Raw genomic sequence first — 72,089 nt, forward strand, 5'->3', positions numbered from 1 at the left:
TTGTGGCTGTCGGTGTCAAAACCGGCGTAACTCGGGTAGGGGGTCCCGAACTGTGCGTCTAGGCCGGATGGTAACAGGAGACAAGGGACACGAAGTTTTACCCAGGTTCGGGCCCTCTTGATGGAGGTAAAACCCTACGTCCTGCTTGATTGATATTGATGATATGGGTGTTACAAGAGTAGATCTACCACGAGATCAGAGAGGCTAAACCCTAGAAGCTAGCCTATGGTATGATTGTATGTTGTGATTGTTGTCCTACGGATTAAAACCCTTCGGTTTATATAGACACCGGAGAGGGTTAGGGTTACACAAGGTCGGTTACAAAGGAGGAGATATCCATATACGTATTTCCTTGCTTGCCTTCCACGCCAAGTAGAGTCCCATCCGGACACGAGACGAAGTCTTCAATCTTGTATCTTCATAGTCTAATAGTCCGGCCAATGGAGATAGTCCGGCTGTCTGGAGACCCCCTAATCCAGGACTCCCACAGTAGCCCCTGAACCAGGCTTCAATGACGATGAGTAGCGCGCAGTTGTCTTCGGCATTGCAAGGCGGTTCCTTTTCCGAATACATCATAGAAGAATTTGAATACGAGGATAGTGTCCGACCCTGCAAAATAAGTTCCACATTTCACCGTAGAGAGAATAATGTTTTCGCAGATCTAATCCGCTAGCTTGTTTTGGCAATATGACGTTACGTCATGGCCCGGTGATCATTCGAACCATTTCTTTTAACCAGCCCCGCACATAACGCGAGGCGGTTTCTTGACAAGTCTTGCCGAAGTGGAGATCATGTTCCCCTAATTACGGGATTCTCATTAATGTGGTTCGTGGGTAACCCAACCGTGTCTAAGACTCCTAGATTATAGGTAAGTCCTAAACGGTTGGTATTCACCCTCTTTATAAGGGGACAAGGTTTTCGCCTTTTCCCTCCCATGCTCAACCAAACCCTTCCTCCGCCTCGAGTTCTAACACCCAAAGCTCAGGTTAGGTGCTCCGGACCTTCAACCATGTCCGGATCCAGCCTTCAAGGCCGATGGACGCCCTCTTCCGTTACGGAAGAGGACATTAAGAAGTTGAGGGAGGCCAGATATCTGACCACCGAGGTTTCGCATCGGCTGCCTGCTAGAGGGAAGGTTGTCCCTACTCCCGAACCCAACGAGAATGTTGTGTTCGTCTCCCACTTCCTCCGAGGTCTAGGCCTCACTCTGGATCCTTTCGTCAGGGGCTTGATGTTGTATTACGGGTTAGATTTCCACGATCTAGCCCCGGACTCCTTTCTCCACATCACGAGATTTATTGTCGTGTGTGAGGCCTTTCTCCGCGTTACCCCTCACTTTGGCCTGTGGCTCAAGACTTTTGAAGTAAGGCCGAAGATGATCGAGGGGCAACAAGCAGCGTGCGGAGGTGCATCAATAGGCAAGATGGCAGGAGCTCCATGGCAGAGAGGTTCCTTTCCAGAGGTGCCCGAATTATGGCAACGGGAGTGGTTTTACGTCACGGCTCCCAGAAGTACCAAGTGGGCGGCTGCCCCCGCTTTCCGCTCGGGCCACCCACCACAACTGATGTCATGGATTAGCAGGGGTCTGAGCTGGGGTCCAGCCAAGGACGTGCCTATACTGCAAAGCCGCATCCGAGATCTCTTCAAGGGAGATTTCAATTTGGTTGCGGTAATACAAGTTATGCTGGTTCGCCAAGTTCAGCCTTGCAAATGCCGGCCCCTGCGTTTGTGGGAGTTCAACCCAGAGGGGCCACGTGCCATTCAAAGTTTCCTCGGCCTGACGCACGAGGAGATGTACAAGTCATTCTTCGGACCCCAAGTGGAATGTCCGGATATTACCGAGGACGCGGGCCTGAGCAGTAACCGCGCTGCCGAACAAGTAAGAAATCCCCTCGCCGAACACGCTATCTTTTATTCGAAGTTATTTCTGAGAGTCCGATTTTTGACCAGGACTGGCTAACAAAGGCAAAGATGATCCGGTGCTTGGCTCCCCTCCCTGAGGGTTTGGAAAATCCGGTATTGGAGAAGATGCTCGAGGTCGCACCTTGTCTGGAGCCCTTGAAGGAAGATACCGAGGGAGATAATACGGGCGGACGCGGGCCCCCATTGCTATCCCCTCCAACCGAGGGAGCGAGCGTCTCCACGAAGGAGGATGGTCGGGGGAGGAAAAGGACTGCTTCCGAGGATCCGGAAGCCGAAGCCTCCAAATGGGAGAAGAGGTCTCCCACTGAGGGTCCTGCCTTGGGGGGTGCTTTTGCTGCGCAGAGTCCGCGGGGGGATCAGCCCTCCAACGAGTCGTAAGTGATCCAAAATATTTTAGTAGTAAGGGTATGTTATCTTTTTCCTCTGAGAAAATAACCACCGCATCTATCTTGCAGTTCGGGCCTCAGCCCCTCTCAAATGAGCTCGTCTTTGGGGGATCTTCTTCCAGAGATGATGGAGAGCGAAACGCCTCCCCCGGACTCCTCCGCTCCAGAAGCGGGCGACCCCAAAGTGTCGTCGCGGAGGGCCTCTCTGGATCCGGTGAGGCCAGAAGATAATCCCGTAGACCCCCAAGGTCCCCAGTGTCCGACTCCCAAAGAGAGCATACGAAAGAGTCCGGCACCGTCTGGTGTGTGGTCGGACGTTCTGAGGGAGTTGATGGGGCGAGCGGCCATCTTAGAAGAGCACCGTACGCTGATGGGTACGGTGATGGAGAGAATCTCGTCCGCTGAAAGCGGATTACATGAAGCCTTTATAAGTCTATTGATAGGCTTTGAGGTATGTGAGATAATATGTGATAGTACTGCACATGTTATAGTAGCCCCTGAGACTCTGGTTGTCGTCGAGAACGGCGGCGAACAGAGGATCAAATTCCCAGGCAATAACCAATCTGCCTTTATGTGCAAGTGGTGGGAGCTCCGGTGGCTAGCCGGACTAGGGAGTTTGCCCAATTAAAACGGCAACTGGATGCGGCAGACGCCGACATCGAGCTTGTTAACAAGAGGCTTGACGAGGCACAGGGTAAGTGTTATTATCCGGTGAACGCCACATAGTAAGAGCAGCATAATGCCAGTATCTTTAATATGTTGTGACTGCAGATGGAGCTACCACCGTGGAAGCCTTGCGGGCGGAACTTGCCCGAGCCAAGGAACAAGCGAGGAGTAGTAATGCGGTTGCTTTGAAGGCGGCCGAAGAGTTGAAAGCCGAGAAGGCCGCACATTGCGAGAGCCAAGAGAAGATGGTTGTCGGTGTCAAAACCGGCAGATCTCGGGTAGGGGGTCCCGAACTGTGCGTCTAGGTCAGATGGTAACAGGAGGCAAGGGACACGAAGTTTTACCCAGGTTCGGGCCCTCTCGATGGAGGTAAAACCCTATGTCCTGCTTGATTAATATTGATGATATGGGCAGTACAAGAGTAGATCTACCACAAGATCGGAGAGGCTAAACCCTAGAAGCTAGCCTATGGTATGATTGTTGTTGTGTATGTTGTCCTACGGACTAAAACCCTCCGGTTTATATAGACACCGAAGAGGGTTAGGGTTACACAAAGTCGGTTACAATGGTAGGAGATCTGCATATCCGTATCGCCAAGCTTACCTTCCACGCCAAGGAAAGTCCCTTCCGGACACGGGACGAAGTCTTCAATGTTGTATCTCCATAATCCAGGAGTCCGGCTGAAGTTATAGTCCAACTATCCGAACACCCCCTAATCCAGGACTCCCTCAGTAGCCCCTGAACCAGGCTTCAATGACGACGAGTCCGGCGCGCAGATTGTCTTCGGCATTGCAAGGCGGGTTCCTCCTCCAAGTACTTCATAGAAGATTTTGAACACAAAGATAGTGTCCGGCTCCGCAAAATAAGTTTCCACATATTGCCATAGAGAGAATAATATTTACACAAATCTAATCTGCTGACGTATTTCGTAGTGTGACACACCACGACCAAGCCTTTATCCGAGTCGTTTCATTATCCCACCTCAGCGCGTCATGCGAGGCGGTTTACTTGGCATGTCTTGTTAAAGCAGAGATCGTGTCCCCTTATTCTGGGATTCTCATCAATACGGGCGTGGGTAACCCAACTGTGCCATTGATTACGGCGCTTGGAGATAAGCGAGTTTTACCAGGCTGGTGGGGACACGTAGTTGCGTCCACCCATATAAGGGGATAAGGATCCACCTTTTCACCTACGCCTTCTTCCTCCCTTGCTTATCCATTCTCGCGCACTCGAGCTCCAGCGCCCAAGTCCGCACTCCCCACCTCAACCTTCTCCAGCCATTTCCAGAGCGGGAGGCAAGTGGATGGCCTCCTCCGTCATGGAGGGACACATCAAAAAACTGAGGAAGGCCGGATACTTGTCTAACGACATCGCGTACCAGCTTCCCGAAAAGGGGCAGCTCATCCCCACCCCTAGGCCCCATGAGAGGGTGGTGTTCCTCCCCCATTTCCTCCGCGGACTGGGCTTCCCTCTTCACCCATTTGTCCGGGGGCTCATATTCTACTATGGCCTGGATTTCCACGATCTGGCCCCGAACTTTGTCCTCAACATCTCGGCGTTTATCATCGTGTGCGAGGCTTAACTCCGCATCCGCCCCATTTCGGCCTATGGCTCAAGACTTTCAATGTCAAGCCGAAGGTGGTGCGTGGCAACCAGGCGGAGTGCGGAGGCGCCATGGTGGGCAAGATGCCCAACGTCTTATGGCTCGAGGGCTCCTTTGTGGAGACCCTAAAGGGGTGGCAATCGGGGTGGTTTTACATCACCGAGCCGCGCGACCCCGAATGGGTCGCAGCCCCCGAGTTTCGATCCGGACCCCCTACACAGCTCACCTCCTGGAAGGAGACGGGCCTGTCGTGGGGTAAAAAAGGAGAGCTGACCGGACTCCAAACATGCGTCCAAACCCTGGTGGACAAGAAGCTCAAGCTTATCAACGTAGTCCAGGTTATGCTCATCCGCCTGATCCTCCCGTGTCAACAACGGGCTTTCAACCTGTGTGAGTTCGACCCGGCGCGGCACAGAACTCTGAGCAGGCTCTTCGACACGACGTACGAAGATGCCTGGAAGGTGCTTTTCAAGGGCGCCGAGGCCCCCGCATCCGCTACCGAGGATCACGGATTCAGTACGCAGCGTCACGCTCATGTGGTAAGCTGTTTTTTCCTTTTACAGGGTATCAGTTTTTCATAGTTTGACTCCATGCGAGATCTAAGCTCCCTTACCTTTGACAGGATTGGCAGGAGACGTCCAGACAGATCAACTGTCCGGCTCCTTTGCCCGAAGGCCCAGTGGACGCTCGTTTGGCAAAGCTGCTGGTTCCGGCACCCCATGTGGTGCCGGAGAAGAAGGCCAAGAAGAAGGCCACGGGGACTCGAAAGAGTGCCCGGCGCCTGGAGGTGTCGGATCCCTCATCCGACGACTCCAAGACGCACTCCTCCCATGAAGACGAGGAGGAGGAGGAAGAGACCCCTCCCCCTCCAGCGGGGGAAGGGAAGAAAAGGAAGGCCGCCCCAACTGGGGAGGCCGGAGGGTCCAAGAGGGGGAAAACCCTTCCTCCGGACTACCCCACCGACGCCGACGACGGCGGAGAGGAGTGGCCGCTCAGGGCCAAGCCCCTGGCAAAATCGTAAGTATCCAGATACCAGAGTAATTCATAGTATTCGTTTATTGCACAGCTTTCCATTATGTCGAATATGTTGATGCAGCCCACCCAAAGACCGGCTCGACGTGTCGTCGAGCGGCTCACTGGACTCGTCGGATGTGAACTCGCTTCCGATGGCTTCCTCCCCCCGCCCTACGGACGACACCGAAGTGTTGTCCCAACAGGTTCCAAGCCGGGAGGAGGTGGTCCTGGAGGCATCGCAAGGCGACCTCCCGGACTCCGGGAGTAAAGGGGATGAAACCCCCCGGGGCTCCAAGTCCGGCTCTAGGCCGGACACCGCTCCGAAACCTTCAAAGGTTCCAGAGTCCGGTGGGGGACCTCCTTCCAAGAGGAGCAAGCCCACCGTGCCGGTGACCCCCGTCCAACCGGAGGCGCCGGACAATCTGTTGGAGGCGCTCCAAGGCGCCTCCATCGACGAGGAGCACCGCACCATTATGAGTGCGGTGGTCCAGAAGGTTCAGTCCGCCAAGAGCGGACTGACTGAAGCTTGTACTAGCCTTTTAACAGGCTTTGAGGTAAGTAAAGAATGTGTAAATAATATTACCGCATAGACAGTAGCCCCTGATGCTCTGTTTGGCGTTCGGGAAGAAAAGCCGAATAGAGGATCAAATAAAATTCGTAGGAGTCTAATAAAAAGGTGTCAATATGTGTATGCAGGCTTCTCTGCTTGCGTCCGCCGCACTGACTGCGGAAGTGGACACGCTAAAGCAGAACCTCGAGCGGTCCGAGCAAGAGCTCGGGCGTGCCAAGAAGCAGCTCGAGGACAATGAAGTTAAGAAATACCTTGTTTAAATGTATATAAAAAGGTGCAATTGCAAAAAATGACAGCATTATCGTGGCTATTGTAGGGGCCACGTCTGAGGTGGCGACCCTTAAGCAAGCGCTGGTCGAGGCCGAGAAGAGGGTGGCCACGGAGCGCACCAAGCAGGAGAAGTACGAGGGCCAGATTGGCAAGGTGCAGCAAGAGCTCCAGGTTCTCATGAAAAAACATGAGAGTTTGGAGCTTGACTCAAAGACGCGAGCGTCCGAGCTCGCGGCGGCTATTGAAAATGCCAAGTCTGCCAAGGCCGAATCCCAGAAGACCCTCCAGGAGTTGGATGAGGTGAAGAAGATAGCGGCGGGTAAGGCATTCTTTATGCAAAGCAAACACATAAACGTGAGTTACTTGTTACTTACCCGAATCCGGAGCTCTCCAGGAGCGTTCGCAGATCTTCCCCGGAGTGTGTCCGATGCCGTCGCATTCTATCGAGCCGAGGAGGGCAGCTCGATAGAGAAGGTGTTCTGGTCTCAGTATGCTGAGGCCGGACACCCCGTGCCCCTGAGCGACCAGCTGAAGCAACTGGTCGAGCTCCACAAGGCGGCCGAACAGGCCATGAAGGGCCTCATAGTTCGGCTGTGGCCTGGAGAGGCTCTGCCTAGGAGCTATTTCGGGCTGGTGCGGCGGCTGGTGGAGGCCTGTCCAAGGCTCGAAGTCATCAAGCGCTCCGTCTGCATTGAAGGTGCCCGTAGGGCCCTTGACCGTGCTAAGGTGCACTGGGGCAAGCTGGATGCTGAGAAGCTTGTGAAGGACGGGCCACCGCCGGGGAAAGAGCATCGCAAGCCCGAGAATTATTATAAGGATGTTCTGAAGGGTGCCTGCCTTGTGGCGGATGAATGTTCTAGGGATGTAATTTTTGAGTGAAACTTGCTCGTTTTGTCCTATGCGCTGAAAACTTGTTCATATGCGCTAAGCAATGCTGTTGGAATTTAAAATATTACCTTCTGTGCGGCTATTTATCAATTCTGAGAGATGGCGAGTCGTCGGCTTCTGCCCCCGTGCCGCTAGTGCTGGGGTGTTCGAGGATAAACCTGAGTGCTCTTTTTCCCATGTTTGGGTCCTTCCAGGGAGGCGCTCAGCCCAACGAACAAGGCAATCAGACTATAATGCGTGAACACTCTCACTTAGCCATAGAATTCTATAATTTTAAATTTCGGCTAAGCCCCTGGTATTCGGAAGACCGAGTTCGGGGCGCTATCCACGCCTTGGCCGGACAGAGCCGACTCCTCGCTCTAAGCGGCATAAGTCTTTAGGGACTCGAAAAACCTCTCGAACAGCAACCAACTCTTGCTTCATCATGACAGTCAGTTTTAGCTTTCTCCACTGAGGTGCTCGACCCAGCTCAACTGGGGCACAATCGCAGTGGTTCTCCTAGTGCTACCTTAGACGATATAGCGGAACGTAAGGCACCAAAACATAGGAGCCGGGCAAACCCAACTATTGACCCAAGACATGATTTGGAGTCGATGCATATAATGCTATAAGTTCGGGGTGCCGCACTTGTTAAAGTGTTCGGACTTCTCACACCATGTTGAGGGGTACTGAAGCCCCTGGCGTATTTTGGCCATACCAAAGTGTACGGGTGCAACATGTCGTTAAGGAACATATATTAAAAAAGAGTAATGCAAAAATAGACAAAAGCTATGCATTGTTTATTAAAGAGGGCTGCGATCAAAGCAGAACGATACAAATAATGCGATAAGCAAAAGGTTGGACTATTTAACATGTCCGTTCCAGGGGCAAGCTGTGGAATAGTATGCGAAACAGGTATACTGCTCGTGATAGAGACCACCTGGGAGTTCTGTAATGCGGCGTGGCTTGTGTGCTTCCCTGGTTCTTGCATCGTTTGTGCGACAATTGAACTGCCGAACAGGCCTTCCGAAGAGTGGAGCCCTGAAAGTAAGAGAAAATTAAAAAATCGGAAGCCCCTGGTGCGGTTTAAGCCGTGTTTCGGGCATGCCGTGATGCTGCCCCTCCCCCTGTACCCATGGTATTTCTAGAGCGTAGTTATGTACGCGAAGTACTGGTGTCGCATTTTTGCGAGGGCTGGGGTTGGGGCCGCATTGCTACGCCTGCTCGGATCGTGCCAGGTGGTCTTGTTGTAGGTTACTCCGGGCGCGCTTGATGGTGTCCGGTCGTTTAATGGCCGGATTGGAGAACTGCCTGGAGAGGCTGCTTTGAACTTCCGCTGCAAGGGCTGCCGTGTGCTCCTCCGTTCGGAGGGAGCGTTTGGTGTTTCCATTGACCGTAATTACTCCTCGAGGGCCTGGCATCTTGAGCTTAAGGTATGCGTAGTGCGGTACCGCATTGAACTTGGTGAATGCGGTTCGCCCGAGCAGTGCGTGATAGCCACTGCGGAATGGGACTATGTCGAAGATTAATTCCTCGCTTTGGAAATTATCCGGAGATCCGAAGACCACTTCAAGTGTGACTGAGCCTGTACAGCTGGCCTCTACACCTGGTATTACGCCTTTAAAGGTTGTTTTGGTGGGCTTAATCCTCGAGGGATCTATGCCCATTTTCCGCACTATATCCTGGTAAAGCAGGTTCAGGCTACTGCCGCCGTCCATAAGGACTCTAGTGAGATGAAATCCGTCAATAATTGGGTCTAGAACCAATGCGGCGAATCCGCCATGACGGATGCTAGTGGGATGGTCCCTTCGATCAAAGGTGATCGGGCAGGAGGACCATGGGTTGAACTTTGGGGCGACTGGCTCTACCGCGTATACGTCCCTTAACGCGCGCTTCCGCTCCCTTTTGGGGACGTGGGTTGCGTATATCATGTTCACCGTCCGCACTTGTGGGGGGAAACCCTTCTGTCCATTGTTGTTCGGCGGCCGGGGCTCCTCGTCGTCATCGCTATGTAGCCCCTTGTCTTCATTTTCGGCATTTAACTTGCCTGCCTGCTTGAACACCCAACAATCCCTGTTGGTGTGATTGGCCGGCTTTTCGGGGGTGCCATGTATCTGGCACAAGCGGTCGAGTATTCGGTCCAAACTGGACGGGCCCCTAGGATTCCTTTTGAATGGCTTTTTCCGCTGACCGGATTTAGAGCCTCTGAATCCGGCATTAACTGCCGTATCCTCAGCATTGTCGCCATTAATGCGGCGCTTCTGCTTGTTGCGACGCGACCTGCCACTACTGTCCCTGGTATCCGAATTACTAGGGTTCTTGGTCATATTGTTGCTACGAGCAAGCCAGCTGTCTTCTCCCGCGCAAAAGCGGGTCATGAGTGTCGTGAGTGCTGCCATAGACTTCGAGTTTTCCTGTCCAAGGTGCCGGGAAAGCCACTCATCACGGATATTGTGCTTGAAGGCTGCTAGGGCCTCAGCGTCCGGACAGTCGACTATTTGATTTTTCTTTGTTAGGAACCGTGTCCAGAATTGCTTGGCCGATTCCTCTGGCTGCTGAATTACGTGACTGAGGTCATCGGCATCTGGGGGTCGCACATAAGTGCCCTGGAAATTGTCGAGGAATGCGGCTTCCAGGTCCTCCCAACAACTGATTGATCCTGTTGGCAAGCTGTTAAGCCAATGCCGAGCTGGTCCTTTAAGCTTGAGTGGGAGGTATTTGATGGCGTGGAAATCATCACCGCGGGCCATGTGGATATGAAGGAGATAATCCTCGATCCATACCGCAGGATCTGTTGTGCCATCATATGATTCGATGTTTACGGGTTTGAAACCCTCGGGGATTAGATGATCCATTACTTCATTTGTGAAGCATAGTGGGTGTGCGGCGCCTCTGTACTGGGCTATATCACGACGTAGCTCCAATGAGCTTTGTCTACTGTGTTCGGCCCTACCGGATTTATGTCCGGCGTGACGGTTATTGTCTCGAGTCGTGGGGCGCCCACGCGATCCATGGATCGATCTTGTTTGCCTTGCCTTGTCCTCCAACATATCTCGCAGGTCTGGCGCATTTTCTCGTGCCTTGGTATGGGGTGTGGCTTGAGTGGAGGGCCGAGAGGCCTCTCTGTCGCGGCCACGAGGTGGCCGGTCGGCCGTATCAAGTGCTTCCTCCTCTAATCGGGGTAGCAACCTGCGCCTTGGGTAGCTCTTGGAGGGGCGTTCGAGTTTATGCTCTTCGGCCGCCAAGACTTCAGTCCATCTGTCGACTAGCAAATCTTGATCAGCTCTAAGATGTTGTTGTTTTTTCTTGAGGCTTCTTGCCGTGGCCATAAGCCTGCGTTGAAAACACTCTTGCTCGACGGGATCCTCTGCACGACGAATTCGTCGTCGTCGAGGCTTGCCTCTTCTTCGGAGGGAGGCATATGATTATCGTCCTCGACCTCTCTGTTTGTCGCTCTCTCATGAGGGCTGGTTTCTCCATCCTCCTGTGCTAAATCTTGCTGGAGGGGGTTTTCTTCGGCACTCTCCGAAGTATTATTATCTCCCGTGCTGGAATCACCATATTTGTTTTGGCGGGATTTTGAGCGGCGCCGCTGACGCCGGCGCTTAGGCTGTTTCTTGGAGGGGTCATCCTCCGCTGTTCCATCGCCATCTCGTTCTTTTGGGGTGTCCACCATGTACATGTCATATGATGAGGTGGCTTTCCAGGGCCCAATAGGCGCTGGTTCTTCATCGTCTCCATCATCGGCGTCCATACCGTCGATGTCTTCGGAGTCGAAGTCGAGCATGTCGGTTAAATCGTCGACAGTGGCTACAAAGTGGGTGGTGGGTGGGCTTTGAATTTCTTCATCGTCCGTATCCCAACCTTGCTGACCGTAGTCCGGCCAGAGCTCTCCTGATAAAGAGAGAGACTTCAGTGTCTTCAGAATATCGCCGAAAGGCGAGTGCTGAAAGATGTCCGCGGCAGTAAACTCCATGATTGGCGCCCAATCGGATTTGATCGGCAGGGGCGCGGAGGGTTCGGAGTCCGGAGAGGAGTCCGGCTCCTTGGAGTCACGAGTCTCGCAGAGTGCGGGGCTGGTGTTCGGCTCGATCGCCATTGGGATCGCAGCCCCCGAGGCGGCGTCCAACCACCCATCCTCGATCGACGTAGTTGGCTCCGAATTAAGGGTGGAAGCCGATGCGGGTGCGGCCTCCAGGGCACTGTTCGGCGGCAGAGCTAGATCATGCTCGTCGTGACAGTGCGGCGCGCTCGGCAGTGGCTCGAATCAGTCGAAGATCAAGTCCCCGCGGATGTCAGCCATGTAGTTTAAGCTTCCAAATCTGACCTGACGGCCAGGGGCATAGCTTTCGATCTGCTCTAGATGGCCAAGTGAATTGGCCCGCAGTGCGAAGCCGCCGAAGACAAAGATCTGTCTGAGGAGGAAGGTCTCACCATGGACTGCATCGCTATTGATGATCATAGGAGCCATCGAGCCTGACGGCGACGACACAGAGGAACTCTCAATGAAAGCACCAATGTCGGTGTCAAAACCGGCGGATCTCGGGTAGGGGGTCCCGAACTGTGCGTCTAGGCCGGATGGTAACAGGAGGCAAGGGACACGAAGTTTTACCCAGGTTCGGGCCCTCTCGATGGAGATAAAACCCTATGTCCGTCTTGATTAATATTGATGATATGGGCAGTACAAGATTAGATCTACCACGAGATCGAAGATGCTAAACCCTAGAAGCTAGCCTATGGTATGATTGTTGTTGTGTATGTTGTCCTACGGACTAAAACCCTCCGGTTTATATAGACACCGGAGAGGGTTAGGGTTACACAAAGTCGGTTACAATGGTAGGAGATCTGCATATCCCTATCGCCAAGCTTGCCTTCCATGCCAAGGAAAGTCCCTTCCGGACACGGGACAAAGTCTTCAATCTTGTATCTCCATAGTCCAGGAGTCCGGCTGAAGGTATAGTCCGGCTATCCGAACACCCCCTAATCCAGGACTCCCTCAATGGCCAAGATGCCCGTAGAATTGAAAGACACTGCCGACAGTTGCCGGGTCCTTGAGAAAGAGAACCAAGCGAAGGCAACGGACCTTGAGAAGGCCGCGGCGGCAAACAAAGACACCCGTTCTGCTATGAGAGCAAAGAAGGAGGAGCTGCAGGAAGCCGGGGATATTGCGGCTGGAAAACCCTTCATGTTACGGAGGAAGTTCGGAGATCCATGGTATGCCCCTCTGGATCGGCTGTGGAGCTCGGCAGATGCGTATATGGATTTGGCGGCGAGCGCTGCCGATGCGGCCAAGTACTTCCAAGGTCAGACAGATTGTGAAGTGGACAAGCTATTCTGGACGCAATTCCATGTTCCAGAGCGTCCGCTTTCATTGACTGACCAGCTAGCCGAATGGGCCGAACTGAATAGGTTGTCCAGACTTGCCATGAGGTCTGTTGTGGATCAACTATGGCCGGAAGGGCCTAAGCCGAACAGCTATTTCAGCTTAGTGCAGCAGCTCCTTGATGCGGTGCCGCGCATTAATGCGATGAAGAGGTCGGCGTGCATAGAAGGCTCACGGATGGCCCTTGCCCGTGTTAAAACATACTGGACGGAGATGGACGCTACCACTGTTGCGGCGCAGGGTTCGGCCATAGGCCGTGTGGCTGCCGAACACTATTTCGAGGAAGTTCTCGAGGGAACTCGTTTGATAGAGGCCCAGTGCTCGAAAAATATTATGTTTGAGTGATATGTATTCTCATTGTAAACATAATGCTTTTATGAAGTTTTTATAAGGCTATGTTTATACTTTTGCCTGAAAGTAGTATGATGCCTCTTGTGCGGCCGTTTATGTATACATGTGTATAACCTGAAAGATTGTAGCTGTCGGCTTCAACCCCCACGCATATAATGTGGAGGTGCTCGCAAAAAACGCGTGTTCACACTTAATCCAACGTCTTGGTCCTGATAAGGAGGTCATAGCGCAGCGAGCGAGGCAACCGGACTATAATGCTTGAACACTTTCACTTAGCCATAGGAGTTTGACAGTGGGGCTACTAGATAGCCCCTGGTGGCTCCGCACTCTCCCGATTGCGGGGTGCGTATATGCCTGGCCGGAAAACGGCGCTTCATTAAGGTGGAGGAATTCTAACATTCCGATAGGTCATCGAGTGGTTGACCAGTCTCACGCTATATCATGACAGTCAGTTTTCGGCTTTCTCTACTAAGGCGCTCGTCCGAATGAACCGGGGCACAATCGCAGTAGTTCTCCTGGTGCTACCTTAGCCGGTAAAGCGGAACGTAAGGCACCAAAACACAGGATCCGGGCAAACCCAACATTTGACCAAAGACAATGATTCGGAGCTGATGCATATAAGGCCGAACTCGCGACGCCGAACACTCCCTGAGGTATTCGGTCTTTATGGTATAAACCGGGCCGAAATAGTGCTGCTTGTAAGAAGCCCCTTGTGTCTAGGTACGTGCATTATTCTGGCGTGGCCACATGCCAAGACGTCAGCATCCTTCTCAATTTTGTTAAGTCGGTGGATATGTATCAACAAGAGACAGTAAAAAAGGTTTATGCAGGGTCTTAATCTAAAAAGAATCCTTGGAGCGGGTCCCTGCTGCACGTCTGTGCCTGTGTCTCCGTTGTGTCGTATCCTAGACGGGTGTAGCACGATGATCATCTGTAAAAGAGAGGAGCTGAGGTGAAAAAAGCTGTCGTGCAAAAAGATAGTTTTTTAAAGAAATCATTTATAATTCTAGGTAAGTAAGAATCGCCGCTTGTTTGCCCACGTTGAGCCCCTTGTATTTGTAATAGGGGTGTGATCATTGATCTGGTATAAATTGCATATGGCTGCGCCGGACTCATCTAGCTGTGTCCAAGGTCGTGACGACCTGCTAAATGCTTTAGCTGGTGAGGCAATTTTTAGTGAGCGGCTGCCAGGGCAGTCGCACGCTCTTCAGCACGCAGAGATCGCTTAATACTTCCGTTCACTGTAATGATGCCATGTGGACCGGGCATCTTGAGTGTGAGGGAAGCGTAGTGTGGTATTGCATTAAAGCGAGCGAAAGCTTCGCATCTGAGTAGTGCTTGATAGCCACTTTGGAACGGAGCGATGTGGAAGGTCAGATGTTCGCTACGGAATTTATCGGGGAGGCCGAATATAACTTTTAGTAGTAGGGAGCCCGTGCAATGAGCCCCTGGGCCTGGCGTTACTCCTTTAAAGGTAATATTGCTATGGCGAATTTTTGTTGGGTCTATCCCCATTTCGCGGATTGTATCCTGGTATATCAGGTTTAGACTGCTGCCACCGTCCATCAGGACTCGTGCGAAGCGGTATCCGTCAATTATTGGGTCTAATACCAGGGCAGCCCATCCTGCACGCCGGATACTTGCTGAGTAATCATGATGGTCGAAAGTGATCGGTTGAGACGACCACTGGCAGGACTCCACGGTGATGGGCCTTCGGGCGTATTTTTCTGGGAGTGTCGTTTTGTTTCTTCCAATGAGCACGTGTAACACGTTTACTGTTTTGACTTCTGGTGGAAATTTCTTTTGTTCCCCAGCGTCTCCCTTGAGAGGCTCATCCTCATCTTCGCTTGGTGTATCCTCCCCCTTGTGTACGGCGTTGAGCTTGCCGGACTGCTTGAAGACCCAACATTCTCTGTGGGTATGATTGGCTGGTTTGCCAGGGGTGCTATGGACCTGACATATTTGGTCCAGAATTTTGTTCAGGATGGACAGTTCGTCTCTGGCGCCTTTAGAGGGCGGCTTCTGACCTGGCCGAGAGCTTTTGAATCCGGCGTTTACTGTCGTGCTCTTCGTGCTGTCTCCTTTGTTCCGGCGCTTGTTATTGCTGTTGCACCGTGATTTCCCATTTCCATCTCTAACTTCGGATGTACTGGGGTTGCTGGTGCTGCATCTGGTTAGCCAGTTGTCCTCACCCGTGCAAAAGCGGGTCATGAGGCTTGTTAATGCTGCCATCGTTCTCGGCTTTTCTTGGCCGAGGTGTCTGGCGAGCCATTCGTCATGGACGCTATGTTTAAACGCTGCCAAGGCTTCGGCGTCCGGACAGTCGACAATTTGGTTCTTTTTAGTAAGGAACATGTTCCGAAGTTTTCGGGATGACTCTCCGGGCTGTTGAGTTATATGGCTCAAATCATCCGCGTCCGGAGGTCGGACATAAGTTCCTTGAAAATTTGCCCGAAAAGCGTCTTCAAGCTCTTCCCAACTTCCAATGGAGTTTTCAGGGAGGCCTTTAAGCCAGTGGTGGGCTGGCCCTTTGAGCTTGAGGGGTAAGTACTTCATGGCGTGGAGGTCATCTCCTCGAGCCATATGGATATGGAGGATATAATCCTCAATCCAGACCCCAGGGTCTGTTGTTCCGTCGTATGCCTCTATGTTTATGGGTTTGAATCCCTCTGGAAATTCATGGTCCATCACCTCATCGGTGAAACATAGGGGGTGTGCTGCACCCCTGTATCTGGGTGTGCCGCGTTGTTCGGATGTTTGTTGTGGTACATTGTAAGCTGGGGCGCACTTCCGTGGTCCGTAGATGGATCTGGTTGCGCCGTCCTTTTGGTGCAAGCCCTCGCGTGGATCGCGTATTGGCTTGTGAGTCGCGTTTTTTGCCGCTTGATGTTGGCCGTGAGGTCGTCTATCCGGCCAGGTGGCCGTTTTGATTTTTGGTTGTGAGGGGTCTGAGGCCTCCTCATCGAAATCAGGTAGCAACTTCCGCTTTGGGTAGCTCTTGTTGGGGCGATTGTTGCCATACTGCGCTGCTGTGTTGCGTACTTTACTCCATCTGATTTGGAGTGTGTCTTGCGCAGCCTTGAGCCTTTGCTTCTGCTTTTTTAGACTCCTCGCGGTGGCAACAAGCCTTTTATGGGCATTCTGCTTCTCCGGGTGCCTGTCTGGCGTTGTGTCGTCCGGAGTATTATCTTTGACAGAATTGGTTCGTTCGGTTTGATTCTCCGTATTGTCGTGGTCCGGTAGTGGTTCGCCCTGCTCCAACGCTGGGTCTGTGTGATCGTTATTTCTGGTGAGGCGGGATTTGGGGCGGCGCTTGCGCCGCCGCTTTGACTGCTTCTCGAGGGAACAAGCCTTCGGTGCGTCCTTCCGTTCCTCGTCGTCTTCTTCTTTTGGTGTGTCCACCATGTATACGTCATATGATGAAGTGGACGTCCAGCGCCCTATGGGCGGTGGTTTATCTTCGCCTCCCGCATCGTCGTCCATACCGTCGATGTCTGCGGAGTCGAAGTCGAGCATGTCGGTTAAATCATCGACAGTGGCTACAAAGTGGGTGGTGGGTGGGCGTCGAATTTCTTCGTCGTCCGCATCCCAATCCTGTTGGCCACAATCTGGCCAGGGCTCTCCTGACAAAGAGAGAAACCTTAGTGAATTCAGAATGTCGCCAAAGGGCGAGTGCTGAAAGGTATCTGCGGCGGTGAATTCCATGATCGGCGCCCAATCGGATTCGGTTGGTGGGGGCGCGGATGGTTCGGGGTCTGGAGGAGAGTCCGGCACCTTGGAGTCACGGGCCGCGCAGAGGATTATGCTGGTGTTTGCCTCAATCGCTGTCGAGACTGTATCCCCTGAGGCGGTGTCTAGCCACCCGTCCTTGATTGGCGCAGTTGGCTCCGAGCTAAGGGTCGGAGCTGGTGTGGGCGCGGCCTCTGGAGTGCCGTCCGGTGGTAGAGCTAGGTCATACCCATCAAGACAGTGCGGCACGCCCGGCTGTGGCTTGAATCCGTCGAAGATCAAGTCCTCGCGGATGTCGGCCGTGTAGTTCAAACTTCCAAATCTGACCTGATGGCCAGGGGCGTAGCTTTCAATCTGCTCTAGATGGCCAAGCGAATTAGCTCGCAGTGCAAAGCCGCTGAATACAAAGATTTGTCCAGGGGGAAAAGTCTCACCCTGGACGGCATCGCTATCGATGATAGTAGGAGCCATCAAGCCTAACGGTGACGACACAGAGGAACTCTCAATGAAAGCACCAATGTCGGTGTCAAAACCGGCGGATCTCGGGTAGGGGGTCCCGAACTGTGCGTCTAGGCCGGATGGTAACAGGAGACAAGGGACACGAAGTTTTACCCAGGTTCGGGCCCTCTTGATGGAGGTAAAACCCTACGTCCTGCTTGATTGATATTGATGATATGGGTGTTACAAGAGTAGATCTACCACGAGATCAGAGAGGCTAAACCCTAGAAGCTAGCCTATGGTATGATTGTATGTTGTGATTGTTGTCCTACGGACTAAAACCCTTCGGTTTATATAGACACCGGAGAGGGTTAGGGTTACACAAGGTCGGTTACAAAGGAGGAGATATCCATATACGTATTGCCTAGCTTGCCTTCCATGCCAAGTAGAGTCCCATCCGGACACGAGACGAAGTCTTCAATCTTGTATCTTCATAGTCTAACAGTCCGGCCAATGGAGATAGTCTGGCTGTCTGGAGACCCCCTAATCCAAGACTCCCACAGTGGCTCACTAACTTCCTCTTGGATGCTCTCAAGTGTGGGGCTAGTGGTGGTCACACTCATCCTCTCATAGGAAATGCGCTCAATGTCACAAATGGTGGAGTCACTCATATCACTCATGGTGGGGTGGTTCTCCTCACATGGCAATTGGGGCATCTCGTCACATGTGGGTGTCAGAGAGATGTTGGTGCAAATGTATCCATGCTCCATCATGTCGTGGTTGTAACCGTGGGTGAAGGCCGAAGATGTCACATCATCACTCTCCTCTAAGACCAAAGATAAGGTCTCATGTGCGGTCTCGTAGCTTGACTCGGAGTATGAGTCCAATATGGGTGCTGTCTTCATGTTGTTGAAGAGGTTTATGCTCGTCGCCGTGGTCGAAGGGGATAGCCCTTGCTCGACCTTCTTGTCACCGTCTTGTTGTTGGAAGCCCATATGATGTGGCACCTCGTAGCTTGTCTCCATGACCGAAGGGAATGTCCCATGCTCGGCCATCTTCCTTGGGGGGCTTCCGAAGATGGAAGTGTCGCCCTGGCTCGTAGGTGGTCGCCTCGTTGTTGAAGATGTCGATGTAGGGAACTCATGGGAAGTAGGCGAAGATGTCGTACGTCCAAAGACGAAGATGCCTTGATAGCACTTGGCGAAGATGCCGAAGTGGTTGGTGTAGCCATAGCTCTGTATTGGTGGTGCTCATCTCGCGGTCTTCTCTTGTGCTCGCGAAGTTTGGACTTGGCATGAAGTAGGGCTTGTTGGGACTTGTGCATTTGTGCTTGGCGAGCATCTTCATGATGATGTTGTCGTTGTTGTGCTTGAGCTCGATGGCGTTCGTCGTCGTCGTGCACATGATGCTTGGAGGTGACTTGCCCTTCATGACGATGTGGATCACGAACGTGATGTTGGTTGCCATGGAGATGTGGACGTGGACGACTTGCGCTTGCATCATTTTTGCGCTCCGAAGACTTGTGACTTGAGTGTCGCTGCCTTGAGGATGATGAAGGGGAAGAATGGTTGATCAACAAGGTCCGAATCTCCTCAATCCTTGCATCTTGCTCCTCCTTTTGTGCGGAAAGCTTGTTGTCGATGCAGTCCCTTTTCCTAGCTTCGGAGTGACGAATGTCGATGGAGAGGTTCTCGATGCGCTCTTGCAATCTTGATTGTGCGCCTTGCATTTGTCGTTGTAGATCGAAGATTGACGTTTTGGTGATGTAGTTGTTCACGCCGTCATTGTTGTGGAAGACCGAAGATGAAATGCCTTGCCTATCCATCACTCCAAGATAAAAATGTGAGTGGTAGAAAGAGAGGAACGAATACCAAATGTACCTTGACCGAAGTTGAAAGTGGATCAATGATCACTCTAATGTGGACAAGGAAATAGCACAATTAGTACCAATTCTTGTCGGTTTCTCACACCTACACAAACAAGGCTTATGGTGGAGCTCGGTGAGGATAGTGGCACAAAAATGTGATTCAAAATGTTAGCAAGAGTCAATCATGTTGAAAGAGATTCACAAATTCGCAAGTGAAACAAGTAGACCAATAGAAATATGTGGCACACGGAAACACACACACGGATAGATAAATGGGTCGTGCAACCAAGGATGAGCACAAAATGTGGAATCCACAGAAAATGCTCGTGTTGCACAACTCAAGAGAGACGCTAGCACGATTCCTCAATAGGCGGATACACCACTTGTGCACAACCTATAAGATGCAAAATGTATGAACTTTCTATCCCAAGTATGCTATGTATGTATGCTCTGGTGGTATGATCCAAGATGATCGTATATGACAATGTGGTATGATGCTATGGCTATTGCTTACAAGCTTCTTTGCTCTTTCTCTTTTGCTTAAAAACTTATTCTTTTTTTTGTATGGCCACTTTTGCACAATGCACAAATCAAGATAGCAATTGTATATATGCGGGAACAAACTTGTGGCACAAAGGATGATATGATACCAAGATGATACCAATATGGTATGGTATGTATGCAATGTATGGTGTAGATTACTAATGTGCACAAGTAACATTGCCGGCAATACTCAAAGGCTGGTCTCGATAGGCAAGTGACGCCAAATGGGCTAGGGGTTATCAATGCAATGGCAAGGGAATATACAATGGAGGGATACCACGATTCCAAGATGATATGGAGGTTACCGTTCGTGGCGATGATGAGTGGCGGTGATCTTGATGGAGATACCAAGATGATGGAGACTCGTCCCTAAGTAGCCGAAACACCTTAGGAAACAGAAAAACCGCGAACTCAAAATCTCAAATGTCAAATTGTGGTAGCGGGAATGCGGTGGTGGTTGCGGAAGCTCAAAGGAATTGCGGAAATGCAATGATGGGTTATGGAGTACGCAATGCGGAAATGGAGGGTAAGGTGGTGGACTATACATGGTGTCGGAGTTGGAAGCACGGTCCCTAAGTAGCCGAAACACTTTAGGAGACACAACTCACAACACAAACAAAATTGGGTTAAATCGAGGTGGCGGAAGTGTGAGGTGGGCAAAACTATGCGGAAGTTATGGTGGTGATGGTGGTTGATGAAGAAGCAACCATCCCTAAGTAGCCTAGACACCTTAGGAGACTCAAATCACTCCTCAAGCAACCACTAATGCGATGGGGAACAAAAAATGGTTAGGTTGCGGAAGTCGGTGGTGGTGTAGCGGATGATGTGGTGGAAGCCCTAGGAAAAGAAGCCAAAATTCCAAACATTTGATGGAGTCAAATGATGTTGGTGGTATTTTTGTGGGAAGGGGATGTCAAGAGCTTCAAAATGAGCTAAAGAACGTCAAAATCGGAGTTCAGATGAATTAGTTATGGCCGAAACAAAAATCAGCCGAAGTTGATATCTACAGGTAGCGGACATCCGGAAAAAATGGATGTCCGGTCGCCGGACGTCCGGTCTGGTCGGAAATCCCCTAATTTCAGCTCGAGTTAGGGGTTCCGGTCGTCCGTTAAGGTCGGACGTCCGGTGGTTCCTGCGGCTCCGGACGTCCGGTAAAGTGACGGTCGTCCAGTGTATCAGGGTCAACGCGGGATTTGAGATCCGTGACGCGATTTTGGGCGGAATTTGGGGATTTTGGGGTCAAAATTGATGAGATTTCGTGGATGAAAGATGGGGAAAATTGGGGAGATGCTAGATCCACTTGAAACCAAGCAAATCCATGAATCAAAATCAACAAAACTTCGCCAAACCAACAAATCACAAAAAAAATTGGGGGCTATTTTTGAGGAATTTTCAAATTAGGGAAAAAAAACAACAAAAACTAGGCTAGCAACACAACGGGGAGGCTCTGAAATCGTGATCAACCTGGCTCATGATACCAAGATGATGTAGGGTGGAACCCTATACGGCCGATCTTTCACGAAAGGAGCGGATCCCGCGATGAACAAGAAGAACACGAGGAGGGGAACGAGGGGAAAACACAAGGGAAACACGAGAGAACACTCAAACCAACAAGAATGATTACACAAGTGCTAGATCCTCGAAACACAAAGAGAAGATACAAGATCCAAAGTCAACAACGGACGATACATAGGGTAACCGATTCTTCTCCGTGAGGAGGTCTTGAGTTCTTCCCTAGAAAGGGGTCTTGAATCCGCTTGGGGGATCTTCTCTGGTGGAGGCTCGAATCTCCAAGGAGAAGGTATCCAAGTGTATGAGCAAAGCTCTCACACAAAATATAAGCTAATCCTTTGCTAACCCTATCTAGGAGGAGGAGGAGGTCTATCTATAGTCTTAGTGCAAATGGGGGTGAAGTGAAGGGGTACATAGGCCTTGGGCCCGAACACTGTGCACAGACAGGCGTCGGACGTCCGACGGGTACCGGACGTTCGGTGGCTCGCGAGGGTCCGGTCGTCCGGTGGCTCGCGAGGGTCCGGTCGTACGGTACTTGTCGGACGTCCGGTGTTTTGGCTCGGATGAGGTGGCGCCGGATTTCCGGGGGCGGTCGGACGCCCAGACGCTGGAGTGTGTCGGACGTCCAGGACTTGTCGAACGTCCGCTCATTTTGGCTTGGGTGCGGGATCGTCGGTCGTCCGGTCCGGGCCGGTCGTCCGGTGGGTCTTCAGGCGTCGGACGTCCGGTCCCGACCGGTCGTCCGGTGGCTGGAGCTTCTTCCGTGGCCCTTCTTCTTGTTCCTCGCGCTTGGTGTCCTCGCCTTCTTGTCCATGGGCTTCCTCTTGGTTCCTGGTCATCAATAGCGCACATGTTTGAGGTAGTAGCCATGTCTCACGTATGGAAAGTGATGGTTCGAAGAGGAGCGAGTTCACCTTGTGTCCAACGGTGTTTAGTTGAGGTCTCGTCTTATGTATCCTTGGGGCTTGGAGAGTAGTCGGAGTGTACATGGGGATAAACGCGGGATGCTCCGCATCACAGGTGTCTCCGAAGGTGTTTGTTGGGTTGGCATAGATCGAGATTAGGATTTGTCACTCCTAGTATCGGAGAGGTATCTCTGGGCTCTCTCGGTAATGCACATCATAATAAGCCTTGCAAGCAATGTGACTAATGAGTTAGCTGTGGGATGATGCATTACGGAACGAGTAAAGAGACTTGCTGGTAACAAGATTGAACTAGGTATGAAGATACCAACGATTGAATCTCGGGCAAGTAACATACCCATGACAAAGGGAATAACGTATGTTGTCATTACGGTACGACCGATAAAGATCTTCGTAGAATATGTGGGAACCGATATGAGCATCCAGGTTCCGTTGTTTATTATTCACTGGAGAGATGTCTCGGTCATGTCTACATAGTTCTCGAACCCGTAGGGTCCGCACACTTAACGTTCGATGACGATTTTGTACTATATGAGTTATGTGATCTGGTGGACCGAAGTTTGTTCGGAGTCTTGGATGAGATCACGGACATGATGAGGAGTCTCTAAATGGTCGGGAGGTAAAGATTCATATATTGGAAGGTAGTATTCGGACATCAGAATGGTTCCGAGCGATTCGGGTATTTTTTCAAAGTACCGAGGGGTTACCGGAACCCCCTGGGGAAGTGTTGGGCCTACATGGGCTTAAAGGGAGAGAGAGGGAAGCCCCGGGGGGTGGTGCGCGCCCCCCTCCTAGGGAGTCCAAATAGGACAAGAAGAGGGGGCGCGGCCCCCTTCCCTTTCCCTCTCCCTCTCCTTCCTATTCCCCCGGTGGAGAAAGGAAAAGGGGGGACGAATCCTACTTGGACTAGGAGTCCAAGTAGGACTCCCCCCTTGGCGCGCCCCTCGTGACCACCGGCCTCCTCCCCCCTCCTTTATATACGGGGGCGGGGGGGCACCCCAAAGGTACACCAATATTTCTCTTATCCGTGTGCGGTGCCCCCCTCCACAGTTTACTCCTCCGGTCATAGCGTCGTAGTGCTTAGGCGAAGCCCTGCGCAGATCATATCACCATCACCGTCACCACACCGTCGTGCTGACGAAACTCTCCCTTGACCCTCTACTGGATCAAGAGTTCGAGGGACGTCATCAAGCTGAACGTGTGCTGAACATGGAGGTGCCGTACGTTCGGTACTTGGATCGGTTGGATCGTGAAGACGTTCGACTATATCAACCGCGTTAATCTAACGCTTTCGCTTTCGGTCTACGAGGGTACGTGGATACACTCTCCCCCTCTCATTGCTATGCATCTCCTAGATAGATCTTGTGTGAGTGTAGGAAAATTTTCGAAATTGCATGCTATGTTCCCCAACAAAACTCGCCTACCCCCTCTCCACTCGTGACCTAGGTCGCCGTCCCCGATGAACCAAGTCGCCCAAAACCGCCGAAGCACCCAACCCGAATTGCCTAACACTAGGGACAAACTAGCCTATCCCCTCTTCCCTGGTGACCTAGTTTGCCAACCCCAACGAACCAAGTCGCCCAAAATCACTGAAGCACCCAACCCAAATCACCTAACACGAGGGACAAACTCGACTACCCCCTCTCCCCTTGCGACCTAGGTCGCCGACCCCGACGAACCAAGTCCCCCAAAACCACCGAAGCACCCAACCCGAATCACCTAACACGAGGGACAAACTCGCCTACCCCCTCCCCCCTCGTGACCTAGGTCGCCGACCCTGATGAAGCAAGTCGCCCCAAACCACCCAAGAACACAACCCGAATCACCTAACACGAGGGACAAACTCGCCTACCCCCTCTCACCTCGTGACCTAGGTCGCCGACCCTAACGAACCAAGTCGCCCAAAACCACCGAAGCAACCAACCCGAATCGCCTAACACGAGGAATAAACTCGCCTACCCCCTCTCACCTCGTGACCTAGGTCGCCGACCCTGATGAACCAAGTCGCCCAAAACCACTGAAGCACCCAACCCGAATCGCCTAACACGAGGGACAAACTCGCCTACCCCCTCTTCCCTGATGACCTAGGTTGCTGACCCCAAGGAACCAAGTCGCCCAAAACCACCGAAGCACCCAACCTGAATCGCCTAACACGAGGGACAGACTCACCTACCCCCTCTCCCCTCGCGACCTAGGTCGCCGACCCCGACGAACCAAGTCGTCCAAAACCATCGAAGCACCCAACCTGAATCGCCCAATGCGAGGGACGAACTCGCCTACCCCCTCTCCCCTCGTGACCTAGGTCGCCGACCCCGATGAACCAAGTCGCCCAAAACCACCGAAGCACCCAACCCAAATCGCCTAACACAAGGGACAAACTCGCCTACCCCCTCTCCCCTCGCAACCTAGGTCGCCGACCCCAACGAACCAAGTCGCCCAAAACCACCGAAGCACCCAACCCGAATCGCCTAACGCGAGGGACGAGCTCGCCTACCCCCTCACCCCTCGTGACCTAGGTCGCCGACCCCGACGAACCAAGTCGCCCAAAACTAACCAAGCACCAACCCGAATCGCCTAACACGAGGGACAAACTCGCCTACCCCCTCTCACCTCGTGACCTAAGTCGCCGACCCCGACGAACCAAGTCACCGAAAACCACCGAACCACCCAACCCGAATTTGAAAAAATTCACAGAATTTGGAAAAAGTTCCCCGATTTTGAAAAAAAATCATCAAATTAAAAAAATCATTTTTTGAAAAAAAAATCATTGATTTTGAAAAAACTTCACCGAATTTGAAAAATGTTTATTAAAATCGATGATTTTTTCCTGTCGAGTTAGAAAAAGAAAAATGAAAAATAAAAAAGAAAAGGAAAGAAGAACAAAGGAACGAATAGACTGTAGCTAATCGCATCGCTGTGATTAGTCTAGTTGGCTATCCTAGCTAGCTAGCACGAGGAGGTCGTGGTTTTGAAACCTACCACTCGCTCTTTTTTGCACAAGTGCCAATGTGGGTTCTCTGTTAAAAACTCATTTTTTGAAAAAAAATCATTGATTTTGAAAAAACTTCACCAAATTTGAAAAATGTTTATTAAAATCGATGATTTTTTCCTGTCGAATTAGAAAAAGAAAAATGAAAAATAAAAAAGAAAAGGAAAGAAGAACAAAGGAACGAATAGACTGTAGCTAATCGCATCGCTGTGATTAGTCTAGTTGGCTATCCTAGCTAGCTAGCACGAGGAGGTCGTGGTTTTGAAACCTACCACTCGCTCTTTTTTGCACAAGTGCCAATGTGGGTTCTCTGTTAAAAACTCATTTTTTGAAAAAAAAATCATTGATTTTGAAAAAACTATACCGAATTTGAAAAATGTTTATTAAAATCGATGATTTTTTCCTGTCGAATTAGAAAAAGAAAAATGAATTAAAAAAGAAAAGGAAAGAAGAACAAAGGAACGAATAGACTGTAGCTAATCGCATCGCTGTGATTAGTCTAGTTGGCTATCCTAGCTAGCTAGCACGAGGAGGTCGTGGTTTTGAAACCTACCACTCGCTCTTTTTTGCACAAGCGTCAATGTGGGTTCTCTGTTAAAAACTCATTTTTTGAAAAAAAAATCATTGATTTTGAAAAAACTTCACCGAATTTGAAAAATGTTTATTAAAATCGATGAGTTTTTCCTGTCGAATTAGAAAAAGAAAAATGAAAAATAAAAAAGAAAAGGAAAGAAGAACAAAGGAACGAATAGACTGTAGCTAATCGCATCGCTGTGATTAGTCTAGTTGGCTATCCTAGCTAGCTAGCACGAGGAGGTCGTGGTTTTGAAACCTACCACTCGCTCTTTTTTGCACAAGTGTCAATGTGGGTTCTCTGTTAAAAACTCATTTTTTGAAAAAAAAAATCATTGATTTTGAAGAAACTTCACCGAATTTGAAAAATGTTTATTAAAATCGATGATTTTTTCCTGTCGAATTAGAAAAAGAAAAATGAAAAATAAAAAAGAAAAAGAAAAAAGAACAAAGGAACGAATAGACTGTAGCTAATCGCATCGCTGTGATTAGTCTAGTTGGCTATCCTAGCTAGCTAGCACGAGGAGGTCGTGGTTTTGAAACCTACCACTCGCTCTTTTTTGCACAAGTGCCAATGTGGGTTCTCTGTTAAAAACTCCAAAAAAGGGTGTGCGTGGGGGTTCGAACTCAGAACCCCTTCGTACAAGGAGAAGGGTACTAACCATCTTGCCAATCACGCAACATATGTTAAGTTTCTTCTTTCACATATTTTAGTTATTCCGCGAGAGCCCTAGTTTGGTTTTTTCACCTGGTTTTCTAGGCTGGATTCCGGGGATTTTATTTTACCCGGTTTTCTTCCGTTTTTTATGTTTCCTTTTTCTGTTCTGCTATCTCTTTTTTGTTTTTCTTTCTGTGTTTTTTCATTTCTCCCTGTCTCTTTTTTTCATATTCAATGAACTTTTCAACAAATCGATGAAATATTTTCCAAAATCGACAAAATTTTCTCAAAATTGATAAACTTCTTCCAAAACTTAATGGACTTTTTTCAAATTATAAAATCTGTTTTCAAGTGTCATGAACTTTTTTAAAATTGATTAACTGTTTTCAAATTCGATAAAAAACATTTCAATTTTGATGAACTTTTTCTGAATTTGATGAACTTTTTAAAAATTGATGAATGTTTCTGAATTCGATTAACTTTGCCCAAATTAGATGAACTTATTTAAATGCAATGAACGTTTTTTTCAAATCGGTGAACTTTTCCTCATTTTTTGTGAACTTTTTTCAAAATGAATGAACTCTTTTTTTTACTGAACTATTTGGAAAAATAGATGATTTTTTTTTCAAATTCGATGAACTCTTTTTAATTCAATGAACATTTTTCGGATTCAATGAACTTTTTCTTCAAATTTAATGGACTTTTTTCAAAATCGATAAACCTTTTCAAATTCAATGAACATTTTTTTCAAATTCGATCAGCTTTTTTTGAAGTTTATGAACATTTTCCAGTTTGTGAACTATTTTGAAATTGGTGATCTTTTTTCTCAAGATTTGGATAAACATTTTTCAATTTTTTGTGAACTATTTTTTATTATTGATGAACTTTTTTCAGAACCATTTAACTTTTATTGAATAGGGCAAAGTATTTTTGCATGTTCAATTTTTTTTTCGAAATCTGTGATGTTTCAGTTTTTTTTAAAGGAAATCATGTAACAGCGGCTCTAATAAGTTTTAAAGGTTTCCGGTGTACTTAATCACTTGCAACCTCACGTCCGAGTGGTTAGCGGAACGCACTGAAGGATGTGTGGGTCGTGAGTTTGATTCGCCGCGGTGGCGCTATTTTTTGGATGTTCGCTCTTTTTTTGTGCGGTGCCCCTTCGTGGGCCGGCCCACCCTGTGCTGTCGCGAGCGCCGCATCTCCTAATAGGCGCCTGCAGCGCCGACTAGGAGCTCCCGCATTAAGCACCGTTTAGAAATTCCCTTATTTTTCCCTCTTTATTTTTCAGCTTGGGAATAATTTTTGTATTTGAGAATACTTGTTTAAATCACAAACTTATTTAAAGTTCATGAATCCTTTGAAATTATGTATATTTTTTAAAATGTGGAACATTTCTTTAAATCATGACCTTTTCTAAATTCGCGATTTTTTCAAAATTCGTGATTTTTTAAAAAAAATTGTGGAACGATTTTTGAACTTTGCTAATATTTTTTGAGTCGACAACCTTTTGTTGAAATTTGGAAATAATTGAAATTCATGAACATTTTTTGAATTTCATGAATGGTTATTTGAATTTGTGAACATTTTTAAATTTTTGGAACGTTTTTTCAAAGTCGTGAATATTTTCTGAAAATCTGGGCGCCCCGCCCGGGCACATGGGCCGCCCTGTCCACGTCAAATCCTAGTCATTAAATGTGGGTCTAACAAGTAGGAGGCTCCCCCTCCCTCGCACTAAAATTGACCGTCGTCGACGATACCAAAGGTGGAAGACGACGGAGAAATCGATTTCCAGACATTTTCGATCAGCAAAAGGGGAATTTCTGGCCAACAGGAGCAGTGATTTGATCCTTGACCATGGATCAGATAATGGGGAAGGCAGCTGGGTACTGGTTCAACCAGCAGGCCGGCAAGGAGATGAACAACGTCGGCGACGAGCTCAATGTCAGTCCCCTCCTCCCCTTTCCCTAGATTTCTTTAAACTTGTTCAATTCGATTTCGTGCCTGGTCCGAATCATTCATTCTAAACATGCATGCATGCATGCATCATCTTGTCTCCCTTGTATTTGCTGGAATTTTGTCTATTTTGGGCATAGCCCAATAGCAGTTTCAGAAATTCCTAATAAATCCTAGAGGCTCATGCAACCCATTCATGCAAGGCAAGAGGTGGAACAAAGTTTTGTCCCATATTGCTAGTTTAGAGCGAGTTGGACTTCTTTATAAGGGAGGTTCTTTCCCCACTTGTATGAGCATGAGAACAAGAGGGATATCCACGCACACTCCTCCTTCGCCGCCCGCCTCGCCACGCCACGCCTCGTCACGACGTGCCGCGCCACGGGTTCCAATCTCTGAGCTACTGTTGTCTTCCTCATCCCGGCTTGCGGCGTGCATCGCGAGTCGGGATAGTAGGCCTCTGAAACCTCACCTTTTTTAGTCATGTACGGGAGAAGGGTGATAAGGGTTTTGGGGAGCGCCCAGCGCGACTACTGACTTCTTCGTCACAGACACCCCGGACTCCGACGACTACTTCCCCGACGTCGACAACCTCCTCGACGACATGGCTGGCGAGGACATCGACCCCAAGTCCAGTACTGCTGCTGCTGTCACGTATGTGTTCTTCTTCTTTCTGTTAGATGTCCTGCCACAGTTTCTCGTACTAGTACTTGCCCTAGATGTGTTAGGTTCTACTCCATACATGCAACTAGCTCTACAGTCTGCTCTAGATATGCTAGGCTACAGTTCATATATGCATATGTTATTTACCTTCTCTCTTTCAGAACACATGACTTGTTTTATCTCTACTATATTAGTCATGCTTTACCTAGTATTTCTGTTAATAAAATCATTTGGTAAATTGCTCATATTTCCAACAATCCAAAAACCTTATTATAGGCAATTTACCCCAAGTGGTTTTGCTTCTTCCATGAGACCTCCTATGTTTGAGGGTATCCACTATAAGAGGTGGCGCGTGAGAGCAGTCTTATGGATTCAAACCATGAGTTGCTATGACGCCACGCTTGGCAGGCCTGAAGGGGAGTTTGATGCCCAACAGGAACAAGCTTTTCAGAAAATGGATACTCTGTTTAAGACTGCTCTCTTGAGTGTTCTTGGTGAGAACATAGTTGATGCTTATACGTCAATTGACAATGAAAAAGATATGTGGGACGCACTCGTGGCCAAGTTTGGGGTCTCCGATGCCGGCACTGAGTTGTACATCATGGAGCAATTCTATGATTACAGGATGACTGAAGAGCGCTCCGTGGTTGAGCAAGCTCATGAGATACAGTCATTTGCTAGAGAGCTTGAGCACTTCAACTGTATCCTACCGGACAAGTTTGTTGCCGGACGTATCATCACCAAGCTTCCTCCTTCGTGGAGGAACTTTGCTACCTTACTGAAGCATAAGAGATAGGAGTTTTCCGTTCCGGATCTCATTGGTACTCTTGATGTCGAAGAAAAGGCGAGAGCAAAGGACACACGTGCTCAAGGTATTAAGGGAGGATCTAGTGCCAATCTGGTACAGAAGAAAAACTTCCAGCCCCACAAGTTCAAGAACAAGGGCAAGTTTGATGGTAAAGCAAAGTTTGATGGGAAGAACAAGGCTGTGCAACACACGAACTTCAAGAAGAAGAATGACAAGAAGAAAGGTGTTTGTCATGTGTGCGGGGATCCTGATCATTGGGCTCCTAGTTTCCCTAATCGCTATGACAAGTATCATCCTGGGAAAGGCGGCAAGACTGCTAATATTGTCATTGGAGACATTGACATGAAGGATGATGGGTATGGTATATTTCCCACTATTCTTTCAGTATGCCATTCTCCTGATTGGTTGATTGACACGGGTGCTAATGTGCATGTGTGCGGTGATATTTCCATGTTTTCGTCTTATCAGACCACAGGGACTTCAACCGTGCTGATGGGCAACGGTTCAAGTGCTTTTGTTTGTGGTGTTGGCACGGTCGATCTGAAGTTTACTTCGAGGAAGATCGTGCGACTGAAGAACGTGCTTTATGTCCCCTCCGTCAATAAAAATCTTGTTAGCGGATCTCTTCTGTGTAGAGATGGCTATAAGCTTGTCTTTGAGTGGAATAAATTTGTAATATCCAAGTATGGAACCTTTGTTGGTAAAGGCTATGAGTCAGGATGCCTGTTTCGTTTATCCTTATTAGACGTTTGCAATAAAGTTGTTAATCATGTTTGCAACAATAGTGAATCAAATGTGTGGCATTCACGTCTTTGTCATGTTAACTTTGGTTGCATGTCACGACTAGCGAAGTTGAACTTGATCCCTAGTTTCAGCACTGTCAAGGTATCTAAGTGTCAAGTTTGTGTGCAAGCTAAGCAACCTCGTAAGTCTCACACGACTGCGGAAACGAGAAATCTTGCACCACTGGAGCTCATACATTCAGATATATGTGAAATGAATGGTGTTTTGACAAAAGGTGGAAAGAAATATTTCATGATGTTAATTGACGACTCCACTAGATACTGCCGTGTGTATCTTCTGAAATTTAAGGATGGGTCTTTGAACTTTTTCAAGATCTATAAAGCTGAAGTGGAAAACCAACTTGATCGAAAAATCAAGAGGCTTAGGTCCGACCGTGGTGGAGAGTATTTTTCCAATGAATTTGATGCTTTTTGTACGGAACATGGTATAATCCATGAGAGAATGCCTCCCTACTCACCTCAGTCAAATGGGGTGGCCGAAAGAAAGAACCGTACTCTAACCGATTTGGTTAACGCCATGTTAGACACATCGGGTCTCTCCAAGGCATGGTGGGGGGAGGCGATATTGACAGCATGTCATGTCCTAAACCGAGTCCACACAAAGAACAAAGAGATAACTCCATTCGAGGAATGGGAGAAGAAAAGGTTAAAGCTCTCTTGTCTACGAACCTGGGGTTGTTTGGCGAAAGTCAATGTGCCAATTCCAAAGAAGCTCAAGCTTGGACCAAAGACCGTGGATTGTGTTTTCCTGGGATATGCTTTTCATAGCATTGGTTATAGATTCTTGGTTGTAAAATCTGAGGTACCTGACATGCATGTTGGTACGATCATGGAGTCGAATGATGCGACTTTCTTTGAAGATATCTTTCCCATGAAGGATATGGCTACCTCATCTAATCAGAAAATGCCTAGTTCATCGAATCAGGAATCAGTTACAATTACCGAACCTGCAATTTCAATGGAACACTTTGAAAGTCCCGTGGAGGAGAACAATGAAGTTCCTACTAGGAGCAAGAGACAGAGGACTGCAAAGTCCTTTGGTGATGATTTTCTTGTGTATCTCATAGATGACACTCCCAGTTATATTTCAGAGGCCTATGCATCTGAAGATGCTGACTACTGAAAGGAAGCGGTTCGTAGCGAGATGGATTCCATCTTGGCGAATGAAACTTGGGAGATAACTGGTCGTCCTTATGGGTGCAAACCTATAGGATGCAAATGGGTATTCAAGAAGAAGCTTAGGCCTGATGGTACTATTGAAAAGTACAAGGCTTGGCTCGTGGCTAAGGGTTATACCCAAAAGGAAGGTGAAGACTTCTTTGATACTTACTCACCTGTGGCTCGACTGACCACTATTCGAGTTATACTTTCACTAGCTGCCTCGCATGGGCTTCTCGTTCATCAAATGGATGTTAAGACTGCTTTCCTAAATGGAGAGTTGGACGAGAAAATTTATATGGAACAACCAGATGGGTTTGTACTAGATGGTCAGGAAAGAAAAGTGTGCAAGTTGCTGAAGTCTTTGTATGGACTCAAGCAAGCACCCAAACAGTGGCATGAGAAGTTTGAAAGAAATTTAACAGCTGCAGGCTTTGTTGTAAACGAAGCTGAAAAATGTGTGTACTATCGCCATGGTGGGGGCGAGGGAGTTATCCTTTACTTGTATGTTGACGACATACTGATTTTCGGAACAAATATGAATTTTGTTAAGGAGGTCAAGGACTTTCTATCTCGCTGTTTTGAGATAAAAGATTTAGGAGTGGCTGATGTCATTCTAAACATCAAGTTGTTGAGAGACGATGATGATGGGATCACATTGCTTCAATCTCACTACGTGGAAAAGATCTTGAGTCGCTTTGGCTATAGTGACTACAAGCCCTCTCCAACACCATATGATGCGAGTGTGTTGCTTCGAAAGAATCGAAGAATTGCTAGAGACCAATTGAAGTATTCTCAGATTATTGGCTCGCTTATGTACTTAGCCGGTGCTACAAGACCTGACATCTCTTTTGCTGTTAGCAAACTGAGTCGGTTTGTTTCAAAACCAGGAGATGTACATTGGAAAAGCTCTAGGGAGAGTTTGGCACTGCGAATTATGGAATTCACTACACTGGGCACTCAAAGGTGCTTGAAGGGTATAGTGACTCAAACTGGATCTCAGATGTTGATGAGATAAAGGCCACGAGTGGTTATGTATTCACCCATGGAGGTGGCGCTATTTCTTGGAAGTCTTGCAAGCAGACCATCTTAACGAGGTCAACAATAGAAGCAGAACTCACAACACTAGATACAGCTACGGTCGAAGCAGATTGGCTTCATCAACTCTTGAATGACTTGCCGGTTGTTGAGAAACCTGTACCGGGTATCCTTATGAACTGTGATAATCAAACTGTGATCACGAAAGTGAGCAGCTCAAAGGATAACATGAAGTCATCAAGACACGTTCAGAGAAGATTAAAGTCTGTCAGAAAAATGAAAAACTTCGGAGTTATTGCATTGGATTATATCCAAACGTCTAAAAAGCTGGAAAGTTTTTACTGTAGTGGATATTGAATACGAACGCTGCACCCTTCAGCTGCTGTCTGTTCGTTTCGTCTCCCGCGTTCCCTTCAGCTCCCGGCGCAGCCTCTCGCCTCCTTCTCTTGCGCCTATAAAAGGGAGGTCGCTCCTCTCAGAGAGGCGCACCAGAACTTCTCCTTCCTCTCGCTACCGGTTCCAATCTCTGAGCTACTGTTGTCTTCCTCATCCCGGCTTGCGGCGTGCACCGCGAGTCGGGACAGTAGGCCTCCGAAAGCTCACCTCTTTGAGTCCTGTACGGGAGAAGGGTGATAAGGTTTTTGGGGAGCGCCCAGCGCGACTACTGACTTCTTTGTCACGGTCACCCCGGACTCCGACGACTACTTCCCCGACGACGACTACTTCCCCGACATCGACAACCTCCTCGACGACATGGCTGGCGAGGACATCGACCCCAAGTCCAGTACTGCTGCTACTGCTGCTGTCACGTATGTGTTCTTCTTCTTTCTGTTAGATGTCCTGCCACAGTTTCTCGTACTAGTACTTTCCCTACATGTGTTAGGTTCTACTCCATACATGCAACTAGCTCCACAGTCTGCTCTAGATATGTTAGGCTACAGTTCATATATGCAGATGTTATTTACCTTCTCTCTGTCAGAATGCATGACTTGTTTTATCTGTACTATATTAGTCACGCTTTACCTAGTATTTCTGTTAATAAAATCATTTGATAAATTGCTCATATTTCCAGCAGTATTGACTGCCTGAAATCTGGCTCCAGCCTTCTCAACGATTATCCGTTGCCTTGGGCCCCTGCTGTATCCGATGGGATTAATTGATCAGCCCTCTAAAATACCCTTCTTGCATTGGTAGCCCATATGCTTGATTGCTTTAACCTACAGCCACCTAGCTAGTGTTGATTTTACTTGCAGGATGGAAGAACTATTGACTTGAGCTAGATCAGAGCTATTGTGTTCTCTGTTGGCATTTAGAATGTTGTTGTGCTGTTATGCATACCGATCTCCCTGACCATGAAGCATTCGGGTGAATAAATAAAGCCTTGCATAAATATCTTGGTTCTATAAGATTCTGTTTTGTTTGCCATGTTTCTCCAAGTAATGGGAACTAGTAGTAATAATGAGTTCCATTTTCTTGTGTTCTGAGTTGTTCACTCCATAAACCATTTTGTTATTTCGATTCAGAGTATATCAAGCAGCATCGGAGATGGAGCCAAATGGATGGTCAACAAAATCAAAGGTAAGGTACCCTTCCCTAGCTTTGCTCATCCTAGTTCAAAAGGCACACCACGCGTGATTTCATCTCCCCCGGAAATGATAGGGCGCGCACATTCAAAATGGCGTGAAGCTCTTTCTTCTTTGTCTACTGCAATCTGCATAAACACTTGCATCTTAACAATGCGGATGTTCTGCATTTCTTGTGGTAATCTTAACTCAAAAAGGAGGTGATCATCTCATGAATAATGTTTGTCATGTTTACTTATACAACACCAATACCTGCACTTATAACTACTTAAGGGGTCATTAATTTTTTTACCGGTCCGTGTCGCCATGCGAGCAAGAAAGTAACCATTTTGGTTTCAGGGAAAATGCAGAAACCATTTCCCGAACTCCTAAAGGAATACGACCTTTCAATGGGCCTCTTCCCCATTCGCAAAAAAATGGGCCTCTTCCCACAAGATGCGACCAATTACGAGTTCGACGAGGAGACAAAGAAGCTCATGGTGCATATCGCGTCAGCGTGCGAGGTCGGCTACAAGGATTCGTTGGTGCTCCGATTCTTCACCTGCGTGACCGGCAACCTCGACAAGGGGAAGCTGTCGGAGGTGGAGGGCATCAAGACCAAGATCCTCATTTGGATCAAGGTGACCGCCATCAGGACGGAAGCCTCCAAAGTGCATTTCTGCGCCGGCTTGAACAATACCTGGAATCGCCACGCCTACGAGGTTGTCAGGGATGGTGTTTCCATAGACAAGTTCTAGATTAATTTCGGAGCAACTCTGTGTGAAAAGCTTGTACCACTGTGGTCATCTTCGTCCATCGTGTTCTTCGCAAAAAAAATGTTCGTCCGTCATGTGCGTAAGAGAAAACAGATTTGTAAATTAAGCGGCACATCGATCGAGTTAACAAAAAAAGTACCTACAAAATTTATTCTACGTGAACCGGCAAAATCTGATTGATTCCGACAGAGATTAAACACGGTCATCGGGTCATGTATGATGATTATTTCAAGGCACACATCTGCGTGGGTTGGAAGGCATAGTCTTTTCTTGAACCGTTGAAGACATATTGATACGGACTAGCAAAAGGGCCCGTGAGTTGCAACGGAAGAAAAAAAAATTCATAATCTTCAACGGCCATGACAACATTTTGCTGCATCACCGATAACATTTTGACAAACATTCTGTTCAATTTCATTAATATTTTTTAGTACATAATTTTTTTAAAAACATCATGAATATTTTTTGAAAATCTGTTTGGAGGCCTAGTTGATTTCTGAGATACACACTAAGAGACCTGTTTGGTGGGATCCTATTTGATGCTGGCATGCTCACGGAGCTGCGGCTTCACTGAAGCGGTGCGAGCGATGACGCCGCACATGCCAGCCCACTTCAAGGAGCAACCAGTTTTGGAACCTCCTAGAAGGTTCCTTCAACCGGTTTTCTTCTGTTTTTTCTGATTTTCTTTTTGATTTCTTTTTGATTTCTTTTTATTTTTCTGCTTATTTTTTATTTTTTTCAATTTCTTTTTCCTGATTTCCTTTTTTCATAAATCCAGAATTATCAAAAATTGCTAAACGTTCAAAAAATATGGAATTCTATTTTTTTGTTCATTTTCACACAAAAAGTTCATATTTTTCAAAAAAATCACGTTTCAGAAATGTTTATGAAATGTTCATCATACATTAAATTTTTTAACTGTGTATAAAAAATGTGCATCGTACATTTTAAAACATGATCACTTTGTATAAAAAAATGATCTCAGTGTATAAAAATGTTCATCGTTCAAAGCAAATGTTCACCGTACATTAAATTCATTTTTTATAGAAATATTCATAGTTCAAATTTTTGTTTTGGAATTGAAATGCGTTCACAATTTCTTTGAAATTTCTTGTTCATGTTTTTAAGGTTTTTGAAATTTTGTTCACATTTTCAAAACTTCTTCACGTTTTAAAAATTGTTCATTTTTTCCAATTCCATTCACCTTTTCAAAAGTTGTGTTTTATAATTTTGTTCATGTTCGATCACTTTTTCAGAAAATCAATTGATGTTTTAAATATTTTTCTACAATTTCAAAACTTGATCACAATTTCAAAAACTGTTTGCAATTTTTTCGAATTTTTTTTCCCCAGTTTTCCAAAAATTGTTGAAAATTTTCGTTTTTTTAATCTGCCGCTGCATTTGGTTTATAAATGTTCTCGCTGTCCATTAATTCCTTATGGGCAGTAGGCCAAGTGGTAGGCATCATTGTGTGTCCATCAAGGTGTTGCCAGTTTGATTCCTGAAGGAGCACATTTTTCTTTTGGAATTTTCGGCTCGTATTGTGCCAGCGAATGGACCGGCCCATTAAGATTGTGGCCTGCGCTCTGGTTGTTTGACGGGCCAGACGTTTTTTGTGGTGGGGACCGGCCCATTAAGATTGTGGCCTGCGCCCTGGTTGTTTGACGGGCCAGACGTTTTTCATGGTGGGCCAGAAGCTAACTCGTCTCAGGCGAGTGACGAACGAATAGATTGACCTGTAAAAAAAGCAAACGAACAAACAAATCGAGGTGTGCGGACAACGTATGAAGCCTTTTTTAGTGCGGACGACGTACGAAGCCTTTTTTTACCAAAAAAGGTGAAGAAACAATGCTTCTTTTAATATTAGGTAAAGATGTGTTGTGCACACGATGAATAGTTGTACTACTATTCAAAAATTCCTAGGGGCACACAGGTGTGTGGGCACCCGTTTTGTTACATACTTTCTTTCTTTTTAACCCTGTTTCACCAGTCCTTCATCGTCTCCTTCTTTTCATCCCTGTTCATCTTCGTCTTCCTTGAGATCAGTTCTGTCAAGATTCATACATATGCGAAACATGGATCTGGATCCATATGTTGTGGGTGTCAAGGTACACCCTTATTGGCTTGGTTACTCCATTATAGGTTGTGGGAATGTGTAACACCCCGAGAATCATGCTACAGTAATCCCTTGTTGATGATGCTATGTCATCACTCCTACTGTTGCTAATCCTCATTTGCTTTCGAACTCAATTCAAATTCAATTTCAGATTAAAGTCAAAATTCAATTTTCTCAAACATGAAAACTAAAATGTCCAAAGTGTGAAAAATAATCTATAACTAATTTTGGTGGTGGAAACAACTTTTTACAAGGTTTTTAAGTGCTCTAAGCTAATCAAAACTGTGGTTAAATCATTTATTTAAATGATTTCTAATTTATAAAAATACTAAACTACTTTATTTTGGTGCCAAGTTAATTATAGAAGTGGCCTAAGTAAAATGGTATTTTAGGTGCAAGATTAGTTTTTATAAAACTATTTTGCTTTCTGAAAATAAAAGAAAACGAAAAAGTTTAAAAACAAATGTAAAAGAAGAGGTGAGCTGCGCCGGGCATGCTCCCATCGCACCACCTCGTCGCCATCGCCGCGAGAGGATAAGGCCCGGGGCGCCTCGGTCATCTCCCCCGCGCCTCACTCTCTCCTCTGTCACCCCACTCCCCTCTGGGCTCTCTCCAGATCCCCTTCCCTCCACCTCCACGACGCACTCGTCGCCGGCCACTTCGCCCCGCCGCAACCACCGCCGCCCCCGCACCTCGTCGACACATCTACGAGCTCCACCGTCGCCCTCTACATCGACTGGTGCCGCCCGTTGGAGCTCCTCAGCTCTGCATCGCGAGAGCGCCGTCGTCTTCTTCCTCTTCGGTCGCCGGCGTCGGCGTCGATTCCGGCGAAGCCTGCAGCACCTAAGCCTCCCAACGGCCACCGTGTGCCTCCCGGTGAGCTCTTGCCTGAACCTCTCTCTCCCCTGCCTTTTTCCGCGCCTGTAGCCGCCGTCCTCGAGCTCGCTCGAGCTCTCGCCTAAGCGTACGCGTACGTGCGCGCTGCTCTGCTGCTGTTGCGCTGCTGCTGCTTCTCGTATTGCCGCTGCTCGGCTGTCGTTAGCTGCTGCTTGTTGCTACCCTTGCTGCACTGCCGCTAGTCGTTGCCACCGGCTGCTACTACTGTTGGCCATCGCTGTGGCCATGGCCGAGCCGCCATGCATGTGTGTGTGCGTGTTGTGCGTGGGTGCCGTGTGTGCGTGGGCGCGCGCGCGCGTTGAGTGTGTGGCCGCACCCACCTTCGGCCTCGCCCGCCTTCGGCCGGCCTCGCCGCTGCCGCTCCCAGCTACTGCTCTGCCCGATGCACTCTGCCGCTGCTCCTGTACTACAGTAACATTCAGTTACTGTAGCAGTAGCCAGCTTTGAAACTAATACACTGATTAGCCCTCTTGACAGCCCTTGAACAGAAACTAAACAAAAGTTAATATGAGTAAAATTCATGTGGGCAGGAAGTACACTTGACAAACCTCATTTTATCCCACTGGACTAAATCCATTTGATGTGCAGATTAAATTCTATAAAATTCACAAAATGCTAAGTTTTGTTAGTTGAAAACTGAAAAACAGCTTTATATCCATAGCTACTTTAGAGTTGTTGATGTTCAAGCAATTGAACTCTAATATGGAGGAAAGTGTTACTAACAGGTAGATCGCAGAAAAATGCTCACATCTGATATAAGGCACAAAATCATAGGACATACAGAATAATAGCTTTAGCCTCCGGATAACAGCTAAGTGATGTTTAAAAATAAGCAATTCTCAGACTTACTAGAATTTCAGAGTTACTGGATATTGCTTAAACTTCGGAAATTCATAGTAATTCATCCATAGCTTAGATGAAAATAATTTATATATGAAAGTTACTCAGAAAAACGTGACGAATCTGAATACATGGTTCGTTTACCTGCCAGATGCCTCTAACTAGCTGAACTTGGAACATTCTTCCTCCGGTCATCTGTCTGACACAGGTCCGGAGCCGGGAAAACATTCTCGATTGAATTCCCCCTTTACTTATATCGTGTAGCCATACGTTAGGTCACACCCGGCATAACATATTGTCATGTTATGCTTTGTGATCCTATGTTTGCTTTATATTTATTGTTTCTTCCCCCTCTTCTTTTCGGTAGACTCCGAGACCGCGGTTGAACCAGTGATCGACTACTTCATCGTTGAAGATCCGTATTTGTCTGCTGAGCTTTCAAGCAAGCCCCCCTTTGATCATCCCGATATCGCCCATTCAATTCTCTCATGCTTGCATTAGATTTTGCTACTATTATTGTTTGTTCCTATTCTGATGCATAGCCTGCTTTTGTAACTTTCTTATTGTTACCTACCTGCTTATTCTAAACTGCTTAGTATAGGCTGGTTAGACATCCATCAGTGACCCCCCATCTTGTCCCAGTTGCCCCGCTTCATGTTCGATGACTCGATCAACGTGATCGACGTCTAGGCCCCGACACCGCACATCACCCCCCTTAGTTGTACAACTCTACAGAGTTACTATCGAGTGCCGAGGGTGATACCTCATCAGCACTTCTGATGTTAACCCTGTAGTGTAGTTATTCGGTCATGATCATCGAGGGTGATTCCTCCTTGACCACTCCCGATAATGACTCTGTCGTGCAACCCCTCAAGTGTGGACCTACGAGGGTGATTCCTCCAAGTCCACCTTGATGGTTACATCATTTGGAATCCGTCGAGGGTGATTCCTCAGGTTTCCTCCTTGGTGTTAGACACACGGTTACTATGGTTACTATGACTTTACACTGAACCATGTTACTAAAGACGGGTCGGCCCCGGGGGGTACCCGCGTGAGCTTAATTGCGAGTGATGTGGAGTCGGGTTGACCTGGAGGGTGCTCGCGAGATAATTATTAGGCGTGGCCGAGCATTCTTAGCCCTTGCCGCAGGTCCTCGAGGCGGGGAGACATGGTCACATCGATCGTGAGTCTCTGCTCGTTATCGCGCGTTCCTAATCCATTATGATTTGGATATTTGATCTGAGAGGCCTCTGGCCTGATAGCACTAACCATCACGTGGGCATGGTATGAGTGTTTTGCGTCGTATGCATCAGCCGAAGCTTAATAGACGTTATGCGACTGAGCGGCATGCGCCGGGTTGGACTGCGTAAGCACCTGCCTTTTTAAGGAGGTAGCTAGGTCTGCTCACCGGCCGCCCAAGCAACGTGCAGGAGTTCCTGGGGCGATGGCCCAAGACCCCTGAGGGCATAGGTTTAGTCCGGCGTGCTGACCTCTCTATTAAGCCTAGGTTGGGTTGCGGTGTATCGTTTGGCCAAGGCCGGGCATGACCTAGTAAAGTGAGTCCGGATAGAGTTAATCGAGCATGGTGGGTAAGTTGGTGCACCCCTGTAGGGAAGAAAACATCTATCGATAGCCTGTCCTACGGTAATGGACACTCAGAGTTGTATCCCGATTGATACAACTAGAAATGGATACTTGAGATGAGAAATGGATAGTATGGCTCTAGGATTGATTTCTCACAGGGAGTCGAGGAAGGATCTCTGGGCGAGGTTGATGACACTACTACTACTTTACTTTATACTAGTCTGCATCCTTCTAAAGCTGCAAGACCGCTGAAGATGCTAGTCTTCGATAGGACTAGGCTCTCCCCTCTATTTTGGCATTTCTGCAGCCCAGTCCACATATACAGCCTTGCTTGCTGAGTACTTCAGATGAGTACTCACGTTTGCTTTGCTTTCTCCCCCCATATTCGTTTGATGCAACCAGATGACGGAGCCCTTGAGACCGCTGCCCCCACCGACGACTACTACTACTACTACCCCGAGGATGCCTACTGCTACGTGACAGACGCCGGCGGCCAGGAGTAGTTAGGAGGCTCCCAGGCAGGAGGCCTTGCCTTTTCGATCGTAGATACTTTTGTGCTGGCCTTCTTAAGGCAAACTTGTTTAACTTATGTCTGTACTCAGATATTGTTGCTTCCGCTTACTAGTTTGTATTCAAGCTGATGTGTTCGAGCCCCAAGGCCCCTGGCTTGTAATATAAAGCTTGCATTATTTTAATTTGTGTCTAGAGTTGTGTTGTGATATCTTCCGTGAGTCCTTGATATTTATTGTACATATTTGCGTGTATGATTAGTGTACGATTGAATCGGGGGCGTCACAAGTTGGTATCAGAGCTGACTGCCTGTAGGTAGCCCCCTTTCCAACTCCTTGGCCGAATTTGAATCTAGTAATTACAAAACTTTTACTAACATGGCTGTGCGGCTTACGGGCCCACATCACAATGGGTGGTATTAGAATCTTCTATTCCTCGTCTTTACTCTGGGACTCTGATCTCTCTTCTATTCGGGTTAAAGATTTTACTAACTCTAACCTTAGGTTCTCGTAACTACTTACTCCCAGAGAGCGCCGTCATTACCGATGATCGCTTGCTTCGTCACAAGATTTTGCAGATACTCTTTGATGTTTTCCCGAGACCCTTGTGCCCTTCACCGTTGCAATTCCGTACCACCGATGAATCCCTATGGATAGCTACATACACTTGTCATCCAAACCTTCTTTTCCAATCGCTATTGTTATTACAAGATACCCTGAAATACTTTCCAATATCCTTAGAATCGTTGTGGTTGCAGCCTTGCAGCTCCTTTTCTGCATGAATACATGTTTGAATAATTCCTTACACTTATCGAGGATTTGTTCATTCCTAGTTATTCGTGTGTTTCACAAGTACCCCGAAATGCTATTCGACCTTCCAAGAATCCTTTGCAACCTATTGCTTTGGAAAGTCTTGTGTGCCTGCATTGTGGTTAATCCCATTAGTCTGGTAATTTAATTGTCATCCTTTGTCTTTGTAATTTTGAGTCTGTTGATTCAATATGTTGCGAATGCTCGCAATCCTCAACCAAATCCTAGAATTCATCCTTCCGGCTCAGACGTCATTTTAAACATGAGTTGGATCTTGATGTCTACTACACAACCTTATTCTTGTAGACATTGTTGGGCCTCCAAGTGCAGAGCTTTGTAGAACAGTAGCAAATTTTCCTCAAGTGGATGACCTAAGGTTTATCAATTCGTAAGAGGCGTAGGATGAAGATGGTCTCTTTCAAGCAACCATGCAACCAAATAACAAAGAGTTTCTTGTGTTCCCAACACACCGAATACAATGGTAAATTGTATAGGTGCACTAGTTCGGTGAAGAGATGGTGAAACAATTGGTATATGTATAGTAGATAAAGGTATTTGTAATATGAAAATATAAAAACAGTAAGGTAACGAATGATAAAAGTGAGCGTAAACGGTATTGCAATGATAGGAAACAAGGCCTAGGGTTCATACTTTCACTAGTGCAAGTCCTCTCAACAATACTAACATAATTGGATCACATAACTATCCCTCAACATGCAACAAAGAGTCACTCCAAAGTCACTCATAGCGAAGAACGAACGAAGAGATTATGGTAGGATACGAAACCACCTCAAAGTTATTCTTTCCAATCAATTCGTTGGGCTATTCCTATAGGTGTCACAAACAGCCCTAGAGTTCATACTAGAATAATACCTTAAGACACAAATCAACCAAAACCCTAATGTCATCTAGATACTCCAATGTCACCTCAAGTATCCGTGGGTATGATTATACAATATGCGCCACACAATCTCAGATTCATCTATTCAACCAACACAAAGGACCTCAAAGAGTGCCCCAAAACTTCTACCGGAGAATCACGACGAAAACATATGCCAACACCTATGCATAGGTTCCCAATGTCATGAAACCCGCAAGTTGATCACTGAGACATACATCAAGTGTTCTCAAGTCTTTAAAGACTCAATCCGATAAAATAACCCCAAAGGGAAAACTCAATTCATTACAAGAGAGAAGAGGGAGAGGAGAAACATAGGATCCAACTATAATAGCAAAGCTCGCGATACATCAAGATCGTATCATCTCAAGAACACGAGAGAGAGAGAGATCAAACACATAGCTACTGGTACATACCCTCAGCCCCGAGGAAGAACTACTTTCTCCTCATCATGGAGAGCGCCGGGATGATGAAGATGGCCACCGGTGAGGGTTCCCTCCTCCGGCAAGGTGCCGAAATAGGGTCCCGATTGACTTTTGGTGGCTACGGAGGTTTCTGGCGGCGAAACTCTCAATCTAATTTCTGTTCTGAAAGTTTTAGCGTATATGGAGTTATATAGGCAGAAGAAGCACGTCATGGGAGCCACGGGGGCCCCAGGAGGCAGGGGGACGCGCCCTAGGGGGGTGGGCGCGCCCCCCACCCTCGTGGGCAGCTCCCGTATCTTCTGACATGGGGTCCAAATCCATCAGGTGTGTTTCCTTCCAAAAATAATTTCTCCAGTTGATTTCGTTCCATTTCGACTCCGTCTGATATTTCTTTTCTTCAAAACACTGAAATAGGCATAAAACAACAAATCTGGGCTGGGACTCCGGTTAATAGGTTAGTCCCAAAAATAATATAAAAATAGATAATAAAGCCCAATATTGTCTAAAAAAGTAGATAATATAGCATGGAGCAATAAAAAATTATAGATACGTTGGAGACGTATCAAGCATCCCCAAGCTTAATTCCTGCTCATCCTCGAGTAGGTAAATGATAAAAGAAAGAATTTTTGATGTGGAATGCTAGTTGGCATAATTTCAATGTAATACTTCTTAATTGTGGCATGAATATTCAGATCCATAAGATTCAAGACAAAAGTTCATATTGATATAAAAATAATAGTAATAATACTTCAAGCATACTAATAAAGCAATCATGTCTTCTCAAAATAACATGGCTAAAGAAAGCTATTCCTACAAAATCATATAGTCTGGCTATGCTCCATCTTCACCACACAAAATATTTAAATCATGCACAACCCCGATGACAAGCCAAGCAATTGTTTCATACTTTTGATGTTCTCAAACTTTTTCAATCTTCACGCAATACATAAGTGTGAGCCATGGACATAGCATTATAGGTGGAATAGAGTGGTGGTTGTGAAGAAGACAAAAAGAAGAAGATAGTCTCACATCAACTAGGCGTATCAACGGGCTATGGAGATGCCCATCAATAGATATCAATGTGAGTGAGTAGGGATTGCCATGCAACGGATGCACTAGAGCTATAAATGTATGAAAGCTCAACAAAAGAAACTAGTGGGTGTGCATCCAACTCGCTTGCTCACGAAGACCTATGGCATTTTAAGGAAGCCCATCATTGGAATATACAAGCCAAGTTCTATAATGAAAGATTCCCACTAGTATATGAAAGTGACAACATAGGAGACTCTCTATCATGAAGATCATGGTGCTACTTTGAAGCACAAGTGTGGTAAAAGGATAGTAACATTGTATTTTTTATTATTTTTATTTTTTTATTTGTCCTTTCTTTTTTTTATTTGGTCTTTTTTTGAGACAATTCTCTATTGAATAATGATCATCACACTTCTATTTATTTACAACTCAATGATACAACTCGATACTAGAACAAAGATGACTCTATGAATGCCTCCGGCGATGTATCGGGATGTGCAATGATGCATGAGTGACATGTATGAAAAAATTATTAACAGTGGCTTTGCCACAAATACAATGTCAACTACATGATCATGCATAGCAATATGACAATGATGGAGTGTGTCATAATAAACGAAACGGTGGAAAGTTGCATGGCAATATATCTCGGAATGGCTATGGAAATGCCATAATAGGTAGGTATGGTGGCTGTTTTGAGGAAGGTATATGGTGGGTTTATGATACTGGCGAAAGGTGCGCGGTATTAGAGAGGTTAGCAATGGTGGAAGGGTGAGAGTGCGTATAATCCATGGACTCAACATTTGTCATAAAGAACTCACATACTTATTGCAAAAATCTACAAGTTATCAAAACAAAGTATTACATGCATGCTCCTAGGGGGATAGATTGGTAGGAAAAGACCATCGCTCGTCCCCGACCGCCACTCATAAGGAAGACAATCAATAAATAAATCATGCTCCGACTTCATCACATAACGGTTCACCATACGTGCATGCTACGGGAATCACAAACTTCAACACAAGTATTTTTCAAATTCACAACTACTGAACTAGCATGACTCTAATATCACCATCTTCATATCTCAAAACAATTATCAAGTACTCCCTCCATTCCACAATGTAGTGCTTCTTTTATCCACGTGCTTCAACTTTGACCGTAAATTTAACTACCAAGACCGATTGCGGCGGGAGCAAAAATTATATCAGTGAATTTGTATTTGAAAGAAATTTTCAATTATATAATTTTTTCTCCCGTCGCAGTTGGTCTCGTTGGTTAAATTTATGGTCAAAGTTGAACCTCGGGAAGCGTCGACGCACTATATTTTGAAATGGAGGGAGTATCAAACTTCTCATAGTATTCAACACACTCATAAGAGAATATTATTAATTTTTTTTGTATACCTAGCATATTAGGATTTTAAGCAAATTATCATGCTATTTAAGACTCAAAATAATATAAGTGAATCATGAGAGTTCATCTATTTCTTCAAAATAAAACTACCACCATGCTCTAAAAGGTATAAGTGAAGCACTAGAGCAAACGGCAAACTACTCCGAAAGATATAAGTGAATATCAATGAGTAGTCAACTAATTATGCAACTATGTGAAGACTCTCTAACATTTAATAATTTCAGATCTTCGTATTCTATTCAAACAGTAAGCAAAGCAAAATAAAATGACATTCTAAGAATAGCAAACATTATGTGAAGAAGTAAAAACTTAGGATCAACCAAAACTAACCAATAGTTGTTGAAGAAGAAAGGTGGGATGCCAACCGGGGCATCCCCAAGCCTAGATGCTTGAGACTTCTTGAAATATTATCTTGGGGTGCCTTGGGCATCCCCAAGCTTGAGCTTTTGTGTCTCCTTAATTCCTCTCATATCACGGTCTCCCTAAATCTCAAAAGCTTCATCCACACAAAATTCAACAAGAACTCGTGAGATAAGTTAGTATAAACCATTGCAAAAACTTTATCATACTCTACTGTAGCAAATCACTAAAATTATTATTCAACATTGCATACTAAATGCCTCTACATATTTAATAGTCCTATCCTCAAATAGAATCATTAAAGAAGCAAACATATACAAACAATGCAAACATAATAGCAATCTGCCTAAACAGGATAGTCTGTAAAGAATGCTGCGACATCCATACTTCCCTAGCTCCAAAAATTATGAAAGAAAATTACCATTATAGTAAATTTATCAGAGCTTAATATGCAAAAAGTTTCAACATTTTATCACATTCTGACTTTTCTAGGGAATTATTGCAACAGCGGTAAACTTTCTGTTTTCAAACAGCAACATGTGGACTTCTAAAATAGGCATAGTAAAGGCTATCAATGCCACTTTTATTGAAATAAAAGATGCAAAACATTGTTCTAAATAACAGCAAGCAAATCCTAACAACATAAATTGACGCTCCAAGCAAAACACATATCATGTGGTGAATAAAAATATAGCTCCAAGTAAAGTTACCGATGAACGAAGACGAAAAAGGGGATGCCTTCCGGGGCATCCCAAGCTTAGGCTCTTGGCTATCCTTGAATATTACCTTGGGGTGCCTTGGGCATCCCCAAGCTTAGGCCTTGCCACTCCTTATTCCATATTCCATCGAATCCTTACCCAAAACTTGAAAACTTCACAACACAAAACTTAATAGAAAACTCGTAAGCTCCGTTAGTATAAGAAAATAAATCACCACTTCAAGGTACTGTAATGAACTCATTCTTTATTTATATTGGTGTTAAACCTACTGTATTCCAACTTATCTATGGTTTATAAACTATTTTACTAGCCATAGATTCATCAAAATAAGCAAACAACACAATGAAAACAAAATTTGTCAAAAACAGAACAGTGTGTAGTAATCTGAATCAAACGTATACTTCTGGAACTCATAAAATTCTCAAATAAATTGCTGGACTTGAGGAATTTATCTATTAATCATCTGCAAAAAGAATTAACTAAATAGCAATTTCCAAATAAATACGGCAGCAATTCTCGTGAGCGCTAAAGTTTTTGTTTTTTTACGGCATGATCAACAAGACTTTTCCCGAGTCTTCCCAAAGGTTCTACTTGGCACAAACACTAATTAAAAGCATAAAACCACATCTAAACAGAGGCTAGATGAATTATTTATTACTAAACAGGAACAAAAAGCAAGGGACAAAAATAAAGTTGGGTTGCCTCCCAACAAGCGCTATCGTTTAACGCCCCTAACTAGGCATGGTGATTTCAATGATGTTCACATAAAAGATAAGAATTGAAACATAAAGAGAGCATCTTAAAGAAATATGACCAACACATTTAAGCCTAACCCTCTTCCTATGCATAGGGATTTTGTGAGCAAACAGCTTATGGGAACAATAATCAACTAGTATAGGAGGGCAAAACAAGCATAACTTCAAAACTTTAAGCAAATAGAGAGGAAACTTGATATTATTGCAATTCCTACAAGCATATGTTCCTCCCTCATAACAATTTTTAGTAGCATCATGAATGAATTCAACAATATAACCAGCACCTAAAGCATTCTTTTCATGATCTACAAGCATAGAAAATTTACTACTCTCCACATAAGCAAAATTCTTCTCATGAATAATAGTGGGAGCAAACTCAACAAAATAACTATCATGTGATTTAAAATTAAGATCAAGATGACAAGTTTCATGGTTATCATTATTCTTTAAGGCATACGTGTCATCACAATAATCATCATAGATAGGAGGCATGCTTTTATCATAATAAATTTGCTCATCAAAAATTGGGGGACAAAAAATATCATCTTCATCAAACATAGCTTTCCCAAACTTGTGGCTTTGCATATCATTAGCATCATGGATATTCAAGGAATTCATACTAACAACATTGCAATCATGCTCATCATTTAAATATTTAGTGCCAAGCATTTTATAGATTTCTTCTTCTAACACTTGAGCACAATTATCCTTTTCATCATACTTACGAAAGATATTAAAAAGGTGAAGCGAATGAGACAAACTCAATTCCATTTTTTGTAATTTTCTTTTATAAACTAAACTAGTGATAAAACAAGAAACTAAAAGACTCGATTGCAAGATCTAAAGATATACCTTCAAGCACTAACCTCCCTGTCAAGGGCGCCAGAAAAGAGCTTGATGTCTACTACACAACCTTCTTCTTGTAGACGTTGTTGGGCCTCCAAGTGCAGAGGTTTGTAGGACAGTAGCAAATTTCCCTCAAGTGGATGACCTAAGGTTTATCAATCCGTAGGAGGCGTAGGATGAAGATGGTCTCTCTCAAGCAACCCTGCAACCAAATAACAAAGAGTCTCTTGTGTCCCCAACACACCCAATACAATGGTAAATTATATAGGTGCACTAGTTCGGTGAAGAGATGGTGAAACAATTGGTATATGTATAGTAGATAAAGGTATTTGTAATCTGAAAATATAAAAACAGCAAGGTAACGAATGATAAAAGTGAGCGTAAACGGTATTGCAATGATAGGAAACAAGGCCTAGGGTTCATACTTTCACTAGTGCAAGTCCTCTCAACAATACTAACATAATTGGATCACATAACTATCCCTCAACATGCAACAAAGAGTCACTCCAAAGTCACTCATAGCGGAGAATGAACGAAGAGATTATGGTAGGGTACGAAACCACCTCAAAGTTATTCTTTCCAATCAATTCGTTGGGCTATTCCTATAGGTGTCACAAACAGCCCTAAAGTTCGTACTAGAATAACACCTTAAGACACAAATCAACCAAAACCCTAATGTCACCTAGATACTCCAATGTCACCTCAAGTATCCGTGTGTATGATTATACGATATGCGTCACACAATCTTATATTCATCTATTCAACCAACACAAAGGACCTCAAAGAGTGTCCCAAAGTTTCTACCGGAGAATCACGACGAAGACGTGTGCCAACCCCTATGCATAGGTTCCCAATGTCACGAAACCCGCAAGTTGATCACCGAGACATACATCAAGTGTTCTCAAGTCTTTAAAGACTCAATCCGATAAGATAACCCCAAAGGGAAAACTCAATTCATTACAAGAGAGAAGAGGGGGAGGAGAAACATAGGATCCAACTATAATATCAAAGCTCGTGATACATCAAGATCGTATCATCTCAAGAACATGAGAGAGAGAGAGAGATCAAACACATAGCTACTGGTACATACCCTCAGCCCCGAGGGAGAACTACTCCCTCCTCGTCATGGAGAGCGTCGGGATGATGAAGATGGCCACCGATGAGGGTTCCCCTCTCCGGCAGGGTGCCGGAACAGGGTCCCGATTGACTTTTGGTGGCTATGGAGGTTTCTGGCGGCGGAACTCTCGATCTAATCTCTATTCTGGAAGTTTTAGGGTATATGGAGTTATATAGGCAGAAGAAGCACGTCAAAGGATCCACGGGGGCCCCACGAGGCAGGGGGCGCGCCCCCACCCTCGTGGGCAGCTCCCGTATCTTCTGACGTGGGGTCCAAGTCCATCAGGTGTATTTTCTTTCAAAAATAACTTCTCCAGTTGATTCCGTTCCGTTTCGACTCCGTTTGATATTCCTTTTCTTCAAAACACTGAAATAGGCATAAAACAACAAATCTGGGCTGGGCCTCCGGTTAATAGGTTAGTCCCAAAAATAATATAAAAGTGGATAATAAAGCCCAATATTGCCTAAAAAAGTAGATAATATAGCATGGAGCAATCAAAAATTATAGATACGTTGGAGACGTATCAGATCTTGACCAATCAAATTGCCATCGATTGTACCCCTAAGCCTACTCAACTTATCCATTCTCAATCAGAGAGTTGGCTTATGATCCCTTAATTTGGAAATGATAATTCTTTTGCATTTGAGCTTTGAATTAGTCGGGTGTTTCTTTAATCTGATGCCCTTTCATTCCCTCTTCCTCCGATAGAGTACCGATACTCGCATCAACTCCGTTGTAGACCATAAGATCCCTTGTTGGATTATTATCCGACAGTGTCCTTCATATTCAATAACCTTGTGAGCCTTTCCATGGGTATATAATGCCTTTGGTAAATGGTATCCTCTGTTTTGTTAACCATGCTCTACTTTTGAGCTTGTATTATTTACTCCGAAGTTTGTGGTATATGTTCCTAAGATGCCCCGATGGGTTGAACCAACGCCTTCCCTAATCTGTGTAAACTCGAAAGATTTCACGGGTCATACTTATCTGGTATTGCACCAGGTAAAACTTTCAACAACTAATGTCAATGTCGAAATACGAGAGGTGAATGGAAGGTTATGCATTGAAGAAGTGGGAGTCGACCTTGAACCTTTGTGTTCATGCCCATGGACACGATGTAGATCCTATCACGGAAGCTTCTTGTAATAATAACTATTACCTTGATATAATATAATATCCTTTGGTATCGGTGAACTGATCCTTTGCAATCGTGGTTCCGACCATATGTTCTTCTCTGATCCCATTTCTCGGGCAAGTTTAAGTACTTGTCTTCTGTGGTCAATACACCAGTCCAACCTTTACTTTGATCTATCATCGAGTATTACACCCTGGTATCTCGAGAATATCATGGAACTGCATAACTTCTTATGGGTTCTTCATCAACTGTTATTTCTCACCGAATCCAATTTTTCCTAGGTTCTGGGTTGTCGTCAACCGAGAACACCAAATAGTGAATCGAGTCCGCACTCTGATTCAATAACTCTTAAGTAATTTTCATTGCTTACGAGTTTAATAACCCATCAAGTCATTCCTAGCCTGATCGGCTATATGATTATCGTGCTAAATTTTAACGGTGCTACCTGGTCCTCTTTCTCGGAGTACAATTTTTGATGATGAGCTAACCTTACATCGATCTTCCTCGTCATATCATTTCGCCTTGAATAGCAAGCTTGATTTCGAGTTTGTGTCATACCCTTGGTTCCAATAACCTTTCGCTTTATCATTCTTTTGACTTGATATCATCTCCGATCGATTACATCTTCATGAAATCTCTCAACAAATGTGTCGTGATCATCATTGGCATTCTGAGCTCTTCCAGGATATCAATTGAGTTCATGATGAGAAATACCATCCTTGCCCCCTTGATGAATTGTTGCTGAGCCCGTTGGCCACATCCTCATCTTTTCCTTGCTGAAACTATATGACTTAATTATAAGTTGTTTCTGATGGATCCTTTATGAATCCAAAGTCCGACCTTTACTGATGACCATGTCAATGCTATCCCGAAGCATGACTGTGGTACTCAAACATCAGCAAGAACATTGGAAACATAATGCTAAATGTTCCTTGATCAATTATCCAAACACCATTGTATGGGTAACAACATGAATTCCCTCGCCCCTTTATCTACTTGGTTATCTACTTGTTGTCCTGTCGTGGATGGGAAAGATATACTCTTGATACTTGGGTATAAATACATTTCCTTTCCGTTGGTCTGATTGATATACTAATCATATTTTCTTTTCCATTGTTTTGTTTAACCTTTCTTGTGGTTTATGAGATCTAAGCAGTAATAGTTCCCTGCTTATGTAAACACTTCGGTGTACAATTTGTCAGTAAGACCTCGTTATTATTGCTGTTTACATTACGGTAACCACCGATGGACGAGAACTTTGCCTATTGGTCCGCCTCGTTCAACGGGCAGGAAAATAGTTCTCTTCGTCCCTCGCCCTTGGTACCAACGTTGTTGGCAATATAACTGACAGTCTATCATCTGACATGCCTTGCTATCGACCCCCTTTCTACTTTTAACCCACATGGTGGGCCCATAACCTACAGTGCCACAGGATCGGAACCTGACTCTCCTGTATATCCTTTATTCCAAAGTATCATTTGCTCTTGGCTTTGTGTGTTGTCACGAGCCACCCTTTGAGAGATGATCTATTCCCGATGCTCTGAACCCCCTTCTCACACTTTGTTCAGGTATCGATTGTTTGTCCATTCGCTTGAAACTTCCTATTGTACCTTCATATTTTGCTCTCGATGTTTTATTAAGTTTCAACTCGAGAGATACTTCTGCCACATTCCCTGAATTGTTCACCAGATAATTAACCCTATAAGGGTCAGTTCTCCCGAAGTTACTCTTTACTTCCCCACTTAAATCTCGAGACGAGATTTCTTGTACTGGAGGAGATTTGTAACACCCCAAGAATCATGCTACAGTAATCCCCTGTTGATGATGTTATGTCATCACTCCTACTATTGCTAATCCTCATTTGCTTTCGAACTCAATTCAAATTCAATTACAGATTAAAGTCAAAATTCAATTTTCTCAAACATGAAAATTAAAATGTTCAAAGTGTGGAAAATAATCCATAACTAATTTTGGTGGTGGAAACAACTTTTTACAAGGTGTTTAAGTGCTCTAAGCTAATCAAAACAATGGCTAAATCATTTATTTAAATGCTTTCTAATTTATAAAAATACTAAACTACTTTATTTTGGTTCCAAGTTAATTATAGCAACTGCCTAAGTAAAATGGTATTTTAGGTGCAAGATTAGTTTATATAAAACTATTTTGCTTTCTAAAAATAAAAGAAAATGAATTTTTTAAAAAACAAATGTAAAAGAAGAGGTGAGAGAGAGAGCGCCCCCCCTTCTCTGGCCTCCCTCGGGCCTTGGCCCACCCAAGTCAGCCCAGCCTTTCCCCCACCGGTCGCCTTCTTCCCTTATAGCCCCGACTCGAGCTGCGTCGGGCGTGCTCCCATCGCACCACCTCGTCGCCATCGACGCGAGAGGATAAGGCCCGGGACGCCTCGGTCCTTTCCCCCGCGCATCACTCTCTCCTCTGTCACCCCACTCCCCTCTGGGCTCTCTAGATCCCCTTTCCCTCCACCTCCACGACGCGCTCGTCGCCGGCCACTTCGCCCCGCCGCGATCACCTCCGCCACCGCACCTCGTCGACACGTCTACGAGGTCCACCACTGCTGTCGGTGTCAAAACCGGCGGATCTTGGGTAGGGGGTCTCCGGACAGCCGGACTATAGCCTTTGGTCGGACTGTTGGACTATGAACATACGAGATTGAAGACTTCGGCTCGTGTCCGGATGGGACTCTACTTGGCGTGGAAGGCAAGCTAGGAAATACGGATATGTATATCTCCTCCTTTGTAACCGACCTTGTGTAACCCTAGCCCCCTCCGGTGCCTATATAAACCGGAGGGTTTTTAGTCCGTAGGACAACATACAATCATACTATAGGCTAGCTTTTAGGGTTTAGCCTCTCTGATCTCGTGGTAGATCAACTCTTGTAATACTCATACCATCAAGAACAATCAAGCAGGACGTAGGGTATTACCTCCATCAAGAGGGCTCGAACCTGGGTAAACATCGTGTCCCCTGCCTCCTGTTACCATCCACCTTAGACGCACAGTTCGGGACCCCCTACCGGAGATCCGCCGGTTTTGACACCGACATTGGTGCTTTCATTGAGGGTTCCACTGTGTCGTCACCATAAGGCGTGATGGCTCCTTCGATCATCGCTAGCGATGCGGTCCAGGGTGAGGCTTTCCTCCCCGGACAGATCTTCATATTCAGCGACTTTGCACTGCGGGCCAATTCGCTTGGCCTTCTGGAGCAGATTGAGAGCTATGCCCCTGGCCATCAGGTCAGATTCGGAAACTTGAACTACACGACCGACATCCGCGGAGACTTGATCTTCGACGGATTCGGGCCCATGTCGGACGCGCCGTACATTCGTGACGAGCATGACGTAACTCTGCCGTCGGACAATGTTCGGGAGATCGCATCCACAACTACTCCGTCCATCAATCCGGAGCAAGTCGCGCCATCCGAGAGCGGAAGGATGGACCCCGCCATGGAGGCCGCACTCTCAGTGGCGTTAGAGTCGGATACTGACTTCACTCCTTACGAGAGCCGTGTTGCCGAACCACTGGATTCATCTCCGGCCACGGACTCCGAGCCGCTCATATCCGTGCCCGCCGAATCCGACTGGGCGCCGATCATGGAGTTCACCTCTGCGGATATCTTTCAGCACTCACCTTTCGGAGATGTGCTAAATTCATTAAGGTCTCTCTCCCTGTCAGGAGAACCTTGGCCGAACTATGTCCGGCAATGGGATGCGGACAACGAAGAAATTCGCTGCCCACCCACCACCCACTTAGTAGCCACTGTCGACGACTTAACCGACATGCTCGACTTCGGCTCCGAAGACTTCGACGATATGGACGACGAAGCCGGAGACGAACAGGATCCACCGCCCTCGGGGCACTGGACCGCCACCTCATCATATGATATATACATGGTGGACACCCCCAAAGAAGCCAATGACGACGAGACCGTGGAGGATGACCCCTCCAAGAAGCAACCCAAGCGCCGACGTCAGCGGCGCCGCTCTAAGTCCCGTCACAGCAAGAGCAGTGATATCGGCACAGGAGATAATAACACTCCGGATAGCGCCGAAGACAACAACAATCCCCTCCAGCACGGTGCAGAGCTAGAGGACGAACAAGCTAGCCCTCCAGAGCAGGCAGCTGATGGAGAACCGGAGGAGGATAATTACATGCCTCTCTCCGAAGACGAGGCGAGCCTCGGCGACGACGAGTTTATCGTGCCTGAGGACCCCGTCGAGCAAGAGCGCTTCAAGCGCCGGCTTATGGCCACGACAAATAGCCTAAAGAAGAAACAACAACAACTTCAAGTTGATCAAGACTTGCTAGCAGACAGGTGGACCGAAGTCCTTGCGGCCAAGGAGCATGAACTCGAGCGCCCGTCCAAGAGTTACCCAAAACGCAGGTTACTACCTCACCTCGAGGAGGAAGCATTGAAACCTCATTCACCAGTGTACGATGCGGCTGAACGACCACTATGCGGCCGAGCCAGGGAGGCGTTTTAGCCTAAAGATCAGACCGCACCCCGTCACCACTCAGTCAAAAATACTAAGACCCGGGGCAACACAGAGGACCTACGAGACATCTTGGACAGTAAGGCAAAAATCGCAAGGTCAATATACGGGACACGGGCACGTACGCCCACACGGGACGATGATCGTCGCGTCGGATACACCAAGAGTAAATCCGGTCGGGCCGAATACAGCAGACAAGACTTATACGAACTACGTCGGGATATAGCCCGGCACAGAGGTGCCGCACACCCCCTATGCTTCATTGATGAAGTTATGAATCATGAATTCCCGGAGGGTTTCAAACCCGTAAATATTGAATCATGCGATGGCACAACGGATCCCGCTGTATGGATTGAAGATTTCCTCCTTCACATCCACATGACTTGCGGTGATGATCTGCATGCCATCGAGTACCTCCCACTAAAACTCAAAAGGACCAGCTCGGCATTGGCTGAATAGCTTGCCAGCAGATTCCATTGGCAGTTGGGAGGATCTGGAAGATGCATTTCTTGACAACTTCCAGGGCACTTATGTGCGGCCGCCGGATGCTGATGACTTGAGCCACATAACCCAGCAGCCAGGGGAATCGGCCAGACAATTCTGGACACGGTTCCTGACTAAGAAAAATCAAATTGTAGACTGTCCGGATGCAGAGGCCCTAGCGTCATTCAAGCATAACATCCGCGATGAGTGGCTCGCCCGCCACCTCGGCCAGGAGAAGCCGAAATCTATGGCAGCCCTCATGACACTTATGACCCGCTTTTCCGCGGGCGAGGACAGCTGGCTGGCTCGCAGCAACAACACATCGAGGAATCCGGATACCTCGGATACCAAAGATGCTAATGGTAGGTAGCGTCGTAATAGACCAAAGCACCGCAATAACGGCGACAACACCGAAGATACGGCAGTTAATGCCGGATTCAGAGGCTCTAGATCCGGTCAACGGAAAAAGCCATTTAAAAGAAATACTCCGGCTCCGTCCAGTCTGGATCGCATACTGGATCGCTCGTGTCAAATCCACGGCACCCCCGACAAGCCAGCCAATCACACCAATAGAGAATGTTGGGTGTTCAAGCAGGCCAACAAGTTAAATGCCGAGAATAAGGACAAGGGGCCGCACAACGATGACGAGCAGGAGCCCCGACCGCCGAACACAGGAGGACAGAAGGGGTTTCCCCCACAAGTGAAGACGGTGAACATGATATACGCAACCCACATTCCCAAGAGGGAGCGGAAGCATGCACTAAGGGACGTCTACGCGATGGAGCCTGTCATGGGTTTGTCACGGCATATGTCCTCGTGATAGGACTTAGTCGTGGAGCCATCGCAACGGGTTAGCTTAAAGGGGTTAAACCGGACAAGGGGACACAGGAGTTTATACTAGTTCGGCCCCTTCGATGAAGGTAAAAGCCTACGTCTAGTTGTGATTGATATTGCTAGGGTTTTGAAGGCCAGGGAGCGAATCCGCTTTGTCCGGCTCTCGAGTTGTTGTTGTCTGTCCCTAAACCGCGGCCGGGTCGTCCCTTTATATACATAGGTTGACGCCCGCCGGGCTACAGAGTCCCGAAGCCGGATCATAAACGTATCCGGTTCGACCTCTCTCTCTCTTTCTATCTTACTATACAAGTTACATGACTAGGCCGGTTTACATTTACAGACTGTAACCCGCCTTTGGGCCCTCCGTAAAGCGCCATCATCTTTACATCTTCATGGGCTTCTAATCTTCAAAGAGTCAACCCGGCTACATAAGGCCGGTTTACCTCCAGTAGTAATATCCCCAACATTAGGCCCCAGATTGGTTTGAACTTTGTTCATGTCAATCTTCCACACTTAGAAAAAATCTTCTCTCTTATCTTCATTTTTGATCTTGTAAACCGCCGTGACATCATACTTCAAAATTACGATAAACCGCCCTGACGTCATCCATCCGTTGGTGTCGGAGATTTCCTTCATTTAATATATATCCAGTCATCGAGGCGACACCTTTATTAACTTATCCATTTTTTGGGCTCCTCGATTCTCGTACTTGCCATTTTATCACTTCGCCTTATAAATAGGAACGAGGGGTCATTTTCACCGTTTCCCCCGTGCCTCTTCATGTCGTCTTCCTCGCGCCGCTTAGCCTCTGAAGCTCCGCCGCCACCGTCGACCGTCACCTCTGCTCTGACCTTGGCCGCTGCATCACCCTGAACGCACCAGAATACTGCGGCGCCCTTCCGCTTCCTCACCAGCTCCGGTAAGTTCTTTGCTTTTTTCACCATAGATCTGTTCTAGGGTTTCGACATTCTTCGCAGTTCTTCCGAAGTTCATCAGTGCTATTCTTCCCTGTTCTTCCTTTAATAGATGGACACTTTATGCTTGATGCATCTCTTGCCATAGCTTACCTACCATGGTCATCACAAATCCTTATGCGCAAAAAACTGATCTAGTATGTCAAAAATTGCTTCAGTTCTGCACCCCTTCAAGATCCAATTATTTTTGCTTTTCTGTATTATCTTTAGATCCGAATGTTTTATACATCACCGTGAGATCTGTTTCTCCTCGCACCAATATAAGTGGTTTAACATTTGTATAAATAGTCTATGCCATTACCCCTCTGATAAACCGAAAAAGCATGTTACCTTCATAATTATGCTCCGGTTTAACAACGTCTGATCAATCATGTGCTAGCATTACCTTTCTCTCTCATTATACTAGTCTCCGGGTTGTACCATTTATCATATCAGTATGTTTCTTACTCCCTTGTCTCTTGTGTATAATCATGCGTAATTTATAAATCGGCCTTTCATTTTCTGTTTGTTCGCTTTGCAATGGCCAAACAATTCACTGCCTGCAACTTGGCTCGTTCCTGGGTTACTGAGGCTCAATTGAATGAGATGGTTAGCATTGGCTCTCTGCCTAAGAAAACTGAGATCAAATGGCGAGTTCCAGGAACTGAGAATCCTCCAACCCCAAGACAAGGCGAGGTGGTAATCTTTGTTGACCATATAGGCCGTGGTTTCAAACCGCCAGGGTCAAAATTTTATCGAGATGTGCTTGTCAGCTTCCAACTGCATCCACAAGATATTGGTCCCAACTCAGTCTCCAACTTATGCAATTTCCAAGTCTTTTGTGAAGTCTATTTACAAGAAGAACCAACTGCAGAACTGTTCCGGGATTTCTTTCACTTAAACCGGCGCACAGAGTTTGTGAATGGCCCGAACACAGAGCTTGGTGGTGTCTCGATTCAAAAGCGGAAAGAAGTGGAATTTCCTCATGCCAAACATCATAGCCACCCAAAGGAATGGAACCAAACATGGTTTTATTGCAGAGACACTTCGCCTGAGGATGAAAATCCCCTCCCGGGCTTCCGTGATCATAGATTATCCAATACTTACCCAATGCCACAACGCCCGAGCTCTTCAAAAAGGGCAAAATACGCTCCTCAAATCGCCAAACTCCGGGCCTTTATGGCAAACGGTTTAACAGGTGTGGATTTTGTGCGCTGTTGGATATCCTGGAGTATCTTGCCGCTAAGCCGGCGTCCCGGTTTAATGTGCGAATATACCGGTGAAGTTGATGATCCTCAACGCCACTGCAACATCCAATTATCTGAGGAAGAAATTACTGAAGGTGTAAAGAAGATTCTGAATGAATCGGAACTGGTCTGTAGTCAAACCGGTCTGAGTCCCTTCTATACCAAGAACAAACCGCCTGCTGTAAGCATTACACTTCCTCTTCATCTCTAATATCTTTAACTTATACAAGTTATAACCTTTCTTCTTTATATATATATAGGGTGATGACCCCTTCTGGAAACGGAAATCCATAGAGAAAGCGGCAAAGCCAACTGGAGACAAAGTGGTCAAACCAACCCGCCCAAAGACCAAAGCCGTAAAACGGACGTCAAAGCAGAAAACGGCTGACCGGATTAATATGGAACTTGATGATGATACTGATGACCCAGAAATTGAGGTAGAAATTGACTCACTTGGCTCTATTTTTATGCATCTTGTTAACAATGATCTTCCTCAGGAGGAGGCAGAAGCTAGTCAGGCTGATGACGTAGAGGTAATTACCCTTTCCTCCGGTTCAGATTCTATGCCAACACAAAAAACTCGCCAAGCAATCCAGAAAGTAAGCTTTTCTCATCCTCTTGCTCCCTTGGATCCAACATTTATTTTGAAGACTCAACAGCATGAAGCTCGCCGGACAACCCGGCACAGTGGCCAACATGTCACCTCTGCCGGTTTACCTGGTACTCCGGTTCGGAAGCGCCGGTCTGAGGTCTCTCCTACTTCTGACCATTCTTACCCCAAGGCAGGTTATTTCAGACAGCCTCTTAATCCGTCCGATTCAAATTATCAGGTGACACCTCCTTCCTCTTCTGGTGAATCGACAACAACTCAACTCCCCCCTTTGAAAACTGTGGTCGGGTGAGTTATGAAAAACCTTTCCTTTCAATGCGCCCTACATCTTTTGAACAGGATGTTAATCCTTTTTTATTCTGTTTGCAGGGCCAAAGCCATAAACACCCCATACACCAGTTTCCGCCAATGTGGATACCTCTACTTTGACTCAATGAGCACCTCACTGATATAATAAACCGGCCGTTGAACCGGATACTCTTTGCCAGGCTCCTTGCGCTCTACCACAATGGCTACGCTGATAGCCCGGGCATTAGCAGCCACATATAATAATAATGGTTCTTTATCGATCGATGCTGCCAGCACGGGCGGTTCCACTAGCTGCCTCTTCAGATCTTCAAACGCCTTATCAGCTGCCTCACTCCAGACAAAGTTATCTATTTTCTTGAGCATCTGATATAAGGGGATGGCCTTCTGTCCAAGGCGGCTGATAAACCGGCTCAAGGCTGTAATCCGGCCGGCCAGATGTTGAACATCGTTAATACACGCCGGTTTAGCCAAGGACGTAATTGCTGCAATCTTTTCCGGATTAGCCTCAATGCCTTTGTTTGAAACCAGAAAGCCTAAGAGCTTGCCTGCTGGGACACCGAAAACACACTTCTCCGGATTGAGCATCATCTTGTAAACCCGGAGATTGTCAAAGGTTTCCCGTAGATCATCTATCAATGTCCCCTCCTTTCTGGATTTGACCACAATATCATCCACATACGCATGAACATTGCGCCCAATTTGCTTATGAAGGCAATTCTGAACACATCGCTGGTAAGTTGCCTGGGCACTCTTGAGTCCAAAGGGCATGGAAACATAGCAGAAGGCTCCAAAGGGAGTTATGAAGGCTGTCTTCTCCTGGTCCTTAACTACCATTTTGATCTGATGATAACCAGAGTAAGCATCCAAAAAACACAAACGGTCACAACCCGCCGTAGCATCAATTATCTGATCAATGCGAGGGAGAGCAAAGGGGTCTGCAGGGCAAGCCTTGTTTAGATCTGTGTAGTCCACACACATGCGCCAAGTGCCGTCTTTCTTAAGAACCAGCACCGGATTGGCTAACCACTCTGGATGAAAAACTTCGACAATAAACCCAGCGGCCAACAGACGGGCTACCTCTTCACCTATAGCCTTGCGTCTTTCCTCATTGAAACGGCGGAGGAACTGTCGGACCGGTTTGAACTTAGGATCAATGTTGAGTGTGTGCTCAGCGAGTTCTCTCGGTACACCTGGCATGTCAGAAGGTTTCCATGCAAAGATGTCCCGATTCTCACGGATGAACTCGATGAGCGCGCTTTCCTATTTGGGATCCAGGTTAGCGCTGATGCTGAACTGTTTGGATGAATCGCCAGGGACAAAGTCAACCATCTTAGTGTTTGTAGCTGATTTGAACTTCAATGCTGGATCATGTTCCGTAGTTGGCTTTTTTAAGGAGGTCATGTCTGCCAGATCAACTTGCTCCTTATAGAATTTTAACTCCTCTCTGGCACAAACCGACTCAGTATAAGCCGCATCGCCTTCTTCACACTCCAAAGCAATCTTTCTACTTCCATGTACTTTGATAGTCCCCTTATGACCTGGCATTTTAAGCTGTAGGTAAACATAACATGGCCTTGCCATAAACTAAGCATAAACCGGCTGCCCAAACAAGGCGGTACGGACTTTTGATCTTCACCACCTCAAATGTCAATGTTTCTGACCTTGAATCGTAGTCATCTCCAAAAGCTACCTCCAAAGCTATCTTACCAACAGGATATGCAGACTTACCAGGAACCACACCATGAAATACCGTATTCGACGGTTTAAGATCCTTATCTGTCAACCCCATATGGCGGAATGTATCATAATACAAAATATTGATACTACTTCCCCCATCCATGAGCACTTTAGTGAACTTGTATCCCCCAACTTGAGGGGCTACCACCAAGGCCAAATGACCTGGATTATCAACCCGGGGCGGGTGATCCTCTCTACTCCACAAAATAGGTTGCTCCGACCAGCGTAAATACTGAGGTACTGCCGGCTCAACGGAGTTGACTGCCCTTTTGTGAAGCTTCTGACCACATTTGCACAAACTAGTAGTGAAGACATGATATTGCCCGTTGTTCAGCTGTTTGGGATTGCTCTGATAACCCGAGTGCTGCTGCTGCTGACTCCCCTGATGGTTGTAACCTCCCTGGTTGCCTTGGTGTCCTTGATTGACGTGTCCGGTTTGATTGCCTGGAAACCCTGAACCGGAACCACCACCTCCATAACCCGGCCCGTGGAAACCTCCTCCTGAACCGCCGGGCGGGCTGTTGTCATATTGGAACATATTGAAATTCTTGAAATCCCGCATGATATAACAATCTTTCCAGAGATGTGATGCCGGTTTCTCCTTCGATCCATGCTTTGGACAGGGCTGATTTAACAAACGCTCCAAATTATTGCCTGGACCTCCACCCCTCTGGGGCTGCTTGCCTTTACGGCGGTGGCCATTCTCCTGCGCGTTGGTATTTGCGACAAAGTCCAAACTACTGTCGGCCTTGCGCTTACCAGTATTTCCATGGCCTACCAGATTATGTTGTTGGTCTTTGGCATTGCCATTCTTCTTACCCTTCTCCGGTTTGTCCTCCTCTGAATCCGGATCCTTGGTATTATCTGAATCGGCATATTTAACCAAAGCGGCCATGAGTGTTGACATGTCGTTGCAGTGACGTTTGAGCCTTCCCAACTTCTGTTTTAACGGTTTGAAACGGCAATTGCCCTCTAATGTTAACACTGCGGTGTCCGCATTGATACGATCTGATGAATGCAAAATCGCCGAGACCCGTTTGACCCAATGGGTCGTGGACTCCCCTTCTTCTTGGACACAAGCGGCCAGATCTACAATTGACATTGGCTGCTTACACGTATCCTTGAAGTTCTGGATAAACCGGTGCTTCAGTTCGGCCCATGATCCAACAGAGTTGGTTGGCAAGCTCTTCAACCAAGTGCGAGCTGTTCCTTCCAACATCATGGTGAAATATTTAGCACACACCGCCTCATCCACATCTAACATCTCCATTGCCATCTCATAGCTTTCCACCCACGCCTCTGGCTGCAAATCGGCGGTGTAATTTGGTACCTTATGAGGTCCCTTGAAATCCTTGGGTAATCGCACATTACGCAAAGCGGGAGTTAAACATGGTACCCCTAAGGAACTGAACATCGCCCCTGGCTCCACGGAGGCGGTAGGGTGAACCGGAGTATGCTGTCGTGCTTCATGTCGATCTGTCAACTCGGCCTTTCGACGTGCGCGGCCATGGTCCACAACATCTTGCGCATTAGCACCTCCCCCAGCCGGGTTGTTCCCTCGTGGCGAATTTTGGCGACGCGCACTACTGGACACGGCCGGTTCGTCCTCCACGTGTCTGCTATAACTCCGGCTTGGACGAGGAGTGGAATGAATCTTCTCACGGCTGTGTGAATATGCTTGCTGTTGATTTAGTGCTGTCTGAAGGAGATCCTTGGCCCAACGCGCTTCCACTGCAACCGGTGACTCGCCGTCGATTGGGAGGGCCGCCAGGCGTGAAGCGGCGGCCATAATATTGTCCAACGGGTTGGAATAATGCCCGGGCGGCGTTTGTGGTACAACATTGTTCTGGCGAGGCAGGTCCGTCGTGCGCGGCTGAACCGGCGCTCCTGCTCCCGGCGCCCCCACCCGGTTTAGCGTGGGTTGGTTACCAGCTCCTGCACCTGGCGTGTTGAAATGATTCTGTGGCTCATAAACCGACGGGAGACGTGATCGGTTCCTTCTTCTCATGACTTCCTCTGAAGCATTCTGGTCCAGTCTAATCCGGTAAGCCTGTGCTTCCAACTCGGCCCGCTCCGTAGCCATCCTGGCGTTCTCTGCTGCCAGGTCCGCTTTAGCCTGGGCTATCTGATCTTTCACTTTTACAATCTCCGCATCGTGCTGATCCCTGGCTGCTGCGTCCACCTCCGCGGACATCAATGTTGCCAGAGCGTCGAACAAATCAGACAAGACTTGGGCCGGAGGTGGCGCCGAGCTTCCTGCACCTGCTGGTGTGGCCGTCGTTGAACCAGAGAGAATTGCTGCGGCGGTAGATGAATGAGGCGCCGATTGTGTGCCGACCATGAAGATGACGGCCCGGTTTGGCAGACCGGGGGAATCCGGAATACTGTTGCCCTCGGATCCTCCCTCAATCCGGCCATCCTGCAACTGGTAAAGCGATTCGGTTTCCCCAGAAGATTCGTCATCAGAGCAGGCTACGGTTTCTCCATCGGACACCGGTCCGTCCTCGTACCCCAATCCATGGACGATACCTACGAAAACATGCCTTGCCTCGGGCTGAACCGGCGAAGAACTTGCACGCCGAGCCGTTTCGATGATGGCGGTGCAGATGTCCGGCTCGAGGGCTGGTTCGCCGATCTTGCCGATGAAGACGTGAATCCCACCAAAGGGGACCCGGTACCCGTATTCGATTGAATCGGGCTCGGGACCCCATCCTGCGTTGTCGATGTAGAGCTTGCCGCGACGACTCTTCGTCATCCGGCCCACAGCGTATCCCTTGAGTCCATCGAAGCTGCCCTTCAAGAACTCAAAACCATCGTGCGATAGCCCCACGGTGGGCACCAACTGTTGTGGGTTTTTCACGGCAGATGTCCTCGTGATAGGACTTAGTCCTGGAGCCATCGCAATAGGTTAGCTTAAAGGGGTTAAATCGGACAAAGGGACATGGGAGTTTATACTAGTTCGGCCCCTTCGATGAAGGTAAAAGCCTACGTCTAGTTGTGATTGGTATTGCTAGGGTTTCGAAGGCCAGGGAGCGAATCCGCTTTGTCTGGCTCTCGAGTTGTTGTTGTCTGTCCCTAAACCGCGGCCGGGTCGTCCCTTTATATACATAGGTTGACGCCCGCCGGGCTACAGAGTCCAGAAGCCGGATCATAAACGTATCCGGTTCGACCTCTCTCTTTCTATCTTACTATACAAGTTACATGACTAGGCCGGTTTACATTTACAGACTGTAACCCGCCTTTGGGCCCTCCGTAAAGCGCCATCATCTTTACATCTTCATGGGCTTCTAATCTTCAAAGAGTCAACCTGGCTACATAAGGCCGGTTTACCTCCAGTAGTAATATCCCCAACAGAGCCCGTCGCCCCAAAGTTCAACCCATGGTCTGCCTGTCTGATCACCTTCGATCGCAGGGACCACCCCATTAGCATCCGTCATGGTGGATCCGCCGCACTGGTCCTAGACCCCACCATTGACGGATTTCACCTCACTCAAGTCCTTATGGACGGCGGCAGCAGCCTGAAGCTACTTTATCAGGAAACAGTGCGAAAAATGGGTATCGATCCCTCGAGAATCAAACCCAGCAAAACCACCTTTAAAGGCGTCATCCCAGGTGTAGAGGCCCATTGCACAGGCTCAATCACACGGGAAGTGGTCTTCGGATCACCGGATAACTTCCGAAGCGAAGAGTTAATCTTCGACATCGTCTCGTTTCGCAGTGGCTATCATGCACTGCTCGGACGGACAGCATTTGCAAAATTCAATGCAGTGCCGCATTACGCATACCTTAAGCTCAAGATGCCAGGACCTCGCGGGGTTATAACAGTAAATGGAAACACGAAGCGCTCGCTCCGTACGGAAGAGCACACTGCGGCCCTTGCAGCAGAGGCACAAAGCAGCCTGTTCAGGCAGACCACTCATTCACTGTCACAGCCCCCGGACACCTTCAAGCGAGTCTGGAACAAGCTGCAACAGGATCGCCTGGCACGATCAGAGCTCGCCTAGCAATCCGGCCCCCGTCCCAGTCCCAGTGAAGCGACGACCTCCGCGCCGCGCGTACATAAGTACGCATTGAAACATAGGGGGGGGCACAGTCAAGACACGTCCCGCATTGTGGCTTAACCACACTAGGGGTTGTACACCTATGACATTCCTTTTCTATTTCAGGGCCTCACTCTTCGGAATCCCTCTCCGGCAGTATGATTGCCGGACACATTCCGGAAGCAACAACCAAGGCGGCAAGAAGCTAAGATGAACACGGGAACCGCCAGGTGGTCTCTAGTAATACTTGATATACCCGTTTTTCACTATTTATGCATAGCTTGCCCTGGGATAGGACATTTCGAATTGTCCTACTTTATGCTTATTGCACTACTTGTACCAGTACGCTTCGACGTATTATTCAAATAACAATGCATATCATTAATCTATCATTGCATTATTTAAGTTTTTCTCTTTTCTCTTATACGTCCATTTACGACAATCCTTACCCGCACGTTCGGGTACGGTCAGTACGCCAGGGGCTCCCATTTACCCCACAATACGGCGCAGGAAGTCCGAACACTTTCGACGGTGTGGCACCCCGAACTTATAGCATTATATGCATCAGCTCCGAATCATGTCTTTGGTCAAATGTTGGGTCGCCCGGCTCCCATGCTTTGGTACCTTACGTTCCGCTATATCGGCTAAGGTAGCGGTGGGAGAACTACTGCAATTGTGTCCCGGTTCTTCCGGACGAGCACCTCAGTAGAGAAAGCCAAAAACTGACTGTCATGATAAGACGAGAGACTAGTCGCTGTTCGAGAGGTCTCAAGTCCTTAAAGACTTTTCCGCTTCGGGCGAGGAGTCGGCCTTGTCCGGCTTAGGCGTGTATAGCGCCCCAAATTCGGCCCTCTGAATACCACGGGCTTCGCCAAAAATTTAAAATTATAGACTTCTATGGCTAAGTGAGAGTGATAAAGCATTATAGTCCGATTGTCTGGTTCGTTGCGCTGAACACCTCCCTTGAAGGACCCAAAATTGGGGTAAAGAGTGTTCAGATTTACCCCGAACACCCCAATACTAGTTACATGGGGGTAGAAGCCGACGACTGGCCAACTCTCAGATTTTATAAAAACGGCCGCACATAAGGTAATATTCTAAATTAAGAAAGCGTCGCATGGCGCAAAAGAACTCATTTCATATTACAGGAACACATGGGCATGTTCATTCAAAAATTACATCCTTGGCACACTCATCTGCCACTAAGCGGGAACCCTTCAGGACGCTCTCATAGTAATTCTCGGGGCAGCGATGCTCCTTGCCCTCTGGCGGCCCCTCCTTCACCAACTTCACGGCGTCCAGCTTCGCCCAGTGCACCTTCGCCCGGGCAAAAGCCCTGCATGCACCTTCGATGCAGACGGACCGCTTGATGACTTCAAGCCGTGGGCAGGCTTCCACAAGCCGCCTTACCAGACCGAAGTAGCTGCCGGACAGGGGCTCGCCAGGACACATCCGGACTATAAGGCCCCTCATGGCCTGTTCGGCCGCCTTGTGGAGTTCGACCAACTGCTTCAGCTGGTCGCTCAAGGACACGGGGTGTTCGGTCCCAATATACTATGACCAGAACAACTTCTCCACTGAGCTCCCTTCCTCAGCCCGGTAAAACTCCGCGGCATCCAGTACACTGCGGGGAAGATCTGCAAACGCTCCTGGAGAGCTCCGAACTCGGGTAAGAAAAAGGAAAGCCTCCTTCACATACTTGCTTTGCATATTGAATGCCTTACCCGCTGCTATCTTCTTCGCCGCGTCAATCTCCTAGAGGGCCTTATGGGCTTCGGCCTTGGCGCTCCGGACGTTTTCAAGCGCCTGCGCGAGCTCGGACTCTCCCGTCTTGGAGTCAAGCTCCAAGGACTCGTGCTTTTAGGCGAGAGCCTCGAGCTCTTGCTGCACCTCACCTACTCGGGCTTCTTGTTTCTCCCGTTCCAGGCGTTCTTTGGCCGCTTTGTCTTCGGCCTCGGACACCGCCTTCCTTAGGGTCTCCACCTCGGTCGTGGCCCTGACAAATTCATGATGATCCTATTACTTTACACCCGAACTTCTTTTTAACTATATAGACGGGGGTATATCTTACCTCTGCTCTCTTCGAGCTGCCCCTTGGTGAGGCCGAGCTCGTCCTCGGACCGCTTCAGGGCCTACTTCAGCGCAGAGACCTTCAACGGCCAGCAGTGAAGCCTGCACATACACATAGACATACTCTAATTAGACTCCTGAGTTATCATTTGATCCTCTATTCGGCTTTTCTTCACGAACGCTGAACAGAGCATCAGGGGCTACTATCTATGCGGTAATATTTTCTTATATTTAGAATGCTTACCTCAAAGCCTGTTAGCAGGCTGGCGCAAGCTTCGGGCAGTCCGTTTTTGGTGGACCGAACCTTCTTGACCACCGCACTCATGATAGTGCGGTGCTCTTCTGCGATGGAAGCGCTACAAAGCGCTTCCAGCAGGGTGTCCGGTGCCTTTGGTTGGACAGAGGACACCAGCACGGATGGTTGGCCCCCCTTAATGGGGGACCGCCTGCCGGAGTACGGAACCATTGAAGGTTCCGGCATAGTGTCCGGCTGGGGCCCGAACTCGAAGCCCGTAGGAGCCTCGCTCCCTTGGTACCCAGGGTCCAGGAGGTCGCCATGAGGCGCCCCCAGGATTGCCTTCCCTTGGCTCGGTGCCTTTTGAGACAACACCTCGGCGTTGTCCGTAGGGCGAGGGGCGGAAGCCATCGGAGGAGAACCGTTGTTCATATCCGACGAGTCCAAAGAGCCGCTCGACGAGGGTACGTCGAGATGAGCTCGGGACGGACTGCATAATCATGTTCGGCATGAGGAAAGGCAGTACAATAAAACATACCATGAAGCACTATGGTGTCCGGACACTTACGACTTCGCCAGGGGCTTGTCCCTGGGTAGCCACTCGTCGCCGCTGTCGGCGGCCGTCGTGGCATAGTCCGGAGGGAGGGTCTTTCCCTTCTTGGACCCTTTGGCCTCCCCAGATGGGTCGGCCTTCCTTTTCTTGTCTCCCCTGACTGGGGGGGAGATCTTTTCTCCTCCTCCTCGTTTCCATGGGAGGAGTGCGCGTCGGAGTCATCGGACGATGAGCCCGATGTAAGCTTGCGCCGGAGACCCTTTCGGGTCCCCGTGGCCTTCTTCTTGGCCTTCTTTTCCGGCACCTCGTAAGGTGTCGGGGTCAGCATCTTCGTTAGAAGAGCGTATGTAGGATCTTCGGGCAGGGGGCTGGGCAATCAAGTTGCTCCGCTGTCTCTATCTAGTCCTGTTAATGACATGAAAGCTTAGATCCAGCACATAACTAAACCAGGGCGAATAAATACCCTAAGAGATATAAAAGCCTACCAGATGGGCGCGACGCTTTGCGCTGAGTCCACGGTCCTCGGTAAGGGAGGGAGGCATCTCGTCGCCCTTGAACAGCACCCTCCAGACGTCCTTGTGTGTCGTGTCGTAGAGCTCTCGCAGTGTCTGGTGCTTGGCTGAGTCGAACTCCCACAAAACAAATGCCCGTCGTTGGCACGGAAGGATCCGGTGGAAGAGCATTACCTAGACCACGTTGACGAGCTTGATTTTCTTGTTCGTCATGTTCTGGATGCAGGTCTGGAGTCCGGCCAGCTCTACCGCGGAACCCCGGGACAGGCCCTTCTTTTTCCAGGAGGTGAGCCGCGTGGGGATTCCGGATCAAAATTTGGGGGCCGCCACCCAGTTGGAGTCACGCGGCTTGGTGATGTAGAACCACCCCGATTGCCACCCCTTTATGGTATCCACGCGGGTGCCCTCGAGCCAGGTGACATTAGGCATCTTTCCTACCATGGCGCCTCCGCACTCTGCTTGCTGGCCACCCACCACCTTCGGTTTGACATTGAAGGTTTTCAGCCATAGGCCGAAGTGGGGCTTGGTGCAGAGGAAGGCCTCGCACACGATCTATAAACGCCGAGATGTTGAGGATGAAATTGGGGGCCAGATCATGAAAATCCAGCCCGTAGTAGAACATGAGCCCGTGGACAAACGGGTGGAGAGGAAATCCCAGTCCGCGGACGAAATGGGTAAGAAAAACTACCCTCTCATGGGGTTCGGGCGTGGGGACGATCGGCCCCGCATTTGGCAGCCGGTGCGCGATATCCGCGGCCAAGTATCCGGCTTCCCGTAACTTTTTGATGTTCTCCTCCGTGACGGAGGAGACCATCCACTTGCCTCCTGCTCCGGACATGATTGGAGTGGTTTGAGAAAAAGAACGCGAGCTTGGGCGCTAGAGCTTGAGTGTGCGGGAATGGGTAAGCGAGAAGGAAGAAGGCATGGGTGAAAAAAGTAAATCTTTGTCCCTTTATAAGGCGGAGGAGGCGATGAGTCTCCCCACTTACCTGGCAAAAATCGCTTATTCCCCAGGCGCCGTAATTGATGACGCGGTTGGGTTACCCACACCCGTATTGATGAGAATCCCGTGATAAGGGCAACACGATCTCTGCTTTGACAAGATGTATCAAGAAAACCGCCTCGCAATATGTGTGGAGCTGGTTGAGAAAAGTGGTTCAAATAATAACCGGGCCATGATGTGATGTCATGCTGTCAAAACGTGTCAGCAGATTAGATTTGTGGAAATATTATTCTCTCTACGGTGGTATGTGGAACTTATTTTGCAGGGTCGGACACTATCCTCATATTCAAACTCTTCCATGGTGTATTCGGAGGAGGAACCCGCCTTGCAATACCGAAGACAATACTGCGCCCCGGACTCATCGTCATTGAAGCCTAGTTCAGGGGCTACATAGGGAGTCCTGGATTAGGGGGTCTCCGGACAGCCGGACTATATCCTTTGGCCGGACTGTTGGACTATGAAGATACGAGATTGAAGACTTCGTCCCGTGTCCGGATGGGACTCTACTTGGCGTGGAAGGCAAGCTAGGCAATACGGATATGTATATCTCCTCCTTTGTAACCGACCTTGTGTAACCCTAGCCCCCTCCGGTGCCTATATAAACCGGAGGGTTTTAGTCCGTAGGACAACATACAATCATACCATAGGCTAGCTTTTAGGGTTTAGCCTCTCTGATCTCGTGTTAGATCAACTCTTGTAATACTCATATCATCAAGAACAATCAAGCTGCCTCCTGTTACCATCCACCTTAGACGCACAGTTCGGGACCCCCTACCCGAGATCCGCCGGTTTTGACACCGACAGTCGCCCTCTACATCGACTGGTGCCGCTCGTTGGAGCTCCTCAGCTCTGCATCGCGAGATCGCTGTCGTCTTCTTCCTCTTCGGTCGACGGCGTCGTCGTCGATTCCGGCGAAGCCTGCAGCTCCTAAGCCTCCCAACGGCCACCGTGTGCCTCCCGGTGAGCTCTTGCCTGAACCTCTCTCTTCCCTGCCTTTTTCCGTGCCTGTAGCCACCGTCCTCGAGCTCGCCTGAGCTCTCGCGTAAGCGTACGCGTACATGCACGCTGCTCTGCTGCTGTTGCGCTGCTGCTGCTCCTCGTATTGCCGCTGCTCGGCTGCTGTTAGCTATTGCTTGTTGCTACCCTTGCTGCACTGCCGCTAGCCGTTGCCGCCGGCTACTGCTACTGCTGGCCATGGCCGAGCGGCCGTGCATGTGTGTGTGCGTGTTGTGCGTGTGTGCAGTGTGTGTGTGTGCGCTGAGTGTGTGGCCGCGCCCACCTACGGCCTCGCCCGCCTTTCGACCGGCCTCGTCGCGCCGCCGCTGCCGCTCCCTGGTACTGCTCTGCCCGTTGCACTCTGCTGCTTCTCCTCTCCTACAGTAACATTCAGTTACTATAGCAGTGGCCAACTTTGCAACTAATACACTGATTAGCCCTCTTGACAGACCCTGAATAGCAACTAAACAAAAGTTAATATGAGTAAAATTCATGTGGGCAGGAAGTACACTTGACAAACTTCACTTTACCCCACTGAACCAAATCCATTTGATGCGCGGATTAAATCCTATAAAATTCACAAAATGCTAAGTTCTGTTAGCTGAAAACTGAAAAACAACTTTATATTCATAGTTACTTTAGAGCTGTTGATGTTCAAGCAAATGAACTCTAATATGGAGGAAAGTGTTACTAACAGGTAGATCGCGGAAAAATGCTCACAATATATAAGGCACAAAATCATAGGACATACAGAACAATAGCTTTAGCCTCCGGACTAAGTGATGTTTAAAAATAAGCAATTCTCAGACTTAGTAGAATTTCAGAGGGTTACCGGATATTGCTTAAACTTCGGAAATTCATAGTAATTCATCCGTAGCTCGGATGAAAATAATTTATATATGAAAGTTGCTCAGAAAAACGTGACGAATTTGAATACATGGTCCATTTACCTGCCAGATGCCTCTAACTAGCTGAACTTGGAACATTCTCCCTCCGGTCATCTGTCTGACACAGGTCCGGAGCCGGGAAAACATTCCCGATTGAATTCCCCCTTTACTTATATCGTGTAGCCATATGTTAGGTCACACCCGGCATAACATACTGTCATGTTATGCTTTGTGATCCTATGTTTGTTTTATATTTATTATTTCTTCCCCCTCTTCTTTCCGGTAGACTCCGAGACCGCGGTTGAACCAGTGATCGACTACTTCATCGTTGAAGATCCGTATCTGTCTGCTGAGCTTCCAAGCAAGCCCCCCTTTGATCATCCCGATATCGCCCATTCAATTCTCTCATGCTTGCATTAGATTTTGCTACTATTATTGTTTGCTCCTATTCTGATGCATAGCCTGCTTTTGTAACCTTCTTATTGTTACCTACCTGCTTATTCTAAACTGCTTAGTATAGGCTGGTTAGACATCCATCAGTGACCCCCCATCTTGTCCCAGTTGCCTCGCTTCATGTTCGATGACTCGATCAACGTGATCGACGTCTAGGCCCCGACACCGCACATCACCCCC

At 47.5% G+C, this 72,089-nt stretch overlaps 2 protein-coding genes and 1 pseudogene across 2 annotated transcripts; all 3 read left to right on the forward strand.

Moving 5' to 3' along the window:
- The first annotated feature begins 28,120 nt into the window (after window positions 1-28,120).
- On the forward strand, window positions 28,121-35,006 carry LOC125548332 (uncharacterized protein At5g01610-like). The gene is made up of 3 exons (XM_048711965.2): window positions 28,121-28,207; window positions 34,210-34,264; window positions 34,609-35,006. Exons 1-3 carry the CDS (start codon window positions 28,121-28,123, stop codon window positions 35,004-35,006), a joined length of 540 nt encoding a protein of 179 aa, XP_048567922.2.
- LOC147979696 (uncharacterized) lies at window positions 29,478-33,846 on the forward strand (annotated as a pseudogene).
- Window positions 35,007-37,634: 2,628 nt separating the features above from the next.
- Window positions 37,635-59,592, forward strand: LOC125543848 (uncharacterized). Its single transcript, XM_087547076.1, has 2 exons — window positions 37,635-38,016; window positions 40,864-59,592. Exon 2 carries the CDS (start codon window positions 53,587-53,589, stop codon window positions 54,976-54,978), a length of 1,392 nt encoding a protein of 463 aa, XP_087403202.1. The 5' UTR covers window positions 37,635-38,016; window positions 40,864-53,586; the 3' UTR covers window positions 54,979-59,592.
- Window positions 59,593-72,089: the final 12,497 nt, after the last annotated feature.

This window comes from Triticum urartu, chromosome 3A (genome assembly GCF_056163025.1).
Source record: "Triticum urartu cultivar PI428250 chromosome 3A, HENAU_Tu73, whole genome shotgun sequence".
Lineage (NCBI taxonomy): Eukaryota > Viridiplantae > Streptophyta > Magnoliopsida > Poales > Poaceae > Triticum > Triticum urartu.

Bases quoted from the DNA above. Each gene is read 5' to 3' on its own strand.
- LOC125543848 (XM_087547076.1), top strand. From the start codon at position 53,587: ATGGCTCCTTCGATCATCGCTAGCGATGCGGTCCAGGGTGAGGCTTTC.
- LOC125548332 (XM_048711965.2), top strand. From the start codon at position 28,121: ATGGATCAGATAATGGGGAAGGCAGCTGGGTACTGGTTCAACCAGCAG. The intron at 28,208-34,209 runs GTCAGTCCCCTC...ATTTCGATTCAG, and splicing joins ACGTCGGCGACGAGCTCAAT to AGTATATCAAGCAGCATCGG. The intron at 34,265-34,608 runs GTAAGGTACCCT...TTTTGGTTTCAG, and splicing joins GATGGTCAACAAAATCAAAG to GGAAAATGCAGAAACCATTT.